Below are 71,184 nucleotides of genomic sequence, written 5' to 3'. Positions count from 1 at the left end.
CAAACTTCCATGTTAAGCATTTTCAAAAGGGAATTAAGCCTAGGATAAAAATATGAAGATATTGAATGTTACTATTAGAAACGTTAGAAGAGGTAGTTATCGCCCATTACCCTCATGATCACTTTCTTGCATTTCCTGCAACTTTCCTTCATAACATATAGCATTACTGATAAAAATTTATGCCTGGTCCAAACTCAGATTTGATCATCTAGAACGTAGACATGTCCTCCAAAGGTCACTCATCTCAGACTCTGAATTCGTAAATGGAGAAACAAGGCTAACCTCAGAATCATGAATAACTGATTTTGTGAATATATGAATGCTAATTGAGTGTAAAATGCATGGATTTTTAACGCAATTTATAAGAATTATGTTAAGCTTTTGTTATGAATTACGGGTGAACGTTTGTTTGCACGGGTACAAAGCGACAAATAAACATATCATATACTCCCTCAAATGTGGTGGGTTAAACAAACTCACTCAACATACCCAACCCAATGATAACCACATTTTTTCACTCATTTTCTTTCATTCCGATTTATTTATTTATTTTCATTTTCTTTTCTCTAACTTTCAAACAAATTGTTACTCTATTTGTTTTTTAGTGAAAACTGAAAAGGGTGTCACAGGAAACAAAAAGTCAAAAACACATACATCAACAACTTCTGTCTTTTGGTGAGAGTGGGAAAAAAGAACGGCTGCAAGTAAAGAGAGTCCCACATAAAAAACTTTCCATCCACTACAAAACAGGTTTTAGTACATTCACATGACACTTTTTATTTCATTCAATTTTCACTCATTTTCTTTTCTTATTGTGAATGTAATGTAAAATTACTTTTTTTTTCCCTTTAGGATCAGAATACAAACTTATAAATTGTCGTTCTCTTCACAATAATATATATATATATAGTTTTTATTTCTTTCATTTTCCTTCTACAACCAAATCTAGTCTAGTGTATTTGCTTACTCTTTCAAAATTATAAATGTACTAGTTGATGGTTTATTTGGAAAAACCTAAAATCAGTTAAAATAGATACTTGAGTCAGTGCTTCGAGTGCTTTCATTAAACATTTCATCTCACTATTTATCTAATAGTGTGGCTGAAACTGGAGAAGCAAACCAGCATATTATACTCAGCATCTTGACACTATCAGAGGTAGATGCAAACAAAAGGAGCTTCCATAAGAAACAGTGGATATTTATGTCTCTTCTGTCATTTTGGCACTTTGTATGCATCAATACGTGTGTAGTGCATATTTGGAAACTCTTCTACAACTAATTTTAAAATCATAATCAAATATGGGAAGAAGCTTATGTGAATAGCTTCTGAATTTTAGAATTGATTTTGATAGAATAGAAGCTAACGAAATTGATATAGTGAACATAAAGACAACAAAATAATACACAGAATCAAAATCAGGTCCGAAATTGATCAGCAATTTTCAAAAGACTGTATGTTTCAGCATCTGGCCTAGCTCCTCCAAGAATCATCCTTCTCAAAAGTTTTGGATCATAAATCTTAGCTTTTGCATAAGCCTTAATCAAGGTATTATATACAAAAGTATACCTACAATACTTAGATTTATGAAGTTCTTCAAACAATTTCTCAACATTTTCAACATCACCTTTCTCAGCAAAAATCTCAACAATTGAAAGAGTGGTCTCCAACCATGGGGTTGAATTTCTGACCCTCTTGTTAATAGGCAAACGCTTGCCCAATTCTAATGTCTTCAAAGCTTGTTCTTCCATACCTGATTTCAAGCAGCCTAGTGCAAGCTGACGATAAGTTATGGCATTCGCCTTGCACCCATTTGCCTTCATATTTTTGTACAATCTAGCTGCTTTGTCAATGACTCCATGTTTGCAATACACAGTCATCATTGAATTGAATTGCTCTACAGATTTCAACCCTTTTGCTGATTCCATTTCTAACCAAATTTCTTCAGCCCGTTCTAGATGTCCAATCCTACCGAATGCTTCAATGGCTAACATGTAACTTTTAGTTCTAACAAAGGGCAGTTCTCGAATATTGCTCCAAACTCTTTCGAGCTCCTTTCGGTTCCCCAGATACCCGTATAATATAAGCAGGACATCCAATGTTGACCAATTATTTCCTGTCATAGACTTCTCCACAGCTTCAACATATGTTTCAGCTGCAGTGTTCAACCTAGCCACCGCATGCGCATAAGCTAAAATGCAGTAAGATATCTCATTCGGCTCAACCTGTCGTAGCTTCATAAGACTGAAGAACCTCATCAAATTCTCAAGATTATGTTCATTGGCCTCAATTTTCATCAAGATATTGTAGGTGGACACATGTGGGGTGACCTTATCAGCCTTCATCTGGGTGAGCAATTTGGGCATCATGTTCTTCCTGAGACTCGGCGAGGAATGCAGGATTATAAGGCGGTTGAAAACCAAGTGCGAGATGGGATAACCCAATTCCCTCATTCTCTTCATGTACTCAAGTGAGAGCCTTATGACACCTTTATCAAGACAAGCAATGACTAAATTGTTGTAGAGCAACTCGTTCTGAAACTCGCTCGGAACACGAGTGAAGAGCTTCTCACCATGTGAAATTCCATGAAGCTTAGTTGTAAATTCAACAAGATAAGAGTAATCTAGTTCCCTAGGTCTATAAGGTCTCTCCCTAATAACCCATTCCATCACCTATCAAAGCAAACAACACCCAACATCACATTTTCAATTTTTTCCATCAACATCAAATACCCTTTTCATTCTTCAACTATAATTTGCAAAAATACAACTAATCTAAGACCAGAATGTGAAAACTGACCTCAAGTGCGCGTTTGTTCATCTTGAGCTTCCTGAGACGGTTAATGGCGTGAAAGACGTCATTGCTGCGAACGGGGAAGCCATCTCGCATCCAGCTACGGAGAGCGGATCCAACCGGTTCTCCTTTGGGGAGCTTCTCGATTCTCCGGCACAGGTTATCCTGGGTTTGTTGTGTTGATTCGGTGCACAAGAATCTGAAATGGACATGGCTTTCAATGCCACCAACTGTTCGACGTATTGCCTCAACGAACCTCGCTTGTACGATGGCTCTTATGCTATGCATGTTTTATGATTGTCTTCGCTTCTAGTGACCCAAACCCCAATTTGCCGCCAGATAATCTTCACACTTCTCGGAATCATTAATATTTTCAATCTAAAATTTTGATATGTTTAATAAATTAAATTTAATACAATTGATAGGTTATGTTTGACATGTCGGCTATGTTTGGCATGTCATTTCAGCTAGCTTATAGCTTATTTGACTAGCTTAAAGCTTATTTGACTAGCTTAAAAGCTCTTCAAAAGTGTTTGGTGAAGGAGCTTATTTTAGTAGCTTAAAGCTTTAAGTTATAAGCTATCAGCTATCTCAGGTAGCTTATAGCTTAAGACTATGTTTGACATGTTTAGCTGAAAAGCTAGCTGAAAGCTTATAAGCTAGCTGATAGCTGAAAGCTGATAAGCTAGCTGAAAGCTGATAGCTGAAAGCTGAAAGCTGAAAAACTACGTGATTGAAACAAAAGTGTTTGATAGAACTAGTTGTTAAACAAGCTGAAATCGTAAAATGACATAAAAGGACATACTTGTATAATTATTTTTATATTACATTACTTTATTTTCACATTAATACCAATATGATATTAATATTAAAATTATTATCACTTTAAATATTTTTATTAGCTACAGTTATATATCATCTTAAAAATATAATATTTATTTTTATTTATTTTTATTAATATAATATTTATAATACTTGTGGTGCGCAGCGGTGTGGCGGGAATAGTGGCGGAAACTGCATACGTAAGTGTGAGGGGAAAATAAGACTAGTGTTTTTATAAATATATAAGGGTAATGGTAGAATTTTAATAAAATAATAAGGATAAAAATGAGAATAAATTTAATAAGCTATAAGCTTTAAGCTATAAGCTACCTGAGATAGCTTATAGCTTAAAGCTTTAAGCTACTAAAATAAGCTCATTCTCAAAACACTTTTGAAGAGCTTTTAAGCTAGTCAAATAAGCTTTAAGCTAGTCAAATAAGCTATAAGCTAGCTGAAATGACATGCCAAACATATCCTAAAGTTTATAATAACTTATTTAATTTTCTAAATTTTATTAAATTAAATAGAATAAAACAAATAATTAATTTCTCATATAAGTTTTCCGATGAAGAAAAATAATAATTTGTAATATAAAATTATTTATTTTAGGGTTAATCGTCTACTTGACCCCTGTCTTTGTCTCGCCGTCTGAAATTAGTCCCTCCCCAGAAAATTTACAAATCTGGGTCCTCTCGTTTGCAATAAGTCTGGAGCAGGTCCTCGCCGGAATCCGGTGCTCCGGCGAGTGATGAATAAGCATGCTGACTGGATAAATGAGGCTGACGTGTCAAGGAAAAGAAAAATAAAAAATAAAATAAAAATACAAATCAGTTTTAATTAAATTAACAAAACTAATCCTAACTTTCAAATAAAAAAAAAACTGATTCTAACGTAATTAATAAAAACAATTAACAAACTAACCCAGTTTAAAAAAAAAAAAACTAATCCTAAACCCTAAAATAAGGGAAACAAATTTTCCCAATCTTCTCCATCCTAACAAGCCGCCCACCACTTCTTCAGCCCACCACCGCCGCTGCTTCTCCTTTCTTCTCCACCCCACCACTTCTTCTCCCCACCATCGCCACTTGTTCACCATTCCCCCTTGATACTGGTGTGGTTGGTGGTATGAAAGTGAAGAAAATGGTGAACTTGAAAAAGTCTGAAAAGCAAGAACGTGAAAAGCAAAAAACCCAAATCAGAGGACGTGAAAAGCAACAAACCCAAATCGACCAAGAAACCCAAATCGACCAGAAAACCAAGAACGTGAAAAGCAACAAACCCAAATCGACCAGAAAACGTGCATCAAGGCCACCACGGAGAAGACGCTGGATCAGAGGACAAGCTTCGCCGGCGAGGCGTGCCACCGGGTGCTTCTGGGTTCGTTAGGTTTTGATGTAGATTCACGCTTCTGGGTTCGTTCTTTCACCTTCAACCCAATTCATGTGTCAGAGTTTGGGATTAGGGTTTCTCTCTGTGAAATTACTGCAAAACAGTGGAGTTCTTCTCCCAGCTTGGTTCTGATTCTCCCTAAAGTTGTATCCCTTTCTCTTTACTGCTCTGGTTCACGTGTTTCTTCCTCTCCTGCAATTGAGCAGCTTCGCCGTTAGTGTGGTGAGACTTAGATTGAGAAACAGGTTTGGTTTTGGTTGCTGGGTATGGGTGGTGTTGCTGGGTTTGGTCTTGCTTGCTGGGTGAAGGAGCTGGAACAGGAAGAAGAAGTTGAAGTCGAAGAGGTGATGAGGAAGAAGAAGCTGGAACAGTTCTGATTTAGGGATTTGGAGGTTTATTTTGGGGTTTATTTTGATTTGGGGTATTAATTTGTTGGGTTAATTTGTTTTAATTTGAGCAATGAAAAAGGGGATGAAGATGATGGGATGGAGAAGATGAAGATCTTTGTGAGATGATGAAGATGATTATGAAGGAGATGAAAATGTTTTGATTTTCTGGGTTGAACTTTCCTATGATTGTTTTTTGGGAGAATTAATTTTTTAATTGTTTTTTATTTTGTTAAGTAAATTAAATTTTATGATGTGTAATTTATTTTTATTTTTTAAATCCACGTAAGCATTTTTAAACTAGTCAGCAAGCCAAATCACCCCTCGTCGGAGCTCCGGACTTCGGCGAGGACTTGCTCCACACAAATTGCAAACGAGAGGACCCAGATTTGTAAATTTTCCGGGGAGGGACTAATTTCAGACGACGAGACAAAGACAGGGGCCAAGTAGACGATTAACCCTTTATTTTATTACAAAGTAGTAATTATTTGTGTGCAGGAAAGGTGTGCATATGAGACAAGTGTAATAACTGATATAACTGATAAGTAAATAGGTTTAGTAAAAATCATATAAGGCTAAAGGTGAAATTTTAATAAAATAATAATGATAAAAATGAGAATATATTTAATAAGCTATAAGCTTTAAGTTTTAAGCTACCTGAGATAGCTTATAGCTTAAAGCTTTAAGCTACTGAAATAAGCTCTTTCACCAAACACTTTTATAGAGCTTTTAAGCTAGTCAAATAAGCTATAAGATAGCTGAAATGACATGTCAAACATAGCCTAAATATATTCTCATTTTTATCTTTTTTTTATTAAAACTTCACCTTTAGCAGTTATCGCACATATTATTTACTAAACATATTTACTTATCAGTTATCACACTTGTCTCATATGCACCCCGTTCTCGCACACAAATAATTACTACTTTGGAATAAAACAAATAATTTTATTATTACAATTTTTTTTCTTCATCGGAAAATTTATATGACAAATTACTAATTACTTTTTATTCTATTTAGTTTATTAAAAATATAGAAAATTAAATAAGTAAAAATTAATATTATATTTTTAAGATGATAAATAACTTGTGAAATTAAAATATTTATAATAATTTTAATATTAATATTAATATCATATAGATATTAATGTGAAAATAAAGTAATGTTAAATATAAAACGAATTATACAACTATGTATTTTTATGTCATTTTACAATTTCAGCTTGTTCCACAACTAGTTTTACCAAACACTTTTATTCCAATTACGTAGTTTTTTAGCTTTCAACTATCAGCTTTAAGCTAGCTTATCAGCTAGGCGTGCAAAACATAGCCATATTTTTATAAAATTTGGGAAAATTTAATATTCAAATTATGAGGGAGGCATTAGGAGAAGAAATTTTTTTTTTCTTTCAATTTGGAATTTTTTCATGTCCTGTTTATTTATTAGTATTGATCTTCCTAATAATTGATAAATAAGTGATTATTTAGTGTAATAAATGTTGTATTATGACATATAACAATGAGCATTGAAGTACTTTAACAAAGAGTATCCTAAAAAGGCTAAAGATTGAAGTGCCAGGAAAAGTAGTATTAGTGTCATAAGAACTTAGAATAAACAATATGTTTTAGGAAGTAGGGCCTATGCAGCATGGATACGTCTGGGAAGCGCGGTGTCCGAGTGACGGATACGCATGGGATACCGACACACAGCGACACGTGTTGGAAGAGTCCGAATAAAAATATTTTTTTGTCCGGCTTAGACACGTCTAGGACACGGCTCTGATACAACTTGAGCACTAAATCGACGCTTCTTCGTGGTTAGACACCCAAAGTGTGTGAATTATATGTTCTTAGGAGATTTTGTGTTTTGTTCCTTATGACATTGTTTTTGCCATGAGTTTTATGTTTAGTTATGTATTGAGTTTTCCCATTCTTGTGATTTTTACTGGTTTGTTTTAACTTTTTTATAAAGATAGTTTGTTTAAACTTTAAACCCAATACACTATTTTTTCCCCTATTCCTGTGTTTTTGAAAAAAAAAATATTAATTTGTATTTTTTAACCTGGTGTCTTAGGTGTTCCTTTTCAATTTCTCAATTAGTCTGGTCTCCCCACCTAATCTAGCCTATCCTATCAATTTGAATGGTAAGTGCCTAAGTGACCATACATCTAAAATGAAGGGAGCAAGCACGGAGAAGTTCCAGAGGTTACGAAGGAAGTTTCTAGCTCATATTGGTCATGGATTGAGAACAAGAATTGAATTCTATGAGATCGAATCCCACATTCTTCTCAATAAGCTCAGTCGGCTGTTAACCGATTGGGTGTATGTGTTTGTGTCGGAGCTCGTGCTTCACTTAGTTGAGTCTAGTGTGTAAACCAGAGTTAGCTATCTTTAGTTTAGCTAACTAGAGTTGGGTTAACTAGGGTTGGTCAATTGTTGATTGTATAAATACTGTTAAGTCATGAATGAAAGTTTGTTGTTGCGTTTTGTTGAAACATAATCCATAGTGTTGAGAGCTTTCTGTTATAGTTTACAATTGGTATCAGAGCTCCGAAAGGGGCCTGAACCAAGAGAGAACCACAGTTCTTGAAATTGAAGAGTGATTGTGAGCACAAGGAAGAAGACGAGTCATAACCATGGCGGAGAAGGACGCAAACTTTGCGCAACCGGCGATATCGAAATTCGATGGCCACTACGACCATTGGGCGTTGCTGATGGAGAATTTGCTTCGGTCAAAGGAGTATTGGAGCTTAGTGGAAGATGGAATCCCAACCTTGCTTGCAAATCCAACCCCTGAACAAACCAATATGCATGATGATCGCAGGCTGAAGGATTTGAAGGCCAAGAATTACCTGTTTCAATCGATTGAACGAAGCATCTTGGTAACAATTCTATGCAAGGATACGACGAAAGATATCTGGGATTCGATGAAGCTAAAGTTTCAAGGTTCAACCAAGGTGAAACACGCCCAATTGCAAACCCTAGGATGTGAATTTGAGATACTTGGCATGAAGGATGGTGAATCTGTCAATAACTACTTTGCCAGAACACTAATTATTGTCAACAAGATGCAGATTCAATGCGAGTCTGTAAAAGAAACCCTTATTGTGGAGAAGATTCTGAGGTCCATGACTGAAAAATTCAACTATGTGGTATGTTCAATCGAGGAATCCAATGATGTGAGCACACTAACGGTGGATCAGCTTCAAAGCAGTCTTTTGGTTCATGAGCAGCGTATGAAGGGCTATAGAGAAGAAGAACAAGCGTTGAAGGGTTCGAGTTCTGGTAAACCAGGAAGGGGTAGAGGAAGATCGTCTTAGGGTCGTGGACGTGGTAAAGCAAGAGGATCTGTGAATAAAGAATCAGTAGAGTGTTACAAGTGTCACAAACTTGGTCACTTCCGGTATGAGTGTCCAAGTTGGGAGGAGAGTGCAAACTATGCAGAAATTAGTGAAGACAATGAAGAAGTGCTACTGATGGCTAAGGCAGAGGATAATCAAAGGATCATTCTTGATGAGAGTAAAGTCTGGATCCTTGATTCAGGATGCAGCAACCACATGTGTGGAATGAAGGAGTGGTTTCATGAAATTGATGAGGAATTCACTACCACAATGAGGTTAGGTGATGATTCAAAGATGGTGGTCAAGGGAAAAGGGAAGATAAAGCTTCATATTGGAGGATTGAACCAGATCATCTCTGAGGTATATTACATTCCAGAACTCAAGAATAATCTTCTAAGCATAGGACAACTTCAAGAAAAGGGTCTAAGTATCTCTTTTGGTCAGAACTGGTGTCGAGTGTATCATCCAGGTAAGGGCTTGATCATGCAATTGAAAATGTCCTCAAATAGAATGTTTGCAGTTATTGCAACTGTACTGCTTTCAAATTGCTTTACAGCAACTTCCATGGATGAAAATGTATTGTGGCATCGAAGATATGGGCATTTGGCCATGAGCGGACTGAAGATTCTTGCACAAAAGTCTATGGTGAATGGTTTACCAGTGCTAACAGAGACAGAGAGTACTTGTGATGAATGTCTCAAAGGGAAGCAGCATAGGGACCCCTTTCCACAGAAAAGCACATGGAGAGCTTCTCAAAGACTTAAGTTGATACACTCAGACATCTGTGGTCCCATCAAGCCTGAATCAAACACTGGCAAGAGGTACTTCATCACTTTCATTGATGATTTATGTAGAAAAACATGGGTTTATTTTCTTAGTGTGAAATCTTCTGCTCTTGAAACTTTTAAGAAGTTTAAAGCCACTGTTGAAAATGAGGTTGGGGATAAAGTGAGTTGTCTAAGAACTGACAGAGGGGGAGAGTTCAATTCTAAGGAGTTTGGTGAGTTTTGTGAACTCAATGGAGTTAGGAGACAACTCACAGCATCCTATACCCCTCAGCAAAATGGAGTAGCTGAGAGGAAAAATAGGACTATCCTGAATATGGTTAGATGCATGCTCTCAGACAAGGAAATGCCTAGAGAATTTTGGCCAGAAGCAATGAATTGGTCAGTATATATCCAAAATAGGAGCCCTACAATTGCTGTGGAGAACATTACACCTGAAGAGGGATGGAGTGGTAGAAAACCTTCTGTGCATTTCTTTAGGATATTTGGATGCATTGCCTATGCACATATCCCATAAAATCAAATCAGAGAAGAAAATTTGATAACAGAAGTGTTAAGTGTGTGCATCTAGGCATTAGTGCTGAGTCCAAAACCTATAGGCTCTATGATCCCCTCTCTAAGAGGATCATTATCAGCAGGGATGTGGTGTTTGCTGAGCATGAGAAATGGGATTGGTGTAACATCCCGATCTGACGACTGGCCTCACGGTAACAACACGAGTCTTTTCAGTGCGCTTTTGTCCTCACTCGCGCACTTCTTGGGAAAAATTCCCAGGAGGTCACCCATCCCAATATTGCTCCAAGGCTAGCACACTTAACCATGGAGTTCTTATGAGTTGGGCTCCGGAAAAGAAGTTGCATCTTGTTGTTATGAGTAGTACCAATGAAATCTTTTATGCCCTCCCCAATTGTATAGTCCATCCCTATACAGTCTCAGAATACCTCTTGTTCGGGTGTGAGATCGGTTCATTCATGTGTCCCTCCGCCTAGAAGCCTGCCAGGAGCCGCTCCTTGTCCGTGCCTCACTGCACCGGCGATCACTCCCCGCCCTCGTCAGCCCCGAGTGTCACATTTGGAATATAGGAAAGGAGGGAATATAAGAGCTTGATGATGAGGGTGATACTGAAGAAAAGCAAGATGGCAGTCTAACTACATCCACTCCTGTCACAAATGCTAGTGAGGAAGCTGTAAATGAAGAGGCTGCCAATGGAGCCACACCTGGCAGCATTGTTCAACATCCAGACCATGAGGAAGAAGCAAATGAAAGGAGAGGTCGAAGCAGGGTTGTGAATCAGCCTGTGTGGATGAGAGAGTTTGTCAGTGGAGAAGAGTTAGATGAAGATGAGGAGCATCTTGGGTTTGTAAGTGATGTGGCTAAACATGTTGAAAGCTATAGTCTCTCAGCAGCAGTTTGGACACCTATAGCTGATCCTGTCACTTTTCAAGAGGCAGTTGAGAGTGAGCATTGGCAGAGAGCTATGGACCTGGAAATTGCTTCAATTGAGAAGAATAATACTTGGAAGCTAGTCTCACTTCCAAAAGGAGCTAAGAGCATAGGTGTCAAATGGGTTTACAAAACAAAGTACAATGAAAAGGGAGAAGTGGATAAGTATAAAACAAGACTTGTTGCAAAGGGTTATGCACAACTGCAGGGAGTTGATTTCACTGAGGTTTTTGCTCCTGTTGCTAGGTGGGACACTATTAGAACCATATTAGCACTAGCTGCTCTGAACAATTGGAATGTGTTCCAATTAGATGTCAAAAGTGCATTCCTGCATGGTGAAATTGAAGAAACAATGTATGTTGATCAGCCACAGGGTTACTTGATTCAAGGAGCTGAGGGAAAGGTGTATAAGCTGAATAAGGCCTTATATGGCTTAAGGAAAGCACCAAGGGCATGGTACAGTAAGATTGATGCATATTTCCAGAAGGAATGTTTCTCCAGGAGTCCCTCTGATCATACTTTGTATGTGAAGCAAGGAAAGAACGACTTAATCTTAATAGTTAGCTTGTATGTTGATGATTTGATTTTTACTGGTAATTGTGATGCTTTAATCAGTGAGTTCAAGCTATCTATGCAGCAAGAGTTTGATATGAGTGACTTGGGAAAAATGAGCTACTTTCTTGGAGTTGAAGTTCAGCAAAACTCAGAGGGTATCTTTATCAGTCAAGGAAAGTATGCGAAGGAGGTGTTGGAAAGGTTTGGTATGGGTAATAGTCAACCTGTGAAGAACCCTATTGTACCTGGTACCAAACTGTCAAAGAAGGGAGCAGGAACTGAGGTGGATGCTACTCAATACAAACAGATGATAGGAAGCCTGATGTATCTCACTGTCACCAGACCTGACTTGATGTTTGCTGTTAGTTTGGCAAGTAGATATATGGAAAGGCCCACTGAGCAACATCTGCAGGTGGTCAAAAGAGTTATGAGGTATCTTAATGGAACTACTGATCTTGGAATTCTGTATAAGAGGAAGGGAAGTAGAAATCTGGTTGCCTACACAGATAGTGACTATGCAGGAGATGTTGATGATAGGAGGAGCACCTCTGGATATGTTTTTCTACTGGAGGCATGTGTTGTTGCTTGGTCTTCTAAGAAGCAAGCAGTTGTTAGTCTCTCAACAACTAAGGCTGAATTTATTGCAGCAACTTCTTGTGCTTGTCAGTGTATTTGGCTAAGAAGAATTCTTTTCTCACTTGGCCATTTCCTAGACAAGTGCTCACAGATTCACTGTGACAATAGCTCAGCCATCAAGCTTTCAAAAAATCCTGTCTTGCATGGTAGGAGCAAGCATATCGATGACATATATCATTTTCTAAGAGATCTTGTTCAGAATGGCAGAATTGAGTTGGTCTACTGCAGCACTATTGAGCAACTCTCAGATATAATGACTAAGCCTTTGAAGGTGGAGACCTTTGAGAGGTTGAGAAGAGAATTGGGAATGTGCAGACTTAGTGGATAGTCTTTGAATTGTATTGTTTTTGATTTGTGTCTTGTTATGCAGACTTGGTAGATAAACTAGAACTGCATCCTGCAAGTTCAGTTTAAGGGAGGGTGTTAGAGTTAGTTGAGTCTAGTGTGTAGACCAGAGTTAGCTATCTTTAGTTTAGCTAACTAGAGTTGGGTTAACTAGAGTTGGTCAATTGTTGATTGTATAAATACTGTTAAGTCATGAATGAATGTTTGTTGTTGCGTTTTGTTGAAACAGAATCCATAGTGTTGAGAGCTTTCTGTTAGAGTTTACATACCAATGGTGTTTTATCTACACCCATTATTGGCGGTTAACCGCCCTGATGTTTATGACGGATAGATGTCTTCCCAAAAAGGAATGTTCCATCAGTGCTCTAATTTTTAATCAATAACTTTGCAGAGGCATCATGTTCATTTAAAAATGAAAAAAAAATGACTTACCAGCTTAGAATTGGCAAAGGAAATAAAATCTCTAAGGAGTGAGAACACGTACACTCAAATGCTATTTACATTGAAATGAATCATGTCACTCACCAAAACTCCTTGTGCAACTCTACATGACATCTGCCAAACAATCCTATTTACAACATAAGTTGATATACATATCAATCCTATTCGCACCAAAAAATCGACAAGAAACTGAACTAAACAAGAAGCCATCATCAATCAACATAGTCCAAGCAAATCTGATGAGTAGATAAGTTCATCTAATAAATCATCAATGATCATATCCTCTAGTTCAAGTGCTACAAACTCCTCTTCCTGTTGAAGGTTCATCCAGCCACTTCTTTTCGCCAGATCACGCCCCACTACATCATCTAATATCAGATCCAGCTCCGGTCTCAAGCTAAGATATGAGCTAACACTAGCCCACACTTCATTCAGAAGATAGTTCCCTTTAGGTATTGAATGGAGGTGGTGGTTGAAGTCGAAGGGCCTTGGGAAGTAAGATGGTGACCTATCATATATTTCAAGGAGCACCTCGTTAACCAAGTCAAAAAGAAGCTGGTAATCACAGGTTTTTGTAATCTCTTTTCCAGAGGTTTCAATTTCATAGCGCAAAGATGCATCCAATTCCTTGAATAAGGAAGGCTTTAGCGGCTGGTCTACTGTGTATGGCATTTGAATCTGATCATTTCCCATTAAGCCAGAATATTCGAGAACAGCTTTCACATATTGGAAATTGGAGTCTTTTTCTTCATCTGATTTGAATAGGAGGAAATGATTGTCAGAACTCTTGTTTGTGTCTTTGGCTATTGCATTAGCATTTGTGTTGGATAAGGAGTCTGGCAAAGAAGCTACACTTCCCCTATGTGGTACAGTCTCAAATTCTCCGCCTGTTTATATTGACAAAACAATAATCAATTATAAGTTTATTGAAATCATGGTATCTCAAAGAAATACTATAGTAATGTCATGTAAATTAATATAAATTTGTTACCTTTTGCATTACTGGTTGTGTTGTTTTCACAACTAATTTCAAGTGATGTTATTTCCTCATTGCTAAGATAGGTAGTCATACTTTTCTCCTCTTTTTCTTGAAGAAAACTTTCATCTCCCTCTGCTGGCTCATGCATGTCCTCCCTTTGGTCACAGGTAACTCCATCAGTTTTTTCATTCCTTTCAACTGTTTCCACAATTTCAGCCTCTCTTACATGATCAAGTGGTTTGGTAATCTTTGAAGGAAGGCTAACTGGTTTTCTTTGAACATGGCCATCAGTCTCCACTGTACTATTACCTGTTTCATTTGTATCAAAGAGTGCCTCATGTAAAATAAAGCCTATGGCCTCAAGACTAGGCATAGACATATTGCTTCTCGAAAATATAGGAGCAGGTCCACTCTTGTGAATCTTGTCCTCATTTGTCAATCTTAAGCTTTTAGACTTTGAGCTATGCCACTTGACATCTTTTGTGAAGCTTTTCTCAAACAACTGAGTGTACCTATCCAGCGATTCATTAAGAGAGGGTGTTCTTCGCATCTGGCGAGCTTCATGTTTGTTGAAATCATGATCAGAAGGTTTAGTCTCATTTGAGATTTCATTCTCGTTGGAATCATGAACAACACCATCATCTAAGCCTTGTGAGATCTCTTTGTCATTATTCTCAGCGATTGCTTCCTCAGAAGTTTGGTGACTACTTAATTTGAATTCCACAAGAGCATGTTTTATCTTCTGTTTTATAACTTTGAATTGGTGAATGACCAATTGATTCCACCCTTTGTGATTTAACCCTTCAGCAGACCTTGAAGAAACACTTCGTTTTTGTTGCATGGCACTATCCATGCCAAGATCACTCACTGAAGACGTTGGCTCCTCATAAGAAATATCCTTCAATGCAGACTTTTTTTGTGCTTGATCAGTACCAGCATGAAACTTTTCTCCCTTGGAGAAGGTCCAAATTTCATATTGCTTGTGTTTGAAGGTACTAGAGCTGAAGTTTTTCTTCTGTGAAGGTAAAGGAAATGACCCTGATTTTATCAATCTTCCTTTCTTGCGGGAAGCTTTATGAGAGGTTTTCCCACTAACATCTAAGTCTCTTAGAAATTTGAGTAGCAAATCCTTCTCCTCACTAACTAACTCCATAACATCAACACGCTTCTTAAATTTATTGGAAGTGCCTCTGTTAAGTTTGTTTGTTTCCACGCGCTTATGGTTAATGGTAGCTTCTGTTGTGTTGCCATCTTTTTCCAGTTGAAGTACATGTTCACTATTGGCCTGGTTTTGGGGAGAACTTTTCACCTGATATTTTTATGAGATTTAGTACAATGTTACATACTCACACATCCACATTAAATATGAGACAATCTATAATTTTTTGTGGCCATGGCCATAAAATATGAGCATGAAGTTTGAAACTCACCAGGAAGGATTCTGCTTCTGCAACTTCATGTTGTTGGTCTTCTTCTTCACCTTGGATATGCGAAATGGTTTTTCTCTTATCTGCAGATGGGTTAAAGAGCTTGCTAAGCACAAAGTCCTTGACAGAAATAAAAATGTGGGGAATGACGATTTAAGTGAGAAAAATGTCAAATGATGTATTAAGATATAGCAACATAATTCAATTTCAGTTGATGTTAGTTGCTAGTTAGAGTTTCAGTTGGTGTAAGTTAACACATCAGAACCACTTGCATATATACATTCACCCTTGATTCAGTAAACAGATTATTCACTTTCTCCACTTGTTGAGTTCTAATATGATGATGCACAAAGCCAGGATTTTTAGTGCTTTCTTGAACAAAATTACCATCTGTCTTTAATTTTCAATCATTTCTTTCCCTGAATCAGGACTAACAAATATTAGTTTTTTATTAGATAGAGACATGAACGATTTTATGTTATTTTGGTAACCGCAGAAGGCACCTTGTGTATACTTAAGATTCTCTGATTTTTTTATGCTTGATTTTATATGTCAACTCTAACTGGTTCCACTGATTAGGTAGACTGAATTGGCCCCCTTATATTTCTGTTTTATGATGTAGACCTTTTAATAATTCCTTTGAAGATAAAATATATGACACCAGACCATTACATAAGCAATTGCAATGATTCATGTATGAATAGAAAAAAGAACCAAAAGTTAAGTAATGATGAGTAAAGTAAACAGGATGTGGTGTAAAATTGCTTACATCTGGATTGTCTTCTCTTTTTATGAGGAAACACCTTTTTGACATGCCAGTGATGGTAATCAAGAATTTGAAACATGCCCCACATACATCCTGGATTGTTCTCCTGCTTGGAGGACTGCTCTGAAGAAAGCAATTGCTTTCCCATAGCAAATTAGGGTAATCTTGAATCCACTCAAGTGATAATCAATTTCTTCCACTAGGCCTTGTCCTGCAGAACCGTGATTAACAATACATACATGTTAAAGAAAAATAAAAGCATCATTGAACACAAATTTCATTCTTTACAAATATGCATATATGTTCATATTACATAATTCTTTTGCAAGTTTTGACACATAACCAGCTAACGCATATTATTGAATATCATAAGAACAAAGATCACTGAAGTTATTTGTACTAGACAAAGAACAAAACATGAAATCACCAACAGAGACTAAAAGTAGCTGATTAATTGAAAGACATAACAAACAAAATCTGTGATTGTCTTTAACAAATTGGAACATGCTGCAATCTGCAGTTTTATCAATCAAACTCTAAAATAAAACTCAACTTGGGTTGTTTTGATAATAACTGAAATATTTTACAGAAACATATCTAGATGATCAGAGATATAACTTGTAACGTGAGAGTAAAATTGAATAAGAAAAAAAAACATGCTTCGTTTCTAGTAGCTAGCAACATAACTGAAAGTTGTTTATTCTTCAACGTTTTCAATAGAAGTGAAAGGCAAGCAGAAGAAATAAAGTATAATCAACAGAAATTAACCAATCTGTACCTCTAATGGATGGAAAGAAGAAGGTAAAGCAGGTTGATTCTGTGGCAGAACAGAACGAGAGAATTAGGCAGAGGTTCTGAATAACAACGCCAGAAGTGAAGCAGTGTTGATCAATGAAAGCTGGCAAGAGGTATAAACTATAAAGTGGACGACCAAACCACTAGTCAGCATATGGAATATATATATTATATATATTATTATATTTTTTATTCAATATTAATTATATTTTAATTTTATATATAAATATATGAATATTGATGTGGCTGCGATACACACGGCAAAAGATGGTTATGGAAGTCATAGGTTGTGGTCTGGTTTCTAGATATTAGTTTCAGTATGACCCGCGCCAAGACTGGTCTAATTGTCTACTATCTTTGGTGAGACCAGCACCAGACAAAAAAGGCTGCTGATTAATATGTTTAATTATCGTTGATAAACCTTAGCTTATAAGGAGTTTTTACTCTTTCTATTGCAAAAAGAGAGGCCTAATTGGGTTCTGTTGTTGATGGCCCCAAAGTAATTTTTGTATTTACACAACAGGTTTTTTCACTGAAACAAGCAATAATGTTCGAGTTTAGCAGGATATTTACATGTGGTAAAGGCGTTATTATAAAAAAAAAAATTGAAAATGTTATTATCAAATATTTAGCGCAACTACATTCATAGAAATTTGAACTCACAACATCTAAACTATAATAGCTTCGAGTTAGTTGATTTACACGTTGGGTGGTTCAGAAATGTATTGAGTGAGAAAGTTTTTTTTGAGAGTGTAGAAAGTTAAATTATATTTCAAAATTAAATAATTAAATAAAAAAGGCAAGGTTGCAATTTTAGAAGGTTGCTATTATTTTCTTAAACTAGTGTTTTTTTACCCGCGCGTTGCACGGGGAATACGTCTATTGTATTTGATACGTCAATTAATACCTTGATTATTAAAAATATATTAAACAATAGATGAAATAGAAGACTTAGAAATGCTAAGCAAAGTTGACATAAAGACTTCTCTTATAAGCCTGGTTGAGATCAACAGGAACTCGTTTTACATTCTTCGTGAATATGAAGACAATGACACAAATCATAGATATAAGAAATTAGCAACAAATTAATCTTAAAAAAAATGAATGTGATAGTAGCACAAATTAGGATTGTGTAAGATAAATCATAAAGTATGACATTATTGTGTTTATTCCAACTAAGTAGGGATGACAATGGGTAGGGTACTATAGAACCATCCTCATACCTGTGTTTTAAAAAATTACCTATTCCCGTCCCCATACTCGCGTGGGTAGCAACTCAATGCTCTCCACCTTTAGACAATTCAATGTCATTACAAGAAGCTCTTCATCTTTGCCAAAATCTAAATGTAGGGATCGCTATGGGTCTCGGACCCATAAGGTCTCGGGCACATATGGTACCCGCAAAAAATACCTACTATGGGTAGGGTAAAAAACAGCTAAATGGGTATGAGGTTGGGTATAGGTAATTACCCACAAAAAGTAGTGGGTATGAGTGCGGGTATGGGCACTATAGTACCCAACCGGCTCATACCCGCACACATATGTTATTATTATTATTATTATTATTATTATTATTATTATTATTATTATTATTATTATTTGGTAATATATTAACAAATTAACTTAAGCTATAGCTTTCAAACTCACTCTTTTAAAAAAAAAAATTAGGGACATTAATTCTTAGTGACGTGTCATTCTCACGTTAATTCTCATAAAAAAGTACATTTTTAAATTTTAGATTTGATTAGAATATAGGTTGTTTTTTTCCTTGATTTGATCTTAATTTATTTTTTATTTATTTTTAGAGTATTAATTAATTTTATGGTATTTTTATTGAATTTTTTTAAATAGAGATAATATCTATTTAAATAGAGATAGGTTTAGATATATTTAGTTTCTTTTTATCTCTTTGTTAGACTAATAATAAACTAAATCTTAACAGATATTCAACAGAGTCCTTATATATCTTTGGCTTCTATGCATTTTCAGGGGTTAAATAACATGTGTGATTTTTTCTCCTTGATTTGTAGGTTGAAGAAAGTATTCGTAATGACAGAGTTAATCTCATGGCAAAGCGGTGTGATTACCTTTGAGACTCACGATATGGCTCAGGTTGGTGCTACGATCTATGATGGAAAATTTGATGTATGGATTCTCATCATTTATTACTTTTTCCCTTTTTTTTAGATTTATGGTTCTGGAAAGTGATATCATTTTCTCTTCTTATTTTCAAATTTTTTTGATGGCTCAAAGACATGTCAAGGTTGATGGGGATAAGATTAAAAAATGAAAGAAAACCAAAACACAGGTTCTTGTTGAAATGCTTTACTACTCTTGCTATTTTATTTTGTTAAGCCAGAGAAACAGATTGGAATTGATATATCATTCATCTTTTGAAAACCATCACCAAAATAAAATTTCAGTTTCCCTTCTACTAAGCATTTCATCAGACACAAAAAATAAAGGGGAAAAAAATTAAGTTACCTCTTTGCCATTGTCGTTGAGGAGGATTGTGGGAAAGCGAGAGGTAGAGGTCCTTCTTCAGAGAAGGAGATTAGGCTGTTGAGCCTCCTCTGGCGGTAATCATCTTCCCTGTCGATGATCCTATGCGACTTGCGAAAACCCAAATCGGCGTTGGTTTCAGGGGCGGAGGGCATGTCCTTGAGGAGGCTTTTGGGGGCGGGGTTGGAGACTTGAAGTGTGGTATGCGTCCCTGGCGCTTGCGCCATAGAGATCTTGTGATTGTCTACTTATTTATTTTTCTTCTCTATATATGTTACCATACTTGTCTTCCCCTTATTGCATATGTTTTGGTTGCTTTTTCTTAATCGTAAGTTAAATGAGTAAAATTGTACTTTACCCGTTTAAATCAAATTATCATTTTTCTCATACCATCTCATGGCCTTAATCAGTGTAATATGTGTAGTTTATTTTCATAGCCCTAATTTAGATTTAGCACTGTTCTATAGCCCTTTAGTTCTTCATAGGTGGTAATGGACAGTTAAAATTACTTAAAACAAAAGACCTAGGAAGGAAATCTAACTTAATTCTTAAGGTTGCACCCCAACAAAATCCAGTAATGACCACATCAACTTAAATAGTAATTGGACTTTGAAGAGAAAAATATATGTTCAGATAACTTTTGAGATCTAGGAAAATAAAGTTTTTAACTTTTGATTATATTTCAAACTGATAATGCCCATCAAACAATCAGGAGAAGCCTTTCAAGGAATCCAGTAATGACCACATCAACTTAAATAGTAATTGGACTTTGAAGAGAAAAATATCTGTTCAGATAACTTTTGAGATCTAGGAAAATAAAGTTTTTAACTTTTGATTATATTTCAAACTGATAATGCCCATCAAACAATCAGGAGAAGCCTTTCAAGCAAACATCCTGTTATTAGAAAACCATGCTCCCTCATGTTTACAATGGTGCCATCATGTAGCAGGCTGACATAGATAAAACATAAGTATCTAGTGCAGTTATCTTGGTAAAGAATGAATATGTATAATTGGCTGACTGACCATTCCTGTTTCATGAGGATTATATTAGAGTGATAGATAATTCCTTCTTTTAGAATTAGGACTTCGGGTTGTGTCTTAACTTAGTAGACAGAATCATAGAATTTATTTCTCATTGTATTTTTCTTAAAAATATATTCTAATTTTTTTATCGTAATTAAAGTCTAAGGATACTTGAAAACACAAACAAAAAATCCAGAAATAAATCACCTTAATCCTAATCAAATCTAAAATTAAAAAAGATACTAACTAAAGATAGATAAAAACTACCAAAATCTAGCAAATCACAATAAAAACTCATAAAATCATAAATTAAATAAAAATCTGAAAATTCAATAAAATACCATAAAAATTAATTAATACTCTAAAAATAAATCAAAAATTAAATAAAAGACCAACAGATAAAATCAAGAAATAAACAACTTAAATCAATAATAAGATAAATTAAGATAAAATCATGAAATAAACAACCTAAATCCTAATCAAATCTAAAATTTAAAAAGGTACTAAATAAATATAGATAAAAACTATCAAAATCTTGCAAATCACAATAAAAACTCATAAAATCCTAAATTAATTAAAAATCCGAAAATTCGATAAAAATACCATAAAAATTAATTAATACTCTATAAATAAATTAAAAATAAATTAAGATAAAATCAAGGAATACACAACCTAAATCCTAATCAAATCTAAAATTTAAAAATATATTTTTTTATGAGAAATAACCTGAGAATGACACGTGGAATTTTTTTTTATGAGAATTAACGTGTGAATGACACGTCACTAAGAATTAACGTGAGAACGACACGTTAATAAATCAGCCTGATATGAGTTCTTCTTTTCTAATATATATTGATATTGATGATTGATATTGATTTTAGTGCAATGTTTACAATAGAATTATATGGGTAAGATTTTAGCTTTGAGGTTGTTTTCACCCTCATAATCAATTTTAGTTTCAATAGAATGACTAATCAATATCAATCAATATATATTAGAAAAAAATAAGTTCTATCAGGCTGATTTGGTGACGTGACAGCACCAGTTTAATTCTCATAAAAAAAAATCCACGTGTCATTCTCATAAAAAAAAAATTCTACGTGTCATTACATTAGATAGTTTCTCTTCTGTTGTGTTATTTTATCTTGAAACTAAATTTTAAAAGATTTAATTATCTAAGATTTACCTAGATTACTCCTTACTAAATTTATTTCCAAAACAAATCTTGAAACAGTTTTCATTATCTCTTTAAATTTGGAAAAGTCTCAAGTCTAATTTACTGCATATTTACAGGAATCCCTTGATTTCTCCTTTTATTCTTTCTCATGATCTATAATATAAAAATAAAATATGTAGTGCTGGGATTATAATCCATTAAACTTTTAAAAGATTTTCTCTAATTATCTAAGATACTACATCAGTCATCTCCTCCCTATATATCAATATCAATATATATTAGAAAAGAATTAGATAGCTTCTCTTCTGTTGACACGTGTTCCCTGATTCCAAAACAAATCTTGAAACCTAATTTTAAAAGATTTGCCCTAATTATCTAAGATTTACCTAGATTGCTCCTCACTAAATTTATTTCATCAATCTTGATTTAAATAGGTTATAAATATGTTTAATTATTTTTGAGAATTAAATCATTTATTATTTGATGGATACGGAGAATATTGGAATATTTGATTTGATTGGTTTCCAAATATTTAAGAAAATGAAAAAAATTTAATAATCATTTCAGAAATAAAGAAATTATTATTGAAAAAAAAAATGGGGAAAGAGGAATTTGAAAGAAGGGATGAGGGGAGAGAGACCAACAAATTGGGGGGGGGGGGAGAGAAGGACAATTAATGGGGAAAAATGAAAAAGATATTAGGGAAACTGAAAATTTATAATGTCAAATGAGAGAAAAGAGAGATGAACATAATTAGGGGAGAAAAGTAGACAATTAAGGAGAAATTAATGGGGAAAGAGGATAACACATATTGGGAACATCTTTAAAAAAAAGGCTTAGTTGCAGTTTTGCTCCTCATCTTTCACCTATGTGTGATGTGTCTCCCTCATGTTTAAAAGGAGCACATTTACTCCCTTATCTTTCAATTTGTGCAAATCAACTCCTTCCGTTAAGTTGCCATCCAATTTCAGACGGAAATCGTCTATGTGGACTTCATTAACGACGTGGCTCTGACATTACCCGCCACTGGGATACCATGTCATATATTGTTTATTTAAAAATAATTCTTTTTCTATTAATTCAATTTTAATTCTTTTAATATCTTATTCAACCTTCCTTTTCAATCTCTCGATTAAACACCACCGCCACACACAGACCCCCACCATCATTCCCTTCTTCTTCTTCTTCTTCTCCCTCGTCTCTCTCCATTAAACAACATCAACCCTCCATCTACCACAACACCAACACCACCACTCCATTCTTCTTCTTCTCTCTTCATTCAACCACCATGAAATCGAATTTGAATCTCACACCATGAAACCCACTGTCACTAAATCAAACCTAGGCAACCCAGAAAAGAGTGCGATTGCAGGGGAAGAGGATGGAGTTGAACCCAGAATCTGAAATTTTCATAAATCTTTCAAGAAACTCTAGATTTGAAACAATCAAAAGAAAAAGAGGGGAAGAGGATGAAGCTAAAATCCTGAATATGAATTTCATTTTGGTATGGTTACATCTTGAAGCTACAAAGGAAATCCCAAATCCCAAACCCATCCTCACCATCGATCAACTCCTCTATAGTCCCAACGGTCTCACCGTCAACGTCGTCGCTTCGTCTTCATCATCAACGCCCAAGAACAATCAGGAAAGTCACCCACCCTCACCTCTGTTATAAGCTTCTCCTTCCCTTCTTTTATTTTTCCGCGGCTCGCGGGTGAGGGTCAATGGCGAAGAAACGGTGGCGTGGACGAACAAGATCGACGATGTGGCGAAGAAGGTGAAAGCGCTTGCTCTTGCTCTTACTCTCTTTGGCGGTGTGCGATTAGTAGAGTTCGAGGTCAGATAGGACGAAGGGGAGAAGGGCTCTCTACAAGGGAAGGGAAATGGAAGTGCTGGCTAATGTGGAGTGCTTGAGATCTGGGCTGAATCTAGGGTTCAAAGCTTGTGCATTTGTATCAAGTTTTAATTTTTGGTTATTGATTTGGTGGAAGTCTTTTTGTCTAGAAGATGGAAGATGAAGCAGAAATGGTTCTAGGTAGATTTAGGAATCTGATTCTGGATTAAGGTTAAAATTGTTTAATCACTCTCCTCAATTTCATTTTCCTTTTTCTTTTACGATTTATCTATTAGAAAATAGGGGCGCGGGTGTAAATAGAAAACGGGGTGGAAATAGCAATAGCAAGCCACGTCAGCGAGCTCCGTTAATTTTTTAACAGTTCATTAACGGAAGGAGTTGATTTGCACAAATTGAAAGATGAGGGAGTAAATGTACTCCTTTTAAACATAAGGGGGGCAAATCACACATGAGTGAAAGATGAAGGAGTAAAACTACAATTAAGCCTAAAAAAATTAAAACATAAATAACTTAGAATTTAAAAAATAATAACTGAAAACGAACTCGCATAATCACGTTCATGATTAATTGTTGTATCAAATACAATAGACATATTCCCCGTGCGTTGCACGGGAAAAAAACATGAGTTACACTCATAGTTAGAAGTAAGACTTACTATAAGAGAATCCACATTTGAAAAAGAGTAGTGGTTATAAACACTTTAAATGAAATGAGAATGTAAAAAAATGAAAAAAATAATATATGCATGGATGACTGTGTAAATTACACTTACGGTGCACATCATTTTAATTTATAAAAAAAAATTGGCACTCATTAAAATAAAATAGAGTTATGTATTATTTTGTCTTGATTTATTTTTTTTTTCTAATAAACTTTTATAATTTGCAATCTAGTCTTTTATATTTTAAATAAAGAATTGAAGAGCTCTAAACACATTTTAAAAGACTACCAGAGCAGCGCCCTAAAAATACCTTGCAAGTAAACTTACGCTCCTTGTCAGCTGACACTATCAAAATATACTAATACCTCTTTGTGCCTTGTAAGAGATTTCAACGCAAATGAAGGCGGTTCGCATTTAAAAAAAAATATGAAATGAGAATGAAGAAAAATGGAAAAAAAGCAATATATGATGGGATAAAAATAAAATAAAAGCAATTTCTTTGGCACACATTTAAAATAGATGAATTTCATACCTGTTTGTCTTGATTTGTTTTGCTTTCTTCTGTAATAAACTTTTATAATTTGCAATCTAGTTTTTTATATTCTAAATATTCTAAACAATAAACTGAAAAACACTAAACCCTGTCTCAATTAAAAATAGTATCAGAAGAACAATAATGCCGTAAAAATACCAATTGTACTTAAGCTCGTTGTTAGCTGACACTGTCAAACTCTACTAGTATCTTTTCGTGCTTTGCAAGGAATTTCAACACAAATAAAGGCGATTTGCTTTTAAAAAATTCATTTTAAGCTGGATAGAAAATAAATTTTAGAAAATTGGGACTAAAATATTAGAGTGAAGGTTCAGTTGAGGAAAATATTAGATTTATTATTTATGCCATTCGTCTAAACGAGAAAATTGGGAATCCTTGGATAGCAAATTCAAGTAGATGTTCAACAACCGTGTTTTGCTACGCCTTTTCTAGTTCTAGATTGAAAAGGACCTGCAGATGAAGATGAAGTTCATATGCTTTCGTTGACTCACACCCAACCCCATACCATACCCTGATTTGTACACATAGGCCTTCTTTTAAGTTACTCCATATACTGTTCATTTTCCAAGGCCTATTAGAACTAATCAACGTTCAATAATAGACTATGGACAAAACATTACAGTATTTTGAACATGTCAACAATTTTCAGCTTTTCTGTTTATTGGTCAAAAAGACAAAAACATTCTTAGCTCTTTATTTTTTCATCAATCAAGGGAGAATCAGATTGATAGTAACAACACACTGTGAGCCAATTATGTTTGAGATAAGTGAAATAAATAATTATTTTATTTTCTCTAGTTAAAATAGTTTAAGATTTTAAATTATAATGTGATATATCTTTAAAATATAATTTGTTGAAAAATATACAACTTTTTATACTATCCATGTCCATAGAAATAAATTTAATTAGACTTCAAATTAACAATGGTGATTTTCGTATGATATATCGTGTTAGACATGATAATATACACTTATATTATACATTATCGATTGACTTGCATTGTTTAGTGCTAATATTGTATTGTATATGCTTATCCATCAACTCACTCTTATACATTAAAATGATGAATTATTTAATCCGCCCTTATAAATGATTGATATATAAGTTACAATAAAATACGTAATTCACCGCCACAACCACCACCCTCACCACGACCACCACTACCCTCCACCTCCACCACACTCACCATCACCTTCCAACACCATCACTATTGTCATCATCACCCGAACCGCATCTCCATTGCTGCCACCACCACCCTAAAATATTATCACAACCATAATTTTTTTAATAGGCAAATGTTCTCCACCAAAACTGTATGCCACCACCAACACACTCCACAACCGCCGCCTCCACCACTCTCCATCGCCATTGCCACTGCCACCACTACCTACCGCCATGACCCACCACTGCCATCACTACCACCCCTTCACCTTCACCACGACCATCACTCAGCATCACCACTACTACCTCTACCACCACTGCCCCAATTGACCACCACCCTCCATCAACGCCATCACTACAACTATCGTCACCACTGTTGATGCAACCACCATCTTCACCACCCACTAGCACCACCATCATTTTTATACTATATATCTTTATTCAATATTTCATGAAACATTGGATTATATTACTTTAAACGATATGATAAGTTATTCAGTGTATGACCTAACGTTGTATAATATTAAGTTTTGATCAGACGTTATCCCATAAGGGCTGATACTATCAATTCTTATACCATCAGACCTTTTATTATACAATATATCAAATGAACCATTAAATTAAGAAATAGCATATGTGATCCCATCTCATGTTGGCATAATTACCACATATTCTGAATTTAACTCTCATGTCCCAATAGATCGAAGGTTCAAGCCCCTCTCAGTTATTGAACAACCATCCTTTAGGCTCCTTAAGCAGATTTTTAGAAGAAGCCCCGGAATAAAAACCAATAAATAACTTCAAGCACTCAAATTTCGATTTCCCATTAAAAAATAAACACTCTAACTTCAACGAAGGAAGGCAAGGCCCCATGCAATGAGTTCATAGATTTGACTTTGCAGAGCCACGTTTACAAGAATGAAAAACATATTAACAAATGAGTGAAATGACAATTTGACAAAACATGGTGTGTGCAAATTACAATTGTCTACTCCAAATCCACATGACTCGTATTTCAAATTCATTATTCAGAGTTTCACACAGCATGGTCCATCAGCTGTTAGATCAGATGTATGTGTAAATGAGTTTTACTATGGCAGTGTATATACATTAAATTCAAGAGAACAAGCTTAATTGTTGAATGTTTTACATAAACTTTCATATATCAAAGATTAAGATGTTTTAATCTTAGACCTTGAATCCCCCATATGAAATTAAGAGATTAATCCCATAACAGTAGAATATTTACTATTAAAATAATCAGTTACATGCCTGCCATCTTAGATTCAACGTTTACCAAAGTGGATACATGGACACCATCATCTGATAAACTCAGTTGTCTCCTCATAAACCCAAGCCAACTCCAAGAAACAGATTCTGGATCTCCTCATTTTCTATCTCCTTTCCTCTAGCAAGGGAGTAACAAAGTTTAGATATGTCACTCCAGTTGAACAAGAACAACAGCAGCAACACGGGAACACCTTTGTTCCATGTATTTAAGAAGCAAGCTTCTTTCTTCTTCAAGGAGCAATTCAAGAGTGCTAGATTAGCTCTCTCTGATGTCACCCCTGCACAACTGTAAGCTTGTCACTTTTATGACTCCATCATAAGATTTTTTTGACATTTTAATTAGCTTTAATGGGTTGTTTTACAGCCAAAGCAGCTCTAGTTTTGTGATATATAGAAACATGGATTAGATGGCCTTTTAATATTTGCAGGATGACAGAAGAAGCTACAAATGGAAAAAATCCATGGGCCCCAAATTCCCCATCACTCAGATCAATTTCAAAGGCTGCTTTTGAGCTAGATGATTATTGGAGGATTGTAGAGATTCTGCACAAAAGGTGTTCCAAATACTTTTTTTGTTATTGACCTTTGCATTATTTATGTTAATCATCTAATCATGGATGAATGGGATCATTGTAAAACAGACTGCTTAAATTTGACAATGGGAATTGGAGGGCCTCTTACAATTCTCTGATTGTGCTTGAGCACCTGTTGACTCATGGACCTGAAAGTATTGCAGAGGAATTTCAGAGTGACAAAGATGTTATTAGTCAGATGATAAACTTTCAGTATATTGATGACAAAGGGTATGTTTTCTCCAATTCTTAATCTAAAATCATTTTTAGAATTTGGACTAGGTCTCTACCCCAAAGTTAGCTCAACCATGATGATTGCTCTACTTCAACCCATTGTAAGAACTAGTTTGACCACATCTCTAATGAATCTAGGACCTTAACAAATCACTCACTGCTCATGAATTTTATTTTCTTCTTGACACTGGCGCATGGCGCTGGGTGTGTTTGGTTCCACGTTTGGGAGTCCTATAATAAATTTCTATTGATCAGAATCACTTTAGGTGATTACCTAGATGCTTGACAAACTATTTAGAGAGCTGACCTTAGTCCCAAAATCAATTCTAGAAAAAAACTAGAGAAAGTAGCTTCTGTGGTGGACATAACCCATTGCGATATTTCATAACAGGATTTCACAGTAGTGTTACACAGATCACTTTTCAAATAAACATACGCAAACATAAATCACTTCAATTTAGACTTACTTGAACTCAGTTTTACCATAATCAATTATAGACAACAGTGGTCAAAATAGTGAGGTCACTTTGAGTATTTGCATGCAGGTTCAACTGGGGCCTAATTGTTAGAAAGAAGTCAGAGAGGATATTGAAACTTATGGAAGAAGGAACTGTACTTAAGGAAGAAAGAAACCGTGCTCGAAGGTTGTCCAGAGGAATTCAAGGTTTTGGTAGTTTCTCCAAACGACCAACTCCAGAACAATGCATTCTGCAGGAAAAATCTTTGCCTGACACATTTGGCCGATGTAACTTTGAATTCAACAACCATGAAAATCAGGAACACCAGTCCTCTTTCTCGAACCATATTCTGGAAACAGCAGCAGTTAAGTCTCCTAGTCTTAGTCATCATGGGGGAGTTCTCAATTCAGTGGATGGTGTAGGAACTGAAAGCTACATGGATGATCTGAGAAACAATGAAATGCTCAATGAATCTGACACAAGCTCTAATGAAAACATGATTCCTGGCAAGGAGGTATGCCATCTGTGGAGCCTGAAAGGGGAGTCCAGTCTACTTTTGGAGGGTAACCAAGAAGATTCCAGAATCCAAACATTCATAGCAGAAGAGGATCACCCCTTTAGCTCAGCAGAACTGCATTCCACTTCTTCCCTTCTTTCTTCAAGATGAAGAAAGTCCAAGATTGAAATGAAGGCAAGAAAGTGCTTGCAAATAGAGTAATGTGAGTAACACGCTCTTCATGATTGGTCTATTTTTAAGAAAGTCACCTCATTTTTGTAAACAAGTAATAAATTTATGAGGTAGATGTATGAACTTTTTAAAAATATACTAATCATAAAGAGTGTATCCCTAGTATTTCTCTAGAAATACCATTGTGATGAAGATTTTATGGCACATGTATTATGTATGTGGCTTACCTTTTATTTCCTGCTACAATTTTCCCCTTATGAACAAATCGTTTGTTAGGGTGAGACTAGAACTAAGTATATTGAAACGCATATATCTATATTTAAAGCGAATATTTGACCTTGTTCTTTCACTGTAAACATCACATAACATGTTCAAGGCGCTTAAAGGATCATCTGACATGCAGAAATTATTTTTAGCTTGGCAAAAAAATAATTTTACAAGGTGATAAAAACAGAAGATCCAAGCAACACAAGGTTAAATCAAAGACCCCTAACAAAAGATTTCTTATGTTTTAACTTGGCCTAGCCAAATATTGCTTATTTTGGACAAATGCATCTTATTTATTCTTCTGAGCTAAAGGTTAACGTAAATTATAGACATCCAAGCAATTTGCCAAGATTTCAGAAATTCATAATTTTACAAGATCAGGAGCATCTAGAGAGTAGACACATCTCCGTAGAAAATCCTATAAGCTCCAGACTCATCTTCATCCTTATGGGACTAGCTCTCCTTACAGAAATTTTTTCCATACACAAGACTCGAACCTAAGACCATGCTTAAAGAGAATCAACCATGTACCAGTTGAACCAACCACTCTTGGTCTCCTTTTTTCTTTGTTCTCTTGCCAGGAAATCGTGGCCAAAATACAATCTTTTACTCTACTTGAATTGCGCAACATAGGCAATTTCTGCCAACTGCAGTTGGGATCAATCAAATTGACAATAACTTGTGGGACACAGAAAGATTTACAACAGGAGAGAAAAAAACCGTAGAACTAAAACAAAACTAGATCAAAACTTATGGGGGGAAAAGAGCACTTAATCTAGATGAATTGATGAACCTTCAATATTTGCAGAGCCAATCTTGGATGGCAAGTCGAACCGCGTGATTGGGAGTGAGAAGCAGGTGATTCAATTTTAAATTAGTCATGGGAGAAGTATCATGCCCATTTTCCAACCATTCACGTATGGCGTCCCCTTCATAGGTAAATCCATCTTCTGCAATTTGAGGATCATGCATTATTTCCTGAAAAGGGAATCCAATATGAAACATAATTAGTACAGGACACAAATTTAACTATGACTATCAGCTCTTAGAGGGAGGGAGTATTGAACAGTCATGTTTTTTCATTAACAAAAAAGAATTTGTTACCTGAAGGATTGGACATAAGAAAAAAGATGGCACAGGTCGCTCTTCTGAAACATGCAACTGCTCTAATTCTCTTACAAGAGTAGGTGTTAACTCTGGCCTGTCTCTACGATTTTGTTGGCAGCATTGCAAACCCAGTTCGACCAGTCGTGTTGCCACAGCTAAAGGCCATTCTCCAGCTGAAGAATCAAGAATTGAAGACAAATTTCCACATGAAATCGCATTGCGAACTAGAACTGCTAATCCAACTGGAGTCCTACCAGTGAGGAGTTGCAAGATAATGAGCCCAAAGGAGTAGATGTCAGACTTGGGTGTTAGTACTCCAGTTCGCTGAAACTGTGGATCTGTATACGAGTGAGCACTCTTCATCTCTGAGCTAAATTGGAAACTAGGACGATAGAGAGACTCCTCTGTCACCAGCCTACTGAACCCAAACTCACAGATCTTGCAACTAAGTGAAGAATCAAGAAGTATAGTTTCAGGCTTCAGATCACCATGGATAATAGTTTCAGGTTTAGAAGAATGTAAGAAGCAGAGCGCACTAGCTATTTCTGCAATCATTCGTGCTCGGATCTTCCATGTCAAAGGGGAATTGTTGCTTCTTCGAAATAGGTAGTCTTGAAGAGTTCCATTGGGGAGGTACTCGTATACAATTGACCAGGCTTCAGTGCAAACACCAAGCAAATTCAATAAATGAGGATGCTGGAGCCTACCAAGAACTTGAACCTGCTCACAAAGGAAAGCATTAGTTGAATCAGAGAAACACAAGAAACTGAGAAATTTTACCCCACATTTCACCTTTTTATTGCGCAGAAAGAAAGAAAAAACACATTGAAATTTGAAATTCAAAGGCATCAAAATCATGTTTGCAGCTCCAATTCTCTCAAGCCATGCCTAAGCATTTTAAGATAACAATTTTTAAAGCAGAAAGACCAATGCGGTAGAACTGAGTACTGACCTCTTGATGAAACTCTTCTGGTCCTTGCACGTTTTGCTGGTGGAACTTCCTTATAGCAACAGTCCTACCCAACATTTCCCCCTTATATATACAACCAAATCCACCTTGCGCGATTTTAAAGCTCTTGGAAAAATTACATGTGGCATTTTGAAGATCTGATAATGAAAATTCTGCAATCTCAGGTAATTCTTCAGCAAACCCAATGGCCCCATTGTAATGAGCTGTTCCAACCTGTCCGCGACTTTTCCACCGCTCAAGCCACCGAAGAGCTTCCATTTTCTGTCTCCTGATCTGCTGCCTTTCTTGCCACAGGGTTGAGATGGATGCTTGAATTAGTGATAGTTCATATGCAACTTCATCTCGCCTATGGGTTACTTCCTGAGCATGACTATCTAGTTGGGAAATATTTCTCATGGTCATTTGTAGCTTACCAGCAATACTTTCATTTTCATCCGAAAGCTTTTGTTGTTCGAGTACCGTAGCTCTAAGTGCATCCTCAGCCTCTTTTCTAAGTTTTACTTCACATGAATGGGCTGATTCAAACAACTTGACCTGAAGATACAATAAATAATTTAGTTGGGAGAGATGTCATATTACTAAAAAATCAATCACACTATAGACACAGTAACATCATTTGACACTTATTCGGAAACATACACCTCAATCACATAGCATGATGTCCGACAAATTTCTGAGCAACACATTCAAACAAATTAGTGAGCGTGGGCAAACCAGTTAAAAGTGTTTCTTCTTCTACTATTCTGACCTGAAAATGTTATGTTTCAGAAACTTGTGTCCAGAATCCCATCATTTACAGAAGGATTTTCTCCTGCTGTAATCCTTTGTCAAAGTTTCTTAAATCCTTAAGAAAGTATACTCAATGTCTAATGACTAATAAGAGAAATAAAAAGACCAGAAATGTTTTTGTTAACAAAAGTCCTAAATGATGTAAAGCCACTAGATTGTGCTTACCTTCCTTATGGCCTCCATGGCCTCTACTTCCAACCTCTTGCACTTTAATAGCTCTGCAAATGCCTCACCTTTTGCTGCCTCGGCTTCTCTTTTGGTTTCAATAAGTTGACTATTAACTCTTTCTTCCATGAACTCAGAATGTGTATCTAACCAACCCCCAGCAGCATTTTGCGGGGAACAATGACTGCTACAACTGGTTGATTTAGATGAATAAGTAGCTTCAGTTTCAATGATTTCACCCTGATCCCAACTTCTAATTCCAGAACATATTGTAGTTCTTGCAGAATTTGGTTGGAGATATTCTGAGTGGGATAATTCATTCTCACCATAGTGAAAAGATCGAGATCTCAAGCTGTCTGCGGCTGCAATCTCAGGTTGAGCACTTGAAGTCAATGAACTTAGTGTTTCAGAAGCCTCTCTTGTCCAAATGTGTTTACCTTTATAGATAAACCATATCTCACAGAATGAGGGAGCATTTTTAGCAGCGTAATGTGCTTTACCGGAATTCCTTTTCACATTCATCCAACTGCAATTTCCCATTATGAGATTGTAAGTGGAAAGATTGATTTATCTCTTCAGTGAAAGAAAAGGGGGAAAGAAATAGAAAAGAACAGAAATCACTGAAGCAGGATGTATGCTTCAAATTATCAATAGAAGACACAACCAGTTTTGGCAGTAGACATAGGGATACGAAATACTTGAAGCTCAAAAGAATAAAATCAACTTTTTCCAATCCACGGGACCTGGTCTAAAAGAATGAAACTAAGAAACACTTGAGCCATTTTGAATGCACACTAACAAGGAAGTTTTACACAGAAGCACAAGCAGAAAAGTGAGAAAACCAATCCATTACTTACTTTTCTGGTGCTGCACCAATCACAAGCTTCCTAACATTATGCCTAATAACCAGATCAACAATTCCTTTTTGAACCTGGTCAGCTTCAGTTACAATAGTGCTAGCCTTAACCTGATAAGAAACTTATGTTAACACAGACAACTAATAAAGGGCAATCGCAAAGAGCAAACTTTACTATAAAGAAATCAGCTATTATGAACTACCCACCTATCCAAATCCCACAATTTTTTTACAGAGAAGACTATAATGCAGAACATAACAACATGTAAAGGGGGGAAAGAAACAAAAACCTTAGCTGTGCGACAAATGCTCAAGTACTTGTCCATGAGCATCGTGGTCTGTTGTTTTTCCTCTCTTCGAAAAGCAGACACAGTTTCAGGATTAGCCTGAGTTGCTAGCATTTTCCCCACTGCTCAAGAGTCAAGATACCAAAATTGAGCAAAATAAGCCAAACTTACAAGAAGAGACCGAATAACAATAGGTGCAACAAGAAGTGAACTTTGAAATTGAAAAGTGAAGAAATTGAGCTTACACAAAGTGGGTATGAATGGAGAAGGTTGATAAGCATGGATTAAGACAATTTCTGAATTGGGAAAGTGGTTGAAAGTCCATTGAAGCAACGTGGCGGCTTTGTCGAGCGATTTCCCGACAGCGACATGAACAACGACAACAGGGTTGGAAGGAGCAGCAGCGCGTTGATGCATAGTTGGAGGAGGAGAGGAAGAGGGAAACGGGTGAAAGTGAAGGTGCAGAATGGATGTGGGTGAGTGGTGGCGGCGGCGGTGGTGGTGGTGGTGAGGAGGGTTCAAAAGCTCCATGGGAAGGAAGAAGAATTATTGGCGGAGGTGGTGGTGGGGCACCAGCAGAAGCAGTGGTGTGGTGGGTGGGAAGAGAAGAAGAAATGGTAACATCATCATCAATTCATCATCATGGTGTGTTTTCTTCTTCTCTCTCTCCTCTGTGAAGCATAGAGGAAGAAGAAACGAAGGAACAAGGTTCTTTGACTTTTTTGGAAATGTTGACTTCATGAAGCACAGTTGGTCGGAGGAGTGGTTTCATTTTTCTACGGCGGTGAAAAGTGAATCAAACAGGACAGGACACCAGATGATCAGAGAAAGGAGGGAATTTGAAAAATCACATTCACTTTTTTACTTTTTATTCATATATTTTATATATTTAAATTTATTTTAGGAGATTTTTAATCTCATTCACTCCACAGATCCATGGTTGAAAAACACTTTTCTCACCCTCACATAAAAAACCTCATTATCACATAAAAACCTTATTAATATCATTAATACATTAATCATTCATATATCACAATTTCTATTTTTCTATTTCTATTTATCACAATATATTATGGAGGTTGGTTTTTAACCTAAAGATATGACACAGGTAGGGGTGTCCACCGGTCGGTTTCGGACGGGTTCGGGCCAAAAAAGCTCAAACCGACCAAAACCGACCACCATGGATACTGGACCGTCACCGTCCGATTAGCCAATCGGTTTTCTCGGGTTCCGGGTTGGGCGGATTGCGGGTTACTCTGGCGGGTTCATCCGGTTACCCATTCAGATCTTAAAAAAATTTGGCAAAAAAGAAGAGATTATGAGAGGGGGAACCAGATGCAGAGAATACATTGAGATCTAGATGAAAGTGAAAAATAGAAAGATGAAAGAGAGAGAGATCGAAAGTTGGTGTCGCACCGCAATTGTGCTTCAACTCGAAAGTCTTGCTGGGGGTGAGGGGCAGCTGCGTGATTAGAAGAAGAAAGTTGGATTGTCAAGCATGCATAAATGACTGCCATGGTTTAGAAGCTCTAACAGTGGAGCATACAGCACACCCACCACAACATCCATCTCTTTACTTTGATCAAAAATGTGCCCTTACTTTTAGTATTATACATAGATAATTAATAAATGAGTTTGCAGCTTTATGCACGTTTTTGGAGAAAGAAATACATATTAAGATGTGTTTGCAGCTATAGCTAGGGGAGAAAGGTTTATAGGCACAGTAGCTACATGTAGTAAAAGTAATGGACGAAGTGACACAAAGAGAGTAAGTACACGGTTAATTATATTAAATGATTTTGATATCACAACCTTTGAGAAAATATGAGAGGTTGTGCCTGCATCAGAGCTATATAGGTACTCAAATCACATGCCTATAGAGTAGACTACTACATGAACAGGTATGATTAAGATAGGGAGCGGTCGGGTCGGACACCGTCGGAATTTTTTTTCAATATCCGCACCCGACCGTGATAACCGTGTCAAACCACCTTTTTTTCACCCAAATAACCCGTTATCCGACCCGACCTACCCATTTGCACATAAAAAAATTCGGGTTTTTCGGTTTTCGGGCGGGTCACGGGTTGGTGGACAGCCCTAGACACAGGTTACCTTACTTTATCTTTTAACTATGAGATTGGAGATCGATTCTCGCCAATTAGCAATTAGAAAAAATATCATGTTATAACCAGCCGTTTAACGTTTACTCGTTTAGTGTGATCATTCGCGACAAATGGATTAGTCAATGTACTCTTGACTCACCAAAATTATTATGGATGTTGATTTTGGTGCTAAATGATTTTGTTTTCACGAACTATCTTTTAGTATGGATTATTCCTATTTTTTTAAAGAATTTTTTTATTTAACTAATATAGTAGAGAAAAGAATTACTTTTGTTCTCTACACCTAAATAAGAGTTGAGCTATTTGAGCTGAATTTTTTTCCGTATCACCAAAAAAATTACGATTGTAGCACTTTATATAGTCTAACATTATTGAATTTCTATTATAATATCTCAAAATTATATACTTATTGACTTAGTTGTATATTTAAGCATGTTAGACTATATTTTTTTTATAAGCAAGCATGTTAGACTATATAATTATTTAACCATATAAACCTCTATAGAGACTGATGACTTTGACTTAGACGATATAATGATATTATTATATTTTTTCTCGTTAGCTATAAATTTGTTGGCATGTTTACAAATAGATTTGTTAGTATACTTGAATGTTATATGATAAATCAAGCTTTTAAATATGTTATCAGGTCAGACCAGACTTTCAACAGATCAATGCTTAGGCCGAAAAAAGAGCATATGATAGCTAGATAACTAGTTAGGCTCAGGCCTTGAATTTTTGAAACAGACTAGAAATATTTAAGCAAAGTTTGGCCTATTTCCACCTCTATTGGCGGATCTTGTTATAGACTCTTCGTGATTTTGATTTTCCTGAGGTAATTGATAGCCTTGTCATGAGTTGTGTGTCCTCTTCAAACTTTACTCTCCTCTAGAATGGTACTAGGCTTCCTTGGTTCTCTTCGAGGAAGGGTCTTCATCAAGGGAACCCAATGTCTTCGTATTTGTTTGTTTTATTTACAGAGAAGCTGTCAGTCAGGATCCAGAATTCAGTGAATGATGGCCTATGGCAACCTATCAGTTTTGTGCGTAGGGGCCCCTCACTCTCCCATATTTTCTTCGCTAACGATGTACTTATGTTTTGCAAGGCTAGAAGAATTTAAGTTCTAGTGGTTAATGAGATTTTGGAAGAGTTTGGCAATCCTTCTGGTCTTCGGGTTAGTCATGCTAAATCCAAAGCTTTGTGCTCTAAGGGGGTTAGTGTGGGTGAGAGAAGTAGTGTTGCTTCTATCTGCCCAATCGCCATGGTGCGTGATCTGGGAAAATACTTGGGGTTTCATTTGCCTAGTGGGCGGGCCTCCCACAACACTTACAACTATCTTCTGGACCGCGCCTTGCATCCTAGAAGAGTCGACTTCTGAATACCGCTTGGAGAATTTGTTTAGCGAAATCGGTCCTTGCTGCGATCCCAACCTACTCCATGCAAGTTTTCTAGCTCTCAAGAAGGACGGTTGGGGCTTTGAATAATATAACTCGTAGCTTTATTTGGTCTCGTGAAACAGGTAGCAGAGGATGGCATCTTTTGAGGTGGGAGACTTTAATCTTACCAAAGATTGATGGTGGCATTGGCATTCAGGATGCGTCGCATGCGAATACAACTTTGTTGGGGAAGCTAGTGTAGGACTTAGTACAACAATTTGACAAATTGTGGGTGGAAGTCTTGGAGAATAAGTATTTTGGGCAAGTGTCGGTTTTGGAGGTAAGTACTAAGCAGAATGCTTAGTCGTTTTTGATAGGATTGATGAAGGCTAGGGATGTGCTTCGGGAAGGTTTATCCTTTAAATTGGGAAACGGTAAAACTTCATTCTAGTCCAAGGATTGGTGTGGGCTTAGTGCACTAGTTAGGCATGTGTCATTTATTAATATATCTGATTCTGAGTTGTCTCTTGCATATTTAATTGTAAATGGTTCCTGGGATGTGTCCATCTTGAACACTGTTATTCCTCCTCCATTGGAGTTTCAACTGCTGTAGATTGTGCCCTCTCTTGTTAGCTCTATCGATGACCACTGGGTTTGGAAGTTCAGTAGGCAAGGCCTTTACACGACAAGGGATGCTTATTCGTGGTTGTGCTCGAGCACTGGACAGGTTCCTCAGCCAGGTTCTTGGACATGGATTTGGAAAGTAAGAGCCCAAAAGAAAGTTCGTGTGTTCATCTGGTTTATTGCTCATGATATTTTGCAGGTTAATACCCATAGATATCGTTGCAGGCTTGCCTCCTCTCTTGGGTGTACGCGGTGCAATCACTTGGTTGAAGATTGCATGCATTGCTTACGTGACCGTCCTTTCTCGCGTGCGGTGTGGACGTTGTTGAATGCTTGGACATGGCCTCATTTCATGATTGCAGGCCCTTGGGAATGGGTTAGAGTGCAGGTGTTTGGCTCACATTCTTCCCTGTTTGTGGGAGCTCTTTGGGGTTTATGGCGGTGACGGTCTAATGCAGTTCTTGGTGATAGCGATTAGAGTGATGAGCTTACGGTTTGTTGGATTCTTCAGGAGCAGCGAGATTATGCTTTGTTGCAGTCGGCAGATGTTGGCGATGTAGGACATGGGCTTGGTCAGGCTTGCTAGTGTGCTCCTCTGTCCGGAGCGTGCAAATTGAATACAGATGGAGTGTATAGTGAGTCATTGCATAGGATGGGAATCATTCACGGGGCTTCCGGTGAACGGATTGTTGGTTTTGTGGAGGGTAGCAGCGGTGGGGATCCTTTGAAGGCGGAGCTTTGGGCCTTACGCAGTGGCCTTCTTCTCATGTATGAGCTTAATCTCAGTGCGGCTATTTGTGAGGTCGATTGCCTTGAGATTGTAAACACCTTGCATGATGATCGCTTCTAGTATCATGAGTTGGCGTCTTAATTTTCTGAGATTTGGAACCTCCTTCAACGATCATGGAGTGTACAACTTGAGCATATTCTGAGAAGTGCTAATGGTGCGGCTGGTTGCCTTGCCGGGTTAGGGGCCGATCTTCAATGTGCCACACTCCATTTAGAGTCCCCTCCTTCTCAGCTTGTATGTCTTCTTGGCTAGGGACCTGTTAGCCCACAGCCTTTATGTTTTTATTTACATTTCCGATGTACCAAAAAATTTCACTTTTTAAAATTTCTAATTAAGAAAAAAATGTGTTCACTTTTCTTAAATAATGAATAGAGTCATATATTACTATTTTTCTACGCAAATACATTTGGTTATTAAAATAAAATTCTTACATGTGTTTTTATCACACTTTTTAAACACGTGTTAATATTATAATTTAAAAGTCAATTTACTTAAAAAGCGATATGCTTTTTTAACCTAAACTGGAGAAAATCCAAACTTTAATTCGTTAGGTGACGACAAATAAAAATCGTCAATTTCCCTTCTTATTAAAGTTGCAAAACCAAGCTTTGAATTTAATACGTAGAATTCTGAAAAGAAAGAGAGCAAGCGAGGTTTAATTTATTAGAAAGATGAAAAAATAATACTATAGCTATTTTTTTTTATCCTTCATACTATAGCTATTTGGTCTCATGTTCATTTAGTTTTAATTCATTCACACTTTTTCATCTCATTTTTACATTTTTTTCTATTACATCACTAATTATATAATATCCAATGTAGCAAAAAACTAATTATATAATAATTCTTTTCCTTTTTTTCTTTGAGTGTTGATGGGTTGAAAGTGTCAACACAGACATATTATTAGTCTCATATGTCAATTTTTCCTTTCTTTTTTCTTCTTATAGGTTGAATGTGCGATTTTTATATATTGCGATCAAACGGAGCCAACCAATCACACAGGAGAGCATTTTGATGAGTAGAAAATGGTGATGGATGTGATGGTTCTCCATGCTTCAGAGTTGCACCCTCGTTGTGTGGATGCTTCGGCGGTGACACATGCACAAACACTTTAATGCTCAAGTTTAAATGTGGGTGATTTATGGGAAAATGATATAAAATGTGTGTACTTAGTATAGTTGCTCTCCACCTTTTATAAGCTCGTGGAGTACGAGGTCGGAATCGGAAAAATCTTAAGGGGAAGATTGGATTCTCTAACGCAAGGAACTTGATGTCGTTGATCGAACAATGTGCAAGGGCTTTGCATGTGACGTCTTCTCTGAGCACTACATCGTCTTCTTAATTAGGTAGAGAGCCATTGACCTTGGAGAAAGGATTGTCTCGATGCTGAAATTGTTAAGTTATGACGATGGGTACTGTCGGTGGTGAAATGGGTTGTTGGTTGGTGGTGAAGTGGACGAATGCGAGCTCACATGATCTTTAGTGGGGTGGGTTGCAAGTGATTGGCACGTGAAGGGATTCCATTTGTTCAACATCTTCATAGTCCGTAGGTAGCATGCTCGGAGGATGGTCGGTATGATAAGTATGCTTAGTTAGCCATGGTCGTATGATTGGATGGTAGGCCCCTCAAGGGATAACCTCGTACCTAAATAAGTATGTTTAACTAGGCATGGTCGACAGGAAACATATTGTCGGTATGTCGGGTGGATGATTGTTGACTGCCCAAACATTTTGAAAAGTACTTAAAATTAAACATAATTACATTAAATGCTCAAATAAAAATTACTCCCTCCGTTCCCTATTATAAGTCACATTTTTTAAAAATTGTTACAAAATATAAGTCACTTTCTAATATCTAGGAAGCATTAAATAATTTTTTTCAAGTTCACCCTCATATTTAATATGAAAGAGATGATAAACTTTAGAAGTATTAACTTGGAAAGAGAAAATCATAGGAAAGTAAATAAGGGTAATCTAGGAAAGTAAATCATTTTTTTACAAATTTATTACTAGTAACTACTTTTCTTAATCTAAGAGAATTAGTTATTTGTGACTTATATATAGGAACGGAGGAAGTATAAGCCATAAAGCTCACAATAGGGTTTTTGGAGAACAACAATGGCATCTTAATTATGCCCCGTGCCATATTTTGATTTTCATCAAGGAGTGGCGAAATTGGTGCTCAATGCAGCGAGGATTTGTTACGGCTACGAATATTGGTGCAGCGTCGTTGCATGTTCATGTGGATGGTAGCTGGATTCATAATGAAAATAGAATGGGAGCAAGTTGAGCTCTAGATTCTGGATTCTCTGGTAGTTTTGGGGAGGGTGATGCTTTTCATGCAAAGTTGATTGTTGTTGATGTTGGTTTCATTCTAACTTGGGACCGAGGTATTTTGACATTGTTTGTGCATCTGACTGTAAGGATGTGGTGGTTGTTTTTTTAACCATGACAAATATTCAAACTTGCTAGTCACGTGATTGAATCCGAAAGGTAAGGAGTATGTTAACTCAGGAATGGAGGGTCTCCGTCGGTCACGTTTTTCGTGAAAGAAATTTGGTCGCAGACGCCTTAACAAGATAAACAACTTGAGATGTAAATCCGTTGCGATTTTAGAAGTTCCCTTCTTCCAACTTGATTAAGCTATTATGTTAGGATGTTCTTGTATAATATGTTCTTTTTTTTAGCTTTTAAATCCGAAAAAAAAGCCATAAAGCTCACGTATCATTTAATTTTTTTTTTTTTTGAGATTTAAGCATTGAAAATCTTGTGAGGCTTGAATACGCAAATTATTTGTGGAAGACAAACGAATTGAAATCAGGGTGTGCCTTTTTCCTTTGACTTTACAAAGTGCCAAACCTAAAGCAACGACGAGCTTCGCCTACAATTATAGACAATCCAAAAGTAAGGTAGATATTTTTATTTATTTTTCGAAACCACAAAGGTAGATGTTGATGACTCATGAAAAGAATAATTATATCTTTCACACCTCATTTTTTAGGTCCTCATTTTTTAGGTGTAAATGAGGTGTGGAGTGTGGTGTGGAGAGGTGGAGGAAGAGAGAGATATGAAGAAAAGAGAGAGAAATTAAATATATGATATTTAATTTGATTGATAGAAAAAAGAGAAATATATAGAAAATGAAGGTAGAAAAGGAGTGGAGAGGTGTGTATATCATTACTCTAATTCCAGATGAAACTGCATTCCTTGTTAAATTATTTAGAGCCTTTCCATATGGTAGTATTAAACATGTTCAGACATTTTCTTCTATTTAACAAAAACAAACTCAGAAACTCAGAAACCAAAAACCAAAATATATTTAGACATATTGAAAACTCATATTGAATCTGAGTCTGGTTTAATTAGAAGAACATCATAGTGAGGAAGGAAGTAGTTATAAATTAAACTGGCTTTGATTTATCATTAAAGATCAACTGTTCAACAATTGTCAATGGTAAACAAAACAAATGAAAGAATTAACTCTGCCATAAACCCCCCTTTCACCCAATTCTCCGTTCTATCAACACATAATTAAAGAAAATATCAATTGTTGCAAGGTGCTATTGTTATGCCAAACGACGACACAGTATCTGCACCACATCCAGCAACATTTAAAAGCATTTCCTGTGTACAATTGAAGGACCAGATTCATCGTACTCTGCCTTTGCAATCCACATCTGCATTTCCAAAAACAAGTGTGTTATCATTAGTATCTCAAATGAATAGAAGATACCAAACAACATTCTAGCAGCATGTTTGAAATCTTTTTACAATTGATTTTAAAGCTAAAATTAATTCTGAGCAGAAGCTTCCGTGAGTAGTTTCTGGATGCCAGAATTGATTTTGAGAAAAAAATTAGTTGATCCAAACATGTTATGGGTGTGCACAAATACATGAGGATGCCATTGGCTATTTAATATAAGGAACATAAACCCCAACTGATTTTTGAACCTCAACTCCTATGAGAGGAGAAAAATTTCATGCAACCGGCTATGTATCAAATTCAGTGGAGATTTAGATCCGAGAATCACAGCTAGAACAAATAAAGACAATCACAAGCATGGTTTCTTCATAATGTGCATGAGACAAGACCAATATGACTTTATAGTGTCTAGTTCTGCACTAGTTTGCAGCCTCATAATCACTTCCGTGAAAAACTACAGCTTTTGAAATTGTTGTGCTTTGGATTATGTGATCATTGTAAGTCTAAACACGTTATTAGTTTCGCTACACAAATTAATTTTGTGATTAGAATCAAGAGAAAACATTTACCTGTTGGAAAGTGCTGAGAGAAGCCAAGATAGAGCCACCGATCCAGACACTGTACTTTCTCTCGGGTGGAGCAACCACCTTGATCTTCATGCTGCTGGGGGCCAACGCGGTGATTTCCTTGCTCATTCTGTCAGCAATACCCGGGAACATGGTAGAGCCACCACTGAGGACTATGTTTCCATACAAGTCCTTTCTGATATCAACATCACACTTCATGATTGAGTTGTATGTGGTCTCATGGATTCCAACAGCTTCCATTCCAATCATGGATGGCTGGAAGAGAACTTCAGGGCAACGGAAACGCTCGGCGCCAATGGTGATGACCTGTCCATCTGGGAGCTCATAGCTCTTCTCAACAGCGGAGCTGGTTCGTGATGTTTCAAGCTCTTGCTCAAAATCAAGGGCAAGGTAAGACAGCTTTTCCTTCATGTCCCTCACAATTTCACGCTCGGCTGTGGTGGTGAAGGAGTAACCGCGCTCGGTCAGGATTTTCATCAGGGCATCTGTGAGGTCACGCCCTGCTAAGTCAAGACGGAGAATGGCATGAGGGAGGGCATACCCTTCATAGATGGGCACAGTGTGGCTGACACCATCTCCAGAGTCCAGAACAATACCTGCACAAATTAATAACACAGAAGCAACCCAAGTTAGACATCCTTGAAAACATCAGCTCAACTATTTCAAGTTAGATTAGAAATGATGTAGAGTTTTCAAGCACAATTTAAGCTTAAAATAGTCACATAAATAACCAAAGTTGAATCTTCAAATCCTTTAATTTTTCCTGAGCTTAACTAGCTAGCATGATTTTAAATTGCGATTGCAGTTTTAGTTGTATTACAATCCTTGATATTATATAAAATGCAGCCAGTGTGTCACGATGCAGTTGCATGGACTCAAAAACCATGATATACGCAACCGCAATTGTGTTGCAGGCCATAATTTATTTAAAACCATGTTAGCTTCACTTCACACTTCCATGTATCACATCGGCAAATTTGATCTTCAAGAGCATTGCTTGTTTTCAAGTCAGATTATCAATGATAATGTTTTCATGCACAATTTTGGAATTTTGAATCTTCAAATCCTATAATTTGCTCTACATTCTTCTTTTTCCCAAACTTTACTAGCATAGTTTTAAATAGCGGTTGCGGTCATACAGTTGTATCATAATCCTTGAAACTGTAGACAAATGCAGCCAATGTGTCACGATGCAGTTGCAAGGACTCATAAAACCTTGATATTGCAGCAAGGGCTCAAAAAAACTTGATATTAGAACTGCAATTGCGATTGCTGACCACCATTTAAAACCATCTTAGCGGACCACACATTAGCAAACTGGACTTTGAAGAGCATTGCTTATTTTCATTAGCCAGCATAATCTTCTTAGAATGTAAACTAGATGCAAGTATGCAACATAATATTGTTCTTGAAGCAGAGAATGACTAACCAGTTGTACGCCCACTGGCATAGAGGGACAGAACAGCCTGGATAGCTACATACATAGCAGGTGTGTTGAATGTCTCAAACATGATTTGGGTCATTTTCTCACGATTGGCCTTCGGGTTAAGAGGTGCCTCGGTGAGCAGAACCGGGTGCTCCTCCGGGGCAACACGGAGTTCATTGTAGAAGGTGTGATGCCAGATCTTCTCCATGTCATCCCAGTTACTCACAATACCATGCTCAATGGGGTATTTCAGAGTTAATATACCTCGCTTGGACTGAGCTTCATCCCCAACATATGCATCTTTTTGGCCCATGCCAACCATCACACCAGTGTGACGTGGTCGACCAACAATGCTAGGGAACACAGCCCTTGGAGCATCATCTCCAGCAAATCCAGCCTAAACATTTGCAAAATAGTGGAAATTGAATGGTACTAGTCACAATTGCAATAAAAATCTTGGAAATAAAATCATCCATGTATGCAATTTTACCTTAACCATTCCTGTCCCATTGTCACAGACGAGTGGCTGAATATCCTCGGAGTCTGCCATTGTGTTTCAAAAGCTGCACAAAGCCATACACTTCCCCTCAGAACATTGGAAAACAATTCACAATAACATACAGGAGTCTTGGTCATTCTAATAGTATATTTGGATTAGAATTTTTTATTCCTCGGAATCAATTCCGGCGGCACACATAAGCTATTCACAAAAGTTTCTTCTCATAATTTATTCCTCGGAAGAGTTTCTAAACATGCACTAAATCATAAATCATGGCCAAAGCTTATCACATTTAGTCCCAATTCATATAAATCATAACAGAAACAACACTCATATAAACCATTTTTTCTCTACCTCATTTTTCCTGTCACATCTATCACTTATCATTCTTATTTTTCTATCTCACTCTAGGTGTCTAGATCGAAGACGGGTACATGAAACATTTTTGTATAACATGCTAGAGTTATGAATATGCAAATCCAAGTTGGTTGACAAACCAAAGAACTTTGTATCTCTGTTTCTTAATTCTAACATGATTGCAAAATGGTCCATGCATTAAGCCCAGAAATTTAGATTATCCATATTTATCATCATATGCATTATGCATGGCATGGCATCAATGTCTAAAGGACTTGAAAAGAATGTTTCCTCGGAATCCAAATGCATGAGACAGGTTAACAAAAGAAGCAAAAAGAATCCATAGACATGTTGAACAAAGACAGAAAAGGAACCTGAAATTGGCGCGTCAAAGAGAGAATAGATTATCCAATCTCAGGAAAAACCAAACTGATTCAGGGCAGAACAGGACGCGCAAATGAAAGGTTAACCTTGCGATGAGTTTGTGTTTTTAAATGAAGGAAGCGCAACAAAGTCCAATTGTCATCCAATTCTATGAACGACATTCATGTTGTTGTTCACGCGTGTCCTTTTCCAGCTCCATGTCCTGCGCTGAAACCTCAAATCTTCTCCATTGCTATTTATAGCTTGGCCCATTTTTAGCAACATGCACGCCACTACTCCTTCTACTACTGTTTTCTCCATTTTTTGGGCCTATATTTTCCTTTTCAATCCACTGGATCGTGTCATGTACAATTGTACATGTAGCCCTTGCAAGAATAAAAAACTGTTCTTCATTTAATATATATTTTTTAAATTAGAAAGGCATTTGACCAAAAACAAAAAATAAACACATTAGAAAGGCATTTGACCAAAAAATTAGAAAGGCATATGATGAAACCAGATCAGAATTGATAACAAAAAAAAGAAACCGGTATCAAAGATACTAATTTGGGCATTGAAAAGGATCGGGTTTGTGTAATATGGTTCTCTTCTCTCCGTCCTCAAGTTGGTTACAGGTAGGGGTACCGGTAAAAGAGACGATCAAATCAATAATAAATTTAGTATGATGATATTAAGGTGAAATCGTTCTTATACGAGGAATATTATTGTATACTATTTAGGGAAAAATGCAAATTACTACCTTGAAGTTTTACTCATGTGCGATTTAGGTAGTGTGACAACGAAACAGAACAGGACGGAATAGGAGGATCAACTGAATAAAATACTTTTCAGGTATATTAATTTATAAGAACCGTATAAAATTCAAAAATCATTGTAGAAATTTATTCAAAAACAATACTACTAAAAGCATCTCCAATGTAAGATTCTTAGTTCTTATTTTTGAGTTAAGAACTAAGAACTGAGTTTTTAACCACTGGAGGGGATGACGTTGAGTTCTTTGTTTTTAAAAATAAGAACTAGGTTCTTATATAAGAAGTTTTACTTTTTAAGTTTTTAGCATAATTTTTTTTTCTCTCTCATTCGTTTACTTTAAGTATTGAATTAGCATTGAAATTTAAACCAAAATTATATAGAAATAAAAAATATTAATATAATGGTATGTGGGACCAGATGTATAGTGTTAAGAACTAAGAACGAGCAAAATCTGCAGAGAATTGCTTAAGCACATGTAGCAGTACGGGCCAACATGAATAGTGCTAAGAACTAAAAATTAAGAACTAGCATTGGAGATGTTCTAATAAAATTATAAATTGACGTCAAAATTTATAAAAAATTATGCGTTATTATCAATTGTTGATATTGTAACTAATTTTAACAAGTGCTAAGTTAACTAACTTCATTTTCTAACTATTTTTAAATGACAACAGTGCTTTATTTTCCTGGAAAAATTCATCAAAGAGAAATTCCTATTCATCAACAAAATATCATAGCAACAAATATTGTTCTAATGTCATCCAAATAAAATAAAAGTTTAAATAAGAGGTAAACCAAAACACCTTGACATGTACAATGTATCTTTGTACCAAAAAACATAACCAAAACTGATAAATATGTCTTTCTTGGTAGCATCTAGTTTCAATCCTAGAGTACCTTATTAACGAATTCATCCCTGTCCTCTCCTAATCTTGAGAAACAACCCTGTAAATGTAGGTCATTTTGCTATTTTAATGGTTGCTTCAATAAGATCAGCACGTGTTAAGTTAAGCTTTTTAAGTTCATCTGTGTTCTATCCAAGAACATAGAGATGAGGTACGGTACCCATAGTGAAATGATCGTGAAGTGAGAATCTAGAGAGAGTTTAGAGCGTAACCGCTTAGAGAGAGAAAGTAACTGAATTTCAAGTTTTTATTTCTCAAATGAGCTAAGAGTCCTTTACAATTGTTAGCCGTCCCCTATTTATAGATTGGGGGGCTGGGCTTGACGCCCCTTACTTCCCTTAATGGGCCAGTTGGGCCTCCTGGGAGAAGGCCCAATACCCTGGCTTGCACGTCGCCCCGGGCTGGCGCGCCTGGGCGAGGGACCTTAAGGTCTCGCCCAGTCCACAAGTCCACAAGACACCGAGCTCGAAGCATGAGAGCTGAGTGTATCTTTAAGAAGAAACCTGAGGCGACGATCATGAGTAAACTAACTAACGCCAGAGCCTAATGACTTAAAACAATTGCCAACATGACTTGACAACTAGAGCCTAAGACTAATTTTGGTTCTCTTAGCAGGTTTCTTCGGTCCCCCGAGTCTACAAGTGGGCTCGTGGCGACCGTGCTTGGCCCCCTCGCCCTGCTTCAGTAGTGATCGCCATTGTAACACCCCGATTTCGGTGGCGTCACTTTAGTAACCAAAAGTAAACTTAATGCGGAAAAACGTAAATATTTTTTTTTTTGATAATAACTAAGACAAGACTGAATTAAATAAAACCCAAATGCGAAAGGCAACAAAACTAATATACAATATATATAGCATCCCCCGCTGTAAATAGCGACCTCGTCACGAGTAACCTCCAATGACGGAAAATAGAAAAGTGTAACGCCCGTAGGCAAAATGTACAATCCCAAAATGTTAGGTCAAGTGTCAGCAACACAAGCCCTCAAAAATAAGAATAAGTCAGAGCTAGGACACTAACACCCAACCTTAATAGACTCTAATCACCCATCCCCCATACTTCCATCATCGACTCCCATCTGGTCATGCATGAAGTCCGGGTCCACGTCGAAGGCTCAATAGTAGTCATTTCGCTCCGGGTCTTCCCCGAACGACGAGGAATCACGGAAGAATCCACCAACGACATCTGACAAAAAGGGCATACATAGCCCCCCAAACACAGGTAGCACGTGCAAGGGTCAACTTACGGAATATAGGATAGAGAATACAAGACACCAGATAAAGTATAAGGGGTATATATATATATATGTTGTCTATATACATATAAGTTCTGCATTGTCTACCCTAAGGTTTAAACATAGCATGTTATCAAATCTCTAGTACAATTCAATCATCAAAGCACATACGATATTTATCAACATCTACTCATCCAAATCCCCAACGAATATAATTAGAGTGCATGATATGTCAATGCAACGTCAATCTCGACGATTCCGGAAAGAGTAGGCTGGGCACGTTTGAGTCGGTCCTAACACTGGCATTGTGTCGACCATAACCCCCGAGTGTCACTTACAACCTTGACATAGCCGGATCAGTCCTAACCCTGCGGGTCGACTTTTCCCTCCGCTATGCCCGACAATCAACAGGTCGATCCTAACCTCACGGTCGATCATATCCCCCGTCGATGTCCGAATTACCCGAAGGTATAAACTGTACCCGAAGGCATAAACTGTACCCGAAGGCATAAACTGTACCCGAAGGCATAAACATTATCTCATGATGATCTCCAAATCATCCGACTCATCTCCATCCGATGGTCAAAACTGCTCAACGAGCAAGAGTATCAACATACTCGGAAACTATCAATTTCCCGGCTTATCCCTCGGATAGCCCAACAAACCCCGCTGCTCCAACAGCACAAGAGTATCAACATACTCAAAACTTCTCAACTTCCTCAACACTTGGATCCGACGACACTTCTCGTTTTCCAAAAACTAAGATTTGCATCCCAAGCTTCCTTTCGAGTTTATTATCATTATTTGAAGATTTAGAGGTTGTTTAATGTCTTATGAGTTTTCTTTACAAAATAGTATCCTTTTAGTCTTATCGCAAATCCTATCAGTTCTCGGGATCTCCTAATCCCCAAATGACACCAGAGAATGTCTCGATCCATAAAACACCATAACAAGTCCCGAATCTCATTCGTCCTATCAAACTTTCCCCAAAACTCTCAAAATAAAATCGGCATGACCTGCCCGCTATTCTCACTATTCAGAAACTCAGATTTCATTGCTAAAGCATAAATAACTCAGCACCATCAATCAACATGTCATATATCAACATAATAAGCAATAACCACATAGCACTTAGCATATAAGGCATGCACCACACATCCTAGATTACCCACATAGCACATAGCATGTAAGTCAATCTCCAAAAACATTCAGTAGATGAATCATCTACATTGTCAGCCGAAGCCTCAGAAAACTTTTCCCAGTCAATCACAAACAAGTGCATAAACAATAAATCAAGTCGAATTCGTCGACACCTAAAGCATTAGCTAGTAAGGTAAGTTGCCCTTACCTCTAGTTATTCCAGCGTTCTCCTCAAACGTTCCTTCACAATGAGCTCCTTGATCTTCAGGAAATTCTTCAAAAGAACCTTTAAAGTAAAACCACATAATTCTATCAAAATCTATCGGAAACTAAGCTATCAATGCTCACTAAGGTTACACGAAGTAGTTCATACTCCGAGGTACGATAATCTAGCGCGAAAGGACAAGTTTTCGGAAAAGGAATTTTCCCCCTCCTCCTCTATAGGGCTCGGCCACTTTTCACAATTGTGGGGCTCGATTTTTCTTCGATCAAACTTGGTTCCTATGCTTTCATTAGCCGTAACTAAGGGTATTCTAAACTCGGAAAAATTATCGGATCAAAAACTGTCGCAGGGGTATTTTGGTCATGATTTTTAACTTAGGATTTTCAAAACTGAAATCCCAAAAATAAAATTTTGCAGGGACGTCACCAACGAAGTTTATGACAACTAATCCTACTAGCACTAAGCTAAGGCGATAGTTTTCAGCCTAAAGGGTGAAGCTTTACACCAAAAACTCCAAAAATGGGTATTTTAGGTTCAAATTGATTCCGGCGGAATTCCGGCGACATAACGGAAAATCTAACCCGGCAGAAGTGATCTTGGGCGCATAAGGAAGAGGTTTAGAATCAGAAATGAAAGATTCAGGATAGTTTTGCAAAAACCCATAAACTATCCACTCAGAAAACTCTACAGAAAAGCTATGGAAAAAGCGATCGGAGGTAAGGATTAGCGACTATACCTCGAAGCCTTGAAGTAGCAACTGATTGATCGACGATCAAGCAAACGATGAAGAAAACTCTTCTTCCTTCTTCCTTGGATGAACTCGCGGCCTTGAGGAGAGAAAATGGAGGAGTTTTGTGTTTTTTTCTCACTTGTTTGCTATATATAGAAGATGGGAATTCGCGGGAAAATGAAAGTTTCGCGAATCTGATTTTTCCGGCGTCATTCTCCGTGAATTCTAGGATATGTTTCGGCGAAAGAATTCCAAAACTAAAAAGATGTCTCCTTGTATTTTTGGCAACTAATGCATAGTCGGTATAAAACTATTTTACCCGATAAGTTGCTTTTTGCATCGAATGTCGGAATGGAAAACTTCCTTCTGAAGAAAGATTGAAATCATCAAGAGAAATGGGTGTACGCGAGTGGAATATTCATTTGAAGCTCTGAATAGAAAAAGTATTCATTGTCAAGAATTTCTAGGGTTTTGAAATACCAGGGTTTCGGTTTCGGCAAACTTCCGATGATTGGAATCGGACGTTCGTAGATCCTAGAGTTTCGCCTCGAAACGATTGTGATATATGGAAAAAGAGAAGTTCTAACATTTCTCTGAAGATTTTTGGAATTAACTTCCATCGTGCCTATAAATGAAAATTAGCTATATATTAGGGTTTCTGACCTAGGTTTAAGCGTATAACGATCGTGCTATAACTTTTATCGACTTCGATACGATCCTTTGACTTTTCCTGAACTTTCTCCTTCATAAATTTATTTCATTTGGTAAACTCTTGTTCAGGTTTCCTTTCACGATACATCAAGCCTAATCGTAAATGGAAATCTCTTCCACTTATTCTAAGCTTAAAAACTTGGGTCTTACATTACTACCCTCCAAAAAGAAAGTTTCGTCCTCGAAACTTAGGGTTCAGTAAAAGCTCTGACTATTGTTCTTGATCTTTTCCTCTAACTCCCATATGGCATCGTCTGTGTCTTTGTTCCAAATAACTCTTACTAAAGCACTCTGCTTTCCCTTCGATTGTTTCACTCTTCTAGTCCCAATGTTGACCAACGGCGTCTCAACAGACATATCATCTTTCAACTTGCCGAGGTTTAACTACAATCATCAATGATAACACCACTAAAACTCTTACTCGAATATGATCTCCAGCTTCTGAAGTCAATCTTTACCCTAAGATTCTCATTCCACTTAGCAAAATTCACTCGCTAATCTCTAGCTTGTATCACCGAAATCCATAACAAGTTTCATTCACTCTTAGACTTTAAGCAACTTGTCCAAATATGACAACCTCAAGTGTTCATCTTAATACTAACACTTCCCTTTTCTGTAACTTGATCACCATCTCGTCAATCAACTTCTTAATCTCTCTATCAAATTCTAACCAACTTCGAGTCCTAGAAACTTAAGACAACAATTCATAGACTTAAAACCTGAACCTTCACCAAGTTTGGACCTCTAATGTCCGTTAATTCTTCAATGCTTCCTAAATGAATATCCATTTCTTCAAACTATATCTCCTTCGCAAGAGAACTTATACTTAATGCGAACTTTTTCCTCCCAGCTCGACTAATCCTCGATCCAATCAAGTTAATCTTACCAATCCTTCTATCAAAGTCCATAGCCAGCTCTGATTCCGAATATCACCCCCTCAATATTAAGTTGATCAAGCCTAATACATCGAAGGTGAAATTTAGAAAAACCCACTGGAACAGTCAATGAGTTCCTATCATCCAATAGTCACAAATATCCTGACCTCACATCCTCAACGATTCCGCTACGGAACTACACGCCCTCGACATCATACGTATACTATCCATAAGAAATCTCTATGAGATTCATTCTTCAGCTTCTAGCTTCCTTTTAAACGCATCGGTAGAAGACTACTTTCTAAGCTTAGCGTGTCATTCTAAACCTCGTATAACTTCTATAGCTAAAATACGAGCTACGGTCAAATAAGGTATTAATAGGCGTAATAACTATAAGGTCAAAGCTTAGACAGTATAAGTAAGTTAGGTGTGTTTGCACACACTACGAGAGTAATGGAATATATTATACTGAAATGAGAAAGAATGGTTAGAAGGTTACCGTCGTTCTTGCGCTCTCCTCTGGCTAACTTCTTCGATCCTCCTCCGTCCATGATATAAACTCTTCCCCTAGTAGTGAGGCGCTTTCCCCTTGCAGTGTTAACAGATGGCTCCTTCTTGGGCGCCTTACAATCCACAGCTCGATGTCCCACTCGGTTGCAATTAAAGCATCTTGGTCCAGTCACTGGGCACTTGTCAGCAAAATGTCCAGTCTTCCCACACCTGAAACATGTCACATCCGTGTTGCCGACTTGATTCCCTGCACCTCCAGTAGCAAGGGTCATCGGTTTGTACTGTCCTAGGGTATAACCTTCCCCCATAGGGCGCTGATAAGGCTTCTTCATCTGTAACCTTCCTTTTCCAAGATTGTCTTGGGAACTCGACCTCATCGGTCCCCCAGTTCCAGCTCCATTCATCCTTCTATTTTTCATCAGCTCCACCTCTGTGGCCTTCTCCACCAAAGCTTGAAATCGTATAATCCCCAAAGGCCTCACTGAATCTTCGATGTCTGCTCTCAGCCCATTCAGAAACCGCTTACACATGTAGCGTTCATCAACATGGTTGTTGAAAAACTGGAAGTGCTTAGCCAATGATTCCAGCTTGGAAGCATACTCAGGTACGGTCATGCTCCCTTGACCCAGGGTCAGAAATTGTGCCTCCCGCTCGTCTCGAGCGCTAGTTGGAAAGTACTTCTCTAGAAACGCAGTACGAAAGGAGTTCCAATTCACCTCTTCGTGGTTAGCCCTCATAATTCCTCTGGTACCCTTCCACCAGTACTCAGCGTCGCCCAGCAGCAGATAAGTTGCCAGGCCCACCTTAGCCCCTTCAGCAGTCTGCAGTACTTCGAAAATCTTCTCAATTTCTTGGATCCACAAATCCGCATTGTCCGGGTCAGTCCCACCCGTGAACTTGGGTGGATCCTGCCTTCTGAAATCATTCAGTCCTCTGTTCTGGTCCAGGGCTACTTCTCTCTGAAGCCGGTGTAGCTCGCGTGTATCCTCAGTAGCACGCCTATGTGCATTGTCATTCGTCTGTACAGTCATTGCTTGGACCAAAGTGGCCACCATCTCAGCAAGTTGGTTAGAGTTCACCATGTTCTGTTAAGTTAAGCAAACAGTTAGTACTCATCATAAGATAGCATCTAGCATGACTATACAATATGATTAAGCAATAACTTCAATCAATTCTAAGCGAAAAATCGCTTGCAGACAATCAATTTTTTTTTTTTTTTACTCTTTGCAGAGTCACACAACCTAGCACAGAAGACCTATTCCCCAACAACTCCCGAAAGACTCGACAAGCTCTGATACCACAATGTAACACCCCGATTTCGGTGGCGTCACTTTAGTAACCAAAAGTAAACTTAATGCGGAAAAACGTAAATATTTTTTTTTTTGATAATAACTAAGACAAGACTGAATTAAATAAAACCCAAATGCGAAAGGCAACAGAACTAATATACAATATATATAGCATCCCCCGCTGTAAATAGCGACCTCGTCACGAGTAACCTCCAATGACGGAAAGTAGAAAAGTGTAACGCTCGTAGGCAAAATGTACAATCCCAAAATGTTAGGTCAAGTGTCAGCAACACAAGCCCTCAAAAATAAGAATAAGTCAGAGCTAGGACACTAACACCCAACCTTAATAGACTCTAATCACCCATCCCCCATACTTCCATCATCGACTCCCATCTGGTCATGCATGAAGTCCGGGTCCACGTCGAAGGCTCAATAGTAGTCATTTCGCTCCGGGTCTTCCCCGAACGACGAGGAATCACGGAAGAATCCACCAACGACATCTGACAAAAAGGGCATACATAGCCCCCCAAACACAGGTAGCACGTGCAAGGGTCAACTTACGGAATATAGGATAGAGAATACAAGACACCAGATAAAGTATAAGGGGTATATATATATATGTTGTCTATATACATATAAGTTCTGCATTGTCTACCCTAAGGTTTAAACATAGCATGTTATCAAATCTCTAGTACAATTCAATCATCAAAGCACATACGATATTTATCAACATCTACTCATCCAAATCCCCAACGAATATAATTAGAGTGCATGATATGTCAATGCAACGTCAATCTCGACGATTCCGGAAAGAGTAGGCTGGGCACGTTTGAGTCGGTCCTAACACTGGCATTGTGTCGACCATAACCCCCGAGTGTCACTTACAACCTTGACATAGCCGGATCAGTCCTAACCCTGCGGGTCGACTTTTCCCTCCGCTATGCCCGACAATCAACAGGTCGATCCTAACCTCACGGTCGATCATATCCCCCGTCGATGTCCGAATTACCCGAAGGTATAAACTGTACCCGAAGGCATAAACTGTACCCGAAGGCATAAACATTATCTCATGATGATCTCCAAATCATCCGACTCATCTCCATCCGATGGTCAAAACTGCTCAACGAGCAAGAGTATCAACATACTCGGAAACTATCAATTTCCCGGCTTATCCCTCGGATAGCCCAACAAACCCCGCTGCTCCAACAGCACAAGAGTATCAACATACTCAAAACTTCTCAACTTCCTCAACACTTGGTCCGACGACACTTCTCGTTTTCCAAAAACTAAGATTTGCATCCCAAGCTTCCTTTCGAGTTTATTATCATTATTTGAAGATTTAGAGGTTGTTTAATGTCTTATGAGTTTTCTTTACAAAATAGTATCCTTTTAGTCTTATCGCAAATCCTATCAGTTCTCGGGATCTCCTAATCCCCAAATGACACCAGAGAATGTCTCGATCCATAAAACACCATAACAAGTCCCGAATCTCATTCGTCCTATCAAACTTTCCCCAAAACTCTCAAAATAAAATCGGCATGACCTGCCCGCTATTCTCACTATTCAGAAACTCAGATTTCATTGCTAAAGCATAAATAACTCAGCACCATCAATCAACATGTCATATATCAACATAATAAGCAATAACCACATAGCACTTAGCATATAAGGCATGCACCACACATCCTAGATTACCCACATAGCACATAGCATGTAAGTCAATCTCCAAAAACATTCATTAGATGAATCATCTACATTGTCAGCCGAACCCTCAGAAAACTTTTCCCAGTCAATCACAAACAAGTGCATAAACAATAAATCAAGTCGAATTCGTCGACACCTAAAGCATTAGCTAGTAAGGTAAGTTGCCCTTACCTCTAGTTATTCCAGCGTTCTCCTCAAACGTTCCTTCACAATGAGCTCCTTGATCTTCAGGAAATTCTTCAAAAGAACCTTTAAAGTAAAACCACATAATTCTATCAAAATCTATCGGAAACTAAGCTATCAATGCTCACTAAGGTTACACGAAGTAGTTCATACTCCGAGGTACGATAATCTAGCGCGAAAGGACAAGTTTTCGGAAAAGGAATTTTCCCCCTCCTCCTCTATAGGGCTCGGCCACTTTTCACAATTGTGGGGCTCGATTTTTCTTCGATCAAACTTGGTTCCTATGCTTTCATTAGCCGTAACTAAGGGTATTCTAAACTCGGAAAAATTATCGGATCAAAAACTGTCGCAGGGGTATTTTGGTCATGATTTTTAACTTAGGATTTTCAAAACTGAAATCCCAAAAATAAAATTTTGCAGGGACGTCACCAACGACGTTTATGACAACTAATCCTACTAGCACTAAGCTAAGGCGATAGTTTTCAGCCTAAAGGTTGAAGCTTTACACCAAAAACTCCAAAAATGGGTATTTTAGGTTCAAATTGATTCCGGCGGAATTCCGGCGACATAACGGAAAATCTAACCCGGCAGAAGTGATCTTGGGCGCATAAGGAAGAGGTTTAGAATCAGAAATAAAAGATTCAGGATAGTTTTGCAAAAACCCATAAACTATCCACTCAGAAAACTCTACAGAAAAGCTATGGAAAAAGCGATCGGAGGTAAGGATTAGCGACTATACCTCGAAGCCTTGAAGTAGCAACTGATTGATCGACGATCAAGCAAACGATGAAGAAAACTCTTCTTCCTTCTTCCTTGGATGAACTCGCGGCCTTGAGGAGAGAAAATGGAGGAGTTTTGTGTTTTTTTCTCACTTGTTTGCTATATATAGAAGATGGGAATTCGCGGGAAAATGAAAGTTTCGCGAATCTGATTTTTCCGGCGTCATTCTCCGTGAATTCTAGGATATGTTTCGGCGAAAGAATTCCAAAACTAAAAAGATGTCTCCTTGTATTTTTGGCAACTAATGCATAGTCGGTATAAAACTATTTTACCCGATAAGTTGCTTTTTGCATCGAATGTCGGAATGGAAAACTTCCTTCTGAAGAAAGATTGAAATCATCAAGAGAAATGGGTGTACGCGAGTGGAATATTCATTTGAAGCTCTGAATAGAAAAAGTCTTCATTGTCAAGAATTTCTAGGGTTTTGAAATACCAGGGTTTCGGTTTCGGCAAACTTCCGATGATTGGAATCGGACGTTCGTAGATCCTAGAGTTTCGCCTCGAAACGATTGTGATATATGGAAAAAGAGAAGTTCTAACATTTCTCTGAAGATTTTTGGAATTAACTTCCATCGTGCCTATAAATGAAAATTAGCTATATATTAGGGTTTCTGACCTAGGTTTAAGCGTATAACGATCGTGCTATAACTTTTATCGACTTCGATACGATCCTTTGACTTTTCCTGAACTTTCTCCTTCATAAATTTATTTCATTTGGTAAACTCTTGTTCAGGTTTCCTTTCACGATACATCAAGCCTAATCGTAAATGGAAATCTCTTCCACTTATTCTAAGCTTAAAAACTTGGGTCTTACAGCCATGGACCATGATGGATTGACGCGTGTGAGCCACATGCAGTGTACTGAAATGATACAAAAAGCCAACGAATCCTGCTACGGTCCACCAAAGACGCCGAGGCGCTACGGTCGGAGGTGGTCCGCCTTCGCGCCCTCAACGCTGGATTCCTTGAGGAGCACAAGGCGCTTCTTGCCAAGCTAGCCTCCCAAGAAGCCTCCTTCTCCAAAGGGTTGGCCGGGAAGATTAGCCGTTCTAAGGTTAGTTTGGAGTTTCGAGACAAGAAGATTTCGGAACTGGAAGGGGCCCTTGCAAAACTCCAGCAGGAGGCGAAGTTGGAGTCCGACGCGAAGGAAGATTTGGTGGCCTCCAAGGATCAAGCCATCTCTTCAATGGGCGAGGAACTTGAAACCCTCCGTGCTGAATTGGCGAAGGAAAATGAGGCTTTGTCTGCAGCAAAGGCCCAGGCCCAGTCTGACGCGAAGGCCTTAGAATAAAAGATGAAGTCAGATGCCGTAGCTGCCGCCGTCTTCGAGCGCGGTCGTTGTTTCTTCCTCGCCAAAACCCAAGTTCAACGCCTCCACCCCCAAATTGATCTCAGCCACATGGGAGAATTCAAGAAGGTGACTCCCGCCGGATTGGTCGGTCCCGACGATCCTCCTGGCTTCGTCGCCGAGCGTTTCCTGAACGAAGAAGACGTAGAGCAAGATAAAGATGTTAATAATCCTTAAATCAGCCATGTAACAACAATTCATTTTCCTGTCCTCTTGCAATGAAGATTCTGAGCTCCTGATGACCCGAGTGTTCAAGCTATTTTTCTAGTTTATTTCCATGCATTTTGATATATTATTTAGGATATTTTGGTCATTTTAGGTCACTTCATGATTATTCCATGCATTTTACTATTTTTATGTGGTTTTTAGTATTTTTATATATTTTTATGATTTTTATTTAGATTTATTAGGATTTAAGTTAATTTATTTTTAATTGAGATGTTTTATTTTGAGTTATTATCTTTTTAATATTTTATTTTAATTTATTTTATCTTTTTAGGATTTTCAGAATATAAGGAAAAGAGAAAATCAGGAATATGGAGCTGATCCGGCGCTGCTGTTCCATGGAATTTACCATGCACCTGCGTGGATCCAACGGTTGGTGTTTTCTTCTTTGCCATGTGCTACAATCATGACGAAGGGCTACCATAAGAATGGTGGTGCGCGAAGTACTGGAATACACACTTAAAGTTTGGTCCAATTGCAACGCGACACGTGGCAAGAGTTGGACCAAAAGCAAAATCTATATAAAAGGTGATCACGTGATTGAATACAGATTGTACTTGGGATAAAGACGGAAACGGAAGGAAAGAAACGGAAAGATATATATTGGAACCAGAGGAGAAAAACGTGATAGGTATTGAGAGCAGCAGCCGTTTTTGAGCCTTTTTTTGGAGTTAACCCTAGCATTGGAGCTTTTTGAAGAACCTTTATTTTTCTCAATAAATTATTTGATCATGAAAGCCATGCTTGGCTAAACCTCTGTAGGTACTTGGGGTATTCGGTTTGATTCTCTTGACCTTATGTTTTGATTTACTTTTTGACTCATGAATTCTAGTTTTATTTATGAATTTCTCATCTTTTATATATGAATCTTTATGCATGAAGATTACCTTTGCTATTTTGTATGCGATTGAGAAATCGGTAGAAAATAGGGATCCGGTGAGGAATTGATTGGGAACGCCTACGCCTTAGAGATAAGGGTAACTTCTAATTGTGTTGGCTAGTAACTAAATACTTTAATTCTCCAATTAAATTCGTCTAGGAACTAAGAGATTAGTGTTAGCAGTTTAATTGGAAGTTCTACGTAGTTAAGAGATTATAACGTAGAAACTTAGGCAAGCACCATAAATAAGTTAGAAAATTCATGAGTTAATTAGTCTATTAAGGACATAAGTGAAATTGATGAAATCCTACCCCAGGTACTTTCCCTTTTGATTGCTTTCAATACTACGTACAAATCTTTTTACTTAGTCTTTTTAGTTATTTAATAGGTTAAATTGATTTAGACAACCGCAATCCTTGAGTTCGATATTTTATTACTACTTAACGAATAGGTACACTTGCCTAGGAGTTATCAGCTCCCTTTGTGTTTTGCTTCGTCATGTTTTACCCCCTTTTTTTTTCGCTCTACTTCTTGTTTATTACTTTATTTTTAATTGAGTAAGTCGGCTGCAACAAAGTTCGGGTCCCCGCCCCTCCCCGTTGGAGCCATGCCCATCATGAGTCCTGGTGATCTGGCTCGTGTAAGTCGTATGTACCATGCTAAGGGAACCCTTGGACTGCGAACGCGCGGGTCAACCAACCTGCAAATTCCTGACTTTGATTCCCGAAATGCCTCATCCTTTAATCCCAACAGAGGATCATCGTTTACCACCGGCCAAGTGAATTTAAGACATTCAACGATGACCTTGGTAACGGAGTCTCGGGAAGTTGTTTCAATGTTAAATGCTAGCAAGCATTCCATGAATATAAATAGCAGGGCTATCTGAGGGAGAGGAACAAACTTGAAAAGAATCATCCATGGCAAACTATGAGAGAGCTCTGAACGAATTGAGAGAAAGAGCTTTTGAGCAGAACCTGTATGCCGCATTGTACTACCGGAGGACATCAGTAGGCCACATCCGTCAGCTAGTCTGTCGACTGTTGGCAATGGAGTTGAATCCGATTCTGGATGCGGCCATTCGTATCTTTCTGGAATACGTGGAGGAGCTAAGCGGGCTCCACCAAGAGGAAGCTGAAATCACCAGACAGATTGGTGGTTGGGAATGGGAACTGGAGCTCCGAGAAGACGACACAAAGGAGCGAAAGGAAGAGTGCAAGAATGAGATGGTGCAGCTGATATTTCAGAGGCGTATCCTAGATAGGCAGCTAGCATCAATGCTAGATCGGTATCATGTAATGAGGATGAATCCTCCATTTTGAATGTACTCAACTGGCTTTAATGAATAAAATAATTTTTCTTCATGACTGCATGTTTTAATGAATAAACGAGCAAATACATAGTGAATGAATGAATGAATGAATGAATGAATGGACGAGCGAGTCTGGCAACTCGCTACGTGTCCCGCCCTACGTTACGTCGCCATTTTGCCCATGTCTTCAGTGCTTGAATCCGAGTTTTGCGTGAATAACCTTGAGAGTGTGCTGGGTATAACTAGGAATTTTGCTCAGTCTTTGACCGAGGCTTTGTTCACACGCTTTTCCCGTAAGATCAGGTGTGGCCCCACCAGCCTTATTAGGCGGGGACCTATGGTTGGTCGGACCCAATGGCCATGTGGGTTGCCCAAGGCTTGGCCTAGCATTCTCTTGCCCCTCGCTGATCTACTGCGATTCTCCCTACTTTACCGCAAATCAGGGGGTACTTTACCGCCAGGTGAGCCGTTGATATCACTGCGCAGAGACGATTCAATGTGTTCCGCCCTATGATGACATTGTATGCCGCCACAACCTGCAAGACCAAATACCTTATGCGCAGAAGCTCAGCGTTTTCGCCAACCCCAAACACCATAAACAAATCCACGTAGCCGCGCACCTGGACCTGTTTCCCAGAGAAACCTACTAGGATCCCCGTGTACGGCTTTAAATCCTTGTCTGTTAATCCGAACTTATCAAACGCATCTCCGTAAAAGATATCTGCGGAACTGCCCTGGTTCAGAAGCACTCTTTGCACGATAAAGCCATTGATTCTTACCATTACCACCACTGGATCGTCTTTGTGCGTCTTAATCCCCTCAAAATCTGCCGACGATATCACTATATCTGGGTGTTGACAACCAAACGGGGCCAGATACTCTTGTACCGATGCTACCGCCTTCTCATGCTTTCGTCTTGCCGTGGACCTGCTGCTGCTCTCGTCGAAGCCTCCTGCGATTGTGTTGATCGTTTCAACTGACGATTTGACATCGCTGTTGAAAGTTTCTTCGACTCCTTTCTTCTTTGCCACCTTCGTTCTCTTCCTACCCGCTGCTGGCGCTCGCCGACGGCCGCCCTGTTGGTCCTTGTCCAATTCGCGGTCTGTTGCTTGTGATCGCCTCGCTCTGATCAGCCTTCCGACTTTGCCTTGCAACGTGAAACATTCACTGGTGTCATGGCCTTCCAAGTGGTGATATTCGCACCACCTTGTCCAGCTTTCCACCTCGACTGCTTGCGTCACCTCTACCTCTTGGAGCAACTTTGCCAACTCTTCGTTCGAGCACCTCTTTGGCCTCCCACGCCGGCGAGGGCTGGTTGTCCGCCGCGGGCGTAGGCGCTCGACGTCCTCCTTTTTCAAACAGGGTTGCTTCCCTTCGAGTTCCTCAACAGACGTACTATTTGCTTCCTTTTTCCGTATCCATTTTCCCGCCAGCGACACATTTCTTCGACCGCTTATTTTTTCTGCCTTTACCCGTTTCCTCTTAAATGCGTCGTCCTTCTCTTTTAGGATGTAGGCACTCGCCCGGGCGCGAGCCTCTGTCATCGAGTGCGCTGATTTCCGACTCAGCTTGCTGTTAAGCTTTCCCAGCAGCAATCCATTTTTGAAAGCACGCGCGCATGCCTGAGGCTCCGACTCCTCGATCTTCCTGGACGCATTACTGTACCGCTTTACGTATTACTTCAAAGTTTCTCGCTCCATCTGCCGAATGTCATACAGATCTTCAATTGTTAGCGGCTCGATCTTGCTTGTAGAGAACTGAATAAGGAATTGCGACGAGAAGTCGCAGAACTTTGCTATAGATCCCCTCGGCAAAGCCATAAACCAAGCTGTCACCGCACCCTTAAATGTGGATGGGAACATCCTGCACTTCACCGCATTGGAAGCTGCGCTTATCGCCATCTTCATATTGAAATCAAGCAAATTATCCTCCGGATCAGTTTGCCCGCTGTACGCTGCCAACACAAGGCTCCTCATGTCATCCGGTATGGCCACCTCTTTCACCGCCGCTGGGAACAACTCGAACTTCGCGACGGTCTCGGCTTCCCTCACTTCTTCACCCCACTGCTTGAGGCGATAGTGTTCTAACTCCTCCTGTAAACAATCGCTTTGCAGTCTAACGTCGCCACCTCGTGCACGGTGCGCCTCTTCACGGTGCAACCTCCTTCTTACGCGACGCGGTATAGAGCCGTGCCTCTGCTCCAGCTCTTCGTTGCATCGTCGGCGACGCGACTCCATCAAGTTCGGTCGGATGACTAGAGTTTCACCGAAAATCCAAAAATCGAAGTAAAATTGCACAGAAAATCAGATTTCTCTTGAACAAATCACAATCCACGTTGTCCGGGAATCGAAGTCTACCGTTCCCCACAGACGGCGCCAAATGTTCTATCCAAGAGAATAGAGATGAGTTACGGTACTCATAGTGAAAGGATCGTGATGTGAGAATCTCGAGAGAGTTTAGAGCGTAACTGCTTAGAGAGAGAAAGTAACTGAATATCAAGTTTTTATTTCTTAAATTAGCTACGAGTCCTTTACAATTGGTAGCCGTCCCCTATTTATAGATTTGGGGGCTGGGCTTGGCGCCCCTTACTTCCCCTAATGGGTCAGTTGGGCCTCCTTGGAGAAGGCCCAATACCCTGGCTTGCACGTCGCCCCGGGCTGGCGCGCCAGGGCGAGGGACCTTAGGGTCTCGCCCAGTCCAATCTGCAACCAAATCATGCTATCGGTTTTGAGGTGCAAAGTTGTTAGCCACCATTGCCATGTTATCATTTTCTGCGCTAACACTTGTAGCAAAAGCTTCAACACAAGCTATTAATCTATCATTTTCGCTAGCACGTTTTCTTGAAGCTCGAGAAGTTGAAGCTGGTCCTGAAATAGGAGCAGATTGAGGTAAGTTTATAGGAATCTCACTCTCTTCTTGAGAGGCCTCATTGCCTAAATCATTTTCTTGTTGAGTATCTTCTGCAGCATCATCAAATGACTCGGTAATGTGACCATCAACACGATCCTTTCCAAATATCATTTGCATCTTCTCATATTCTGGATATGGTTTGTTGACAAAATTTTGGGCTCTCTGGTGATGCTTGATTAAAAAGGAAATACAAAAATAAAGTTAGATAAATAAGAGAAAATAAGATTAATAAAATAATAGAGTTACTAAAACAAAAACACATACTGCCAAATATTTTTGCAACACTTGCAGGCTATCAACTATAACACATTTTTTGGTGTCGTTCCAAATCCACTTGTATTTATCATGTCAAACACTGCGGTATATTTTGCGTTCCATCGTTTCAGGTTATTCGCCACATGTTTACAAGTAATGTCAATACCTTCCATCCTAGCCTTTATTCTTGGGGCAGCTCTGTCATGTGCTCCTGATTTAAATTTGTCATTTGGCTGTTTTTGACCTTCAATAGAATCCATATGTCCCGTTCTTTTCCCTTCTCCTCTGTCTACCAAACGCTACCTTATACTCTAACTTTTAAAAACGTGCATTTATCCTTTTAAGTTTAATAAAGTGTGTAAAATAAACCTTTTATTAAAAAATTTATTAAGTTTTAAATGAGTTAATCACATGACATTTTTTTTCCTAAATTACCCTTCTTAATTACTCATTTCCCTTCCTCCTAATCTTCCCCTATTTCCTAATAATCCTATCATCTCCCAATCTATTTTTTAATATAATAATTAAACCATATAATTTAACCGTAGTTGTTTTTTTTGAATGTACCGTAGTTGTTAATATAAAATAGAGTTGTTAATAATTTGAAAAAAATATAGTGAGTACTATTATGTTTTCTTAATTTTCTTTTGAAAGTGAAATGAATATATAATAGAAGCCTAAGACAAAGCAGCTCAAGGCAAGGACCAAATCCAATATGAGTCTGACAAAGGCTAAAGCAAACGAAAAACAAATTTAGCTGTTCTAAAAACCCACCACCATCCCACAAAATGACTAAGACGACACCCCAAGAATGAGCCTTATTAAAACCTTACTTGGAAAAACCCATTGGGATAAAAACCAAGTAAGGAAAAAGAGTACCACATTCTTGGGATAATCATTCTGCAACAGAGCAAAAAATCCTAGATGCCAAAAATTACACAAGGGCAGATCATACAGTAGAACAGGCCAAAAACGTGCCAGCTATAACAACAACCGCAAAACAACATCAGCAACATTAAACAACACCAGCAACAAACTCAACAACAATGGACAGCAACAGCAAAACAACAACAATAACAGCAACAACAGCCAACGAAATTCCAGCAGCTCAGCAACAACAGCAACAGCAGTGGACAGCAACAGCAAACAACAAGAGCAGCAGCACAAAACGTGAACAAAAACAACAGCAAATATCAACCAATAAAAGCAACATCCAAAACAGCGGCAGAAGCAAAACATTAATCAAAGCGGCCAAAACAGAAGCAAATGAATCCTCTCCTGCAAACAAATGAAAAACAGGTGGAAAAATAATTTCATAGCCTAGTGGTACCCACATAAGACCAAATCGGTTCCTCACGGAAGCACCCTTCCTTAGCTAGCTCATCCGTTTCCGCATTCCCTTCCCGTAAAATATGAGAAACTCCATTACAAGCCACCATTGGTTGCAAGTAATCAATCACATTCAGCTCATTTGTGAGATTCCAAGGTCTATTTTTCGCACCACTCACCCAGCCAACAACAAGAGTAGAATCACTCTCAATCTCCACAGAGAGAACCATAAATTGTTGGCAAAACAGCAAAGCGTACAAAATAGCCAACACATCCGCCTCATCAGCGCGCTGCACCTCCACTTTTCTAGAGAATCTCCCCCACACAGTTCCTTCTCTATCCCTCAAAATCCCCCCAAGTCCAACACAACCGGATTGAAAAGAACCATCTGTTGGGCGAGTCACGACGAGGACTCATGGGCCAAGGCCGAGAGGAGACACCAAGGAGATCTTGGACACCACATCTTGACCCAAAACCTTAAGGCATTAGGTTTATGGGTCCATCTCCTTATAAACTCTCCCTCTTACCTTGACTTCTCCGATGTTGGAATCAAGTGTTGGAGTCAAGTCCCAAATCAGAGAAGTCAAGGTCGAGGGGAGACACCAAGGAGATCCTGGACACCACATCTTAACCCAAAACCTTAAGGCATTAGGTTTATGGGTCCATCTCCTTATAAACTCTCCCTCTTACTTTGACTTCTGCGATGTGGAACTTGACTCTAACACTTGATTCCAACAATCTCCCCCTCAAGTGTGAGTCCCTCAACCACATCACCCATGGTCCTCCCGTCTGCGGAAGCTATTCACCTTGTACTGTCGTTCGCTGCCAACAGAATTCGCCGCCTAGCCACACTGCTAGGAAGAATTTCGACACAAGGAGCCGTTACCATGGTCCCACAAACCATAGACTCTGATACCACTTGTTGGGAGAGTCACGGCGAGGACCCATGGGGCAAGGTCGAGGGGAAACACCAAGGAGATCTTGGACACCACATCTTAACCCAAAACCTTAAGGCATTAGGTTTATGGGTCACATCTCCTTATAAACTCTCCCTCTTGCCTTGACTTCTCCGATGTGGGACTTGACTCTAACACTTGATTCCAACAATCTCCCTCTCAAGTGCGAGTCACCTCCACATTATCATGGCCCCCCTCTGCGGAAGCTTATCCACTCTTGCACCGCCGTTCGCTGCACCGCATCAACAGAACCCGCCACCTAGCCACACCTCTAGGAAGACTTTCGACACAAGTAGCTGTAACCATGGCTACACCAACCATCGGCTCTGATACCACTTGTTGGGAGAGTCACGGTGAGGACTCATGGGCCAAGGCCGAGAGGAGACGCCAAGGAGATCTTGGACACCACATCTTAACCCAAAACCTTAAGGCATTAGGTTTATGGGTCACATCTTTTATAAACTCTCCCTCTCACCTTGACTTCTCCGATGTGGGACTTGACTCCAACACTTGATTCCAACAATCTTCCCCTCAAGTGTGAGTCCCTCAACCACATCACCCATGGTCCTCCCGTCTGTGGAAGCTATCCACCTTGCACCGCCGTCCGCTGCCAACGGAACCCGCTGCTTAGCCACACTGCTAGGAAGACGTTCGACACAAGGAGCCGTCCTGGTCCCACGAACCATCAGCTATGATACTACTTGATGGGGAGAGTCACGGAGAGGACCCATGGGGCAAGGTCGAGGGGAGACACCAAGGAGATCTTGGTCACCATATCTTAAACCTAAAACCTTAAGGCATTAGGTTTATGGGTCACATCTCCTTATAAACTCTCCATCTTGCCTTGACTTCTCCGATGTGGGACTTGACTCTAACACTTGATTCCAATACCATCCACATTAAATTTCAAATTCAAGCCTTGTGGCGGCTTCCATGGCACCAACGGCCTAACACCAATCTTTCCCTCAAAATCTATTTTTGTGAACCCCCTTTCAAATTGATGTGCACATAGGGGCAGTCCGTATTTATTAATATTTATAAAAATATATTATCAACTTAATTTTTTTTTAAAATATCAAAAAAATTATTTACATAATATAATAACTATGTTAGAATTAGGAATCAATAACTCTCATGATTTTAGTGGAAATGTCTGATATTAATGAGGCTGTAGCAGTGTTTATTTTACTACTTCCTGTTGTTCCCTTGGCTCGTGAACAGTTTTGTTGCTATGAGGTTGAGGTCCCTCGTGGCCTTTCCGCGCCAGCTAGCTTTGTTTTTCCACTTGGGTCCCTTTTGTAGCTTTTATTTGTTGTTTCTGGTTTCTGTTTTTCTTTCTTTGAGCTCTGGTTTGTCTCTCCCTTAGGCTAGTTTCATTATTTGTCTCCCTGTTTCTTTATTGTACTCTAACTCTTATGTATTCCCCTGAGGTTTTGGCCTCTTCTTTTTATATATTTGGTTTCTCCAAAAAAAAAAGGAATCAATTAAATTAGATAGACAAAAAATGTAATGATGGCATGCGCAATTAAAATTAGATTTTTATATCAGCAAAATTAAGAGAGGATAATTTGGGAAAAAATATGTCATGTAATAAATTTTGTTAAAATTTAACTGTATTATGAATAGTTTGGATGACCGTGTGTATTTGGGTATATGGGCTATAGTAGAAAGTTTGTGGGCTTGGTCCATGTGTATCCTCTCCATGAATTGACCTAGCTCTAGTACTATAAATAAAGGAAGCTGCATCAAGCAGCCAAACCTCATTCCACAGAATCACTTGTCTCATACTTGCTCCTCTCTTCTCTCTCCCTTTTACTAATTTCTTAACAAACCTGAAATTTTAAGAAAATGTTTATTTTACCCATTTCAGTAAATTTAAGGGTGTTCTATCCAAGAACATAGAGATGAGGTACGGTACCCACAGTGAAAGGATCGTGATGTGAGAATCTAGAGAGAGTTTAGAGCGTAACCGCTTAGAGAGGGAAAGTAACTGAATTTCAAGCTTATATTTCTCAAATGAGCTAAGAGTCCCTTACAACTAGTAACCGTCACATATTTATAGATTTGGGGGTTGGGCTTGGCGCCCCTAATTCCTCTTAATGGGCCAGTTGGGCCTCCCGGGAGAAGGCCCAATTTCCTGGCTCGCACGTCGCCCCGGGTTGGCGCGCCTGGGCTAGAGACCCTAGGGTCTCGCCTAGTCCACAAGTCCACAAGACACCGAGCTCGAAGCGTGAGAGCTGAGTGTGTCTTTTAAGAAGAAACCTGAGGTGACGATTATGAGAAAACTAACTAGTGCTAAAGCCTAATGACTCAAAACAATCGCCAGCATGGCTTGATAACTAAAACCTAAGACTGACTTTTTAATTTTTCCTAACAAGTTTCTTCGATCTCCCGAGTCCACAAGTGAGCTAGTGGCGGGAGCCATCATCAACACTTGGTTTTCTCGCCCAGTTGCAGTCATGCATATGTCATGAGCCGTGGTGGCTTGACACGCATTAGTAGGCCTATGCCACGTGGCAGTAGAGGTCTGCAGAATCCCAACTGCCTTCCTTGAAACGTCCCCTCAAAATCCCCAGAAAAACCTGTCAATTTGAATTTGAACCAATTTGCTTCAACTGTTGCAGTTTTCATTTATTGCGACATTCCCACTCCCCGAAATCCCGCAACTGCAATCATTTCTCCGTCGGTATGGTGCACGATTTTCCACCTTCCCTCCACGTTTCTCAACTGCCCACATCACTTCCTCACACGTTTCCCCTCGATCATCATCATCCCCCTCCTATAAAGACGCTGCTTCCCCATCCTTTACTCCTTTCACAACCCCAACTCCAGGCCACCCTTTTTACGAGCGAAACCCCTTCAACAGACCACTGCCTCAGTTCTCACAGCGCCCCACGCGCCGCCCTTTCTCCCGGTGAGTCTTTACAACTTCAGAGTAATTTTCATTTCCTGTGTCCTTTCCTTTTATGGCTTCAAGACGCCGAACCAAGAACTCCAACCGCATAGTCACCATTGCCACCCCCTTACGGTACGTTCCCCCTGTCGATCCTCCCCCCCGGGGGAGTTCCGCTCGATAAAAAAGACATTGTCGCTTTCCGAGCTAAGTCTTCGGAATCCTTGCCAGTTCCTATGGTAAGGGGCCTCGCGGCCAGGACAATTCCTAACCAACTGTCCAGTTTAGAGCAGTGGTCGTCCATCTGCGAAATTTCCTCAGAGTCTGGTGGGTTTTGTCATGAGAAACCCCTTGACAACATTCTGTACTATGGCGGTTGCTCAGCCTCTGAGTTCCCTTGGCTTTGCCTCCTTGACCAACTCGTGAATCACCCCCACTTCTTCTATGTGTACGAGTACATGTTCACAAGTTTGGGAATCAGGTTTCCCTTCTCTCCGTTTGTTTGCTCCGTGTTGCATAGTATCAACGTCGCTCCGTGTCAGCTTCATCCCAACAACTGGGCTTTCCTGCGCTCTTTTGAAATCCATTGGGACGCAATCCAGCAAGAGCCCGAGCCCTCTCACTTCTTCTACTTCTATGGGGCGTCCGCCTAGCCTTCACCACCACGCAGCTGGGTTTCCCTGGAAGCTAGACCCGACCGTCAACGCTTCAGCCCCTTTTGGCCCACAATCACCATCGACCTTGCCCGAAGGTATTTCAAGATCGTGGTATCTCACGAATACCTCGAGAGTTTTACCCTGAGGGACGGAACCGCCCGATTTCCCTTCTACTAGACCCAAGAAGTATCCCCGATAGTCGACCCACCTGAGGATTCTCTAACTCCTGCGGACAAAGTTGTTATCAGCTTCCTAGCTAAACTCGCGGTCTTAGACTACTCTCGCGTGATCGGAAAAGCCAAAATTTCATCAACTCCCGCTTACTTAGGTTTTCTTGCCCCTTCCCTGCATCGTCCCTTATCCCTTGTTTATGTTAAACTTCTTACCCCCTACTGACTCTGATGTTGCCTTTCATTTCAAGGAAGATGAATTTCGCTAGTGCGGACCTTCTGACCGCCTTTGAAAAGAAAAAGAATATCCCATACCTCCCCCGGGTCAACCTGAAGGGCGACAAGACATCTTCTTCAACGGCTCCGGCGGGTGAGTGGAAAATGGGCTCTTGGCAAGGGAGCCTCCCGACCACCCCTCCAAGAAGCCACACCCCTTGACTACTACCTCTTCCTCTGGCGGGGAGAACGTCCCCGCTACCGTCACGACTTCTCATGGTCCCGAGGAGACTCTTAAGGCGGCTCAGCTCGGCGGACCCCCCTAGGTGACTCTAGCTTCTTCGCTCAACGCCCGGGGCGATCCTGATGGTAGATCGCCCCCTGAGGGAACGATTATCCCGCCACTTTCCGGTCAAAGCTCGACACTATCTGCTTGTTTACCGCCACCACCACCCCTGGGACACAATTCGCCTCCGCCCCTAAACTCTGTAAACCGGGGATCGCCATGTTCCCTATCCTTGACACCAGCGCAGGTCGTGAGGATGGACGAAGTGGTTCAACAAGAGGGCTTAGATAGAGTGTCAGAGGGTGCTTTTCCGACAGTGCTCCATGATTTCCATCGTTATAAGTGGTCCACCAAAGACACCGAGGCACTACGGTCGGAGGTGGCCCGCCTTCGCGTCCTCAACGCTGGATTCCTTGAGGAGCGTAAGGCGCTTCTTGCCAAGCTAGCCTCCCAAGAAGCCTCATTTTCCAAAGGGCTGGCTGAGCAGATTAGCCGTTCTGAGGTTAGTTTGGAGTTTCGAGACTAGAAGATTTCGGAACTGGAAGGGGCCCTTGCAAAACTCCAGCAGGAGGCGAAGTTAGAGTCCAACGCGAAAGAAGATTTTGTGGCCTCCAAGGATCAAGCCATTTCTTCAATGGGCGAGGAACTTGAAACCCTCCGTGCCGAACTGGCGAAGAAAAATGAGGCTCTGTCTGCAGCAAAGGCCCAGGCCTAGTCTGACGCGAAGGCCTTAGAAGAAAAGATGAGGTCAGATGCTGTTGCTGGCGCTGTCTTCGAGCGTGGTCGTGGCTTCTTCCTTGCCAAAACCCAAATTCAACGCCTCCACCCCCAAATTGATCTCAGCCAGATGGGAGCATTCCAGAAGGTGACTCCTGCCGGATTGGTCGGTCCCGACGATCCTCCCGGCTTCGTCACCGCGCGTTTCCTGAACGAAGAAGATGTAGAGCAAGATGAAAATGTTAATGATCCTTAAATCAGCCATGTAACAACAATTCATTTTTCTGTCCTCTTTCAATGAAGATTCTGAGCTCCCTTTGTGTTTTGCTTCGTCATGTTTTAGCCCCCCCTTTTTTTTGTTCTATTCTTCTTGTTTATTACTTTATTTTTAACTGAGTAAGTCGGCCGCAACAAAGTTCGGGTCCCCGTCCCTCCCCGTTGGAGCCATGCCCATCATGAGTCCTGGTGATCTGGCTCGTGTAAGCCGCATGTAACACGCTAAGGGGAACCCTTGGACTGCAAATTCCTGACTTTTATTCCCGAAATGCCTCATCCTTTAATCGCAGCAGTGAATTTAAGACATTCAAAGATGACCTTGGTAACGGAGTC

The 71,184-nt window shown here is 38.8% G+C and overlaps 5 protein-coding genes and 1 pseudogene across 5 annotated transcripts; 1 reads left to right on the top strand and 5 right to left on the bottom strand.

The window, feature by feature from the left end:
* Positions 1-1,231: 1,231 nt before the first annotated feature.
* LOC130743400 (pentatricopeptide repeat-containing protein At1g07590, mitochondrial) lies at positions 1,232-3,112 on the bottom strand. Its single transcript, XM_057595628.1, has 2 exons — positions 2,798-3,112; positions 1,232-2,670 (listed from the first exon to the last, which is right to left on the bottom strand). The coding sequence occupies exons 1-2, from the start codon at positions 3,077-3,079 to the stop codon at positions 1,417-1,419; spliced, it is 1,536 nt and encodes a 511-aa protein (XP_057451611.1). The 5' UTR covers positions 3,080-3,112; the 3' UTR covers positions 1,232-1,416.
* A 9,862-nt stretch (positions 3,113-12,974) lies between these two features.
* LOC130743399 (protein TRM32) lies at positions 12,975-17,042 on the bottom strand. The gene is made up of 5 exons (XM_057595627.1): positions 16,885-17,042; positions 16,110-16,317; positions 15,344-15,423; positions 13,926-15,222; positions 12,975-13,821 (listed from the first exon to the last, which is right to left on the bottom strand). The coding sequence occupies exons 2-5, from the start codon at positions 16,252-16,254 to the stop codon at positions 13,151-13,153; spliced, it is 2,193 nt and encodes a 730-aa protein (XP_057451610.1). The 5' UTR covers positions 16,255-16,317; positions 16,885-17,042; the 3' UTR covers positions 12,975-13,150.
* A 9,985-nt stretch (positions 17,043-27,027) lies between these two features.
* LOC130743398 (epsin-3-like) lies at positions 27,028-29,389 on the top strand. The gene is made up of 4 exons (XM_057595626.1): positions 27,028-27,415; positions 27,556-27,681; positions 27,769-27,930; positions 28,479-29,389. Exons 1-4 carry the CDS (start codon positions 27,273-27,275, stop codon positions 29,056-29,058), a joined length of 1,011 nt encoding a protein of 336 aa, XP_057451609.1. The 5' UTR covers positions 27,028-27,272; the 3' UTR covers positions 29,059-29,389.
* Positions 29,390-29,659: 270 nt separating this feature from the next.
* On the bottom strand, positions 29,660-34,233 carry LOC130743397 (U-box domain-containing protein 33-like). Its single transcript, XM_057595625.1, has 7 exons — positions 33,766-34,233; positions 33,524-33,642; positions 33,235-33,344; positions 32,378-32,903; positions 31,406-31,957; positions 30,451-31,173; positions 29,660-30,324 (listed from the first exon to the last, which is right to left on the bottom strand). Exons 1-7 carry the CDS (start codon positions 34,049-34,051, stop codon positions 30,142-30,144), a joined length of 2,499 nt encoding a protein of 832 aa, XP_057451608.1. The 5' UTR covers positions 34,052-34,233; the 3' UTR covers positions 29,660-30,141.
* A 7,591-nt stretch (positions 34,234-41,824) lies between these two features.
* Positions 41,825-45,537, bottom strand: LOC130743396 (actin). The gene is made up of 5 exons (XM_057595624.1): positions 45,380-45,537; positions 44,640-44,712; positions 44,153-44,546; positions 42,706-43,319; positions 41,825-42,110 (listed from the first exon to the last, which is right to left on the bottom strand). Exons 2-5 carry the CDS (start codon positions 44,697-44,699, stop codon positions 42,045-42,047), a joined length of 1,134 nt encoding a protein of 377 aa, XP_057451607.1. The 5' UTR covers positions 44,700-44,712; positions 45,380-45,537; the 3' UTR covers positions 41,825-42,044.
* Positions 45,538-62,905: 17,368 nt separating this feature from the next.
* LOC130744364 (uncharacterized) lies at positions 62,906-64,911 on the bottom strand (annotated as a pseudogene).
* Positions 64,912-71,184: the final 6,273 nt, after the last annotated feature.

Source organism: Lotus japonicus, chromosome 3 (assembly GCF_012489685.1).
Source record: "Lotus japonicus ecotype B-129 chromosome 3, LjGifu_v1.2".
Taxonomy (NCBI): Eukaryota; Viridiplantae; Streptophyta; class Magnoliopsida; order Fabales; family Fabaceae; genus Lotus; species Lotus japonicus.
This window is presented reverse-complemented; position numbering and strand designations above follow the sequence as displayed.

Excerpts from the sequence above, each read along its gene's own strand:
- LOC130743400 (XM_057595628.1), bottom strand. The coding sequence starts at position 3,079 with ATGCATAGCATAAGAGCCATCGTACAAGCGAGGTTCGTTGAGGCAATA. Across the intron at positions 2,671-2,797 it reads TGAACAAACGCGCACTTGAG|GTGATGGAATGGGTTATTAG; the intron begins GTCAGTTTTCAC and ends TTGCTTTGATAG.
- LOC130743399 (XM_057595627.1), bottom strand. The coding sequence starts at position 16,254 with ATGGGAAAGCAATTGCTTTCTTCAGAGCAGTCCTCCAAGCAGGAGAAC. Across the intron at positions 15,223-15,343 it reads CAGAAGCAGAATCCTTCCTG|GTGAAAAGTTCTCCCCAAAA; the intron begins GTGAGTTTCAAA and ends TAAAAATATCAG. Across the intron at positions 13,822-13,925 it reads CACAACCAGTAATGCAAAAG|GCGGAGAATTTGAGACTGTA; the intron begins GTAACAAATTTA and ends CAATATAAACAG.
- LOC130743398 (XM_057595626.1), top strand. The coding sequence starts at position 27,273 with ATGTCACTCCAGTTGAACAAGAACAACAGCAGCAACACGGGAACACCT. Across the intron at positions 27,416-27,555 it reads GATGTCACCCCTGCACAACT|GATGACAGAAGAAGCTACAA; the intron begins GTAAGCTTGTCA and ends TAATATTTGCAG. Across the intron at positions 27,931-28,478 it reads CAGTATATTGATGACAAAGG|GTTCAACTGGGGCCTAATTG; the intron begins GTATGTTTTCTC and ends ATTTGCATGCAG.
- LOC130743397 (XM_057595625.1), bottom strand. The coding sequence starts at position 34,051 with ATGGAGCTTTTGAACCCTCCTCACCACCACCACCACCGCCGCCGCCAC. Across the intron at positions 33,345-33,523 it reads GCATTTGTCGCACAGCTAAG|GTTAAGGCTAGCACTATTGT; the intron begins GTTTTTGTTTCT and ends GTTTCTTATCAG. Across the intron at positions 31,174-31,405 it reads CAGAAGAGTTTCATCAAGAG|GTTCAAGTTCTTGGTAGGCT; the intron begins GTCAGTACTCAG and ends CTTTGTGAGCAG.
- LOC130743396 (XM_057595624.1), bottom strand. The coding sequence starts at position 44,699 with ATGGCAGACTCCGAGGATATTCAGCCACTCGTCTGTGACAATGGGACA. Across the intron at positions 44,547-44,639 it reads ATGGGACAGGAATGGTTAAG|GCTGGATTTGCTGGAGATGA; the intron begins GTAAAATTGCAT and ends GCAAATGTTTAG. Across the intron at positions 43,320-44,152 it reads TGCCAGTGGGCGTACAACTG|GTATTGTTCTGGACTCTGGA; the intron begins GTTAGTCATTCT and ends TAATTTGTGCAG.